The sequence below is a fragment of the Spinacia oleracea genome, chromosome 3, assembly GCF_020520425.1.
Source record: "Spinacia oleracea cultivar Varoflay chromosome 3, BTI_SOV_V1, whole genome shotgun sequence".
NCBI classification, from domain to species: Eukaryota; Viridiplantae; Streptophyta; class Magnoliopsida; order Caryophyllales; family Amaranthaceae; genus Spinacia; species Spinacia oleracea.
In genome coordinates, this window is record NC_079489.1 from 94,180,452 (window position 1) to 94,252,540 (window position 72,089).

The following is a 72,089-nucleotide window of genomic DNA, read 5'->3' on the forward strand; positions in this document are numbered from 1 at the left end:
GCTCGTGGCACGCGAGCTTGCGCTCGCTGCGCGCGAGGCAGCGCGCGTTGTGGCGCAGCTCGCTTGCTGCCCACACGCGACTGCCTTGGCTCGCCCTTCGCCCATGCCCATTCGTCCATTGCTCGTGGCACACGACACAAGGCAGGGCTGCTGCCTTGTGCTCGTGCACTACGCCCTTGCTCATTGCATTCGTGCCGCACGGGCGACGAGCTCCCTTGCTCGTCGTCGCATGCCCGCATTATACAACACCCCTTAAGGGTAACACGAAGCGTCCATTGCTTCGTGCGTGCAAGTTTTATGAACGAATCGCATAAAAAATTTAAAATTTATATTTAAAATTAATGACAAATTAATAAATAATATTAATTTCATAATTTTAGGGCGAAAAATCGAAAATTTATTATCCAATTGATTTCTGATTGTTATGGATTCAAGTCTAGGTCATAAAAATTTAAAATTTATCATAAATTTACAATTTTTATGGTGGTTTTTAATCATAGGTTTCTAATTAAATTACAATTAATTATGAAAATCAAATTAATTCTAAATTATTCTAATTTTCAACAAATTAATCATAATTACAAATTAGATTGCATAATTAACAAGACTAGGCATTCAAACTTGTTAAACATATGCTGTAGGTCAATCAAAAATTCAAGATTTATCAACAAGAATCGCAAATATTTAATTTAACATCTTAAATTTACGAAATTTTGCATTCGAAAAACTAAAACCTTCGAAAAGTCATAGTTAGGCTTCGAATTTGAGAATTCTGGGTTCGGCAGAAAAATACTACTTTTGTCAAAATTTTAGAATGCCTTTTACATGCGGAATTGACACAAAAATCACTCAATTCGGATGAGTAACGAAGAAACTGCCGAAAAAACTGCGTACGTATAATTAAATAAACGCAATTTGCAATTAATTAACAATTACGAAAATTAATCACCCCTTTTAATTCTTGCAAATTTGTAATATTTAACCATGTTTATGCAATTTAGATTATGAAAATAATAAGGGGCTCGTGATACCACTGTTAGGTTATGATACATATGACATTACATAGATCATGCGGAAACAACCATTAACCCAGGACAACATATTATTTACACATAATCATATAGCATAATTTAGATGCATACTCTTTGTTGCGTGCCCTCCCTAGCTGCGCCCGAACCGAACAAGAACAAGTCTTTAGGACTCCAAGTGTCGTCCCTCCGTAGATAGTCCACAGCACGTCCGGATCCGCCTTAAGATTGACCAACTAGAATCGCCCTTAAGGTACTAGAAAATTTCGGCACTTTATGAGCAAGATGTGTGTTTTAATTTTCTCTCAAAAACTCACTTTTGAATACTTTGAAACTTATTATAAATTGTGAGCCCTAGCCTCATATTTATAGGGGTATGGAAAGGGAATCGAAATCCTATTCAGATACAAATTAATTAAACCTAGAATCCTACAAGAACTCTAATTTAATTAATTTATCAAATAGAATTAGGAATTTAATCATTAACCGAACTCTGCATGTTTTAGGAAACGTGCACGAACACAAACACTTGCACACACACGCACGGCAGCCACGATGGGCCCCCATGCGTGCGCGCGAGCAGCAGCCCACGCAGCGCCCGCGCGCGCTGTGCGCGCTGCGCAGCCTGCTGGGCCTGGCCTTGGCTGTTTGTGCGGCGCGCTTGGCTTGCTGGGCGATGGCCTGGCTTCGTGCTGGGCCTCGTCCGGCAGGCCTCGTCCGATGCTTATTCGTACGATGCGCTTCCGATTAAATTTTCCGATTCCGGAATTCATTTCCGATACGAACAATATTTAATATTTCCGATTCCGGAATTAATTTCCGTTTCGAACAAATATTTAATATTTCCGTTTCCGGAATTATTTTCCGATTCCGGTAATATTTCCGATTCTGACAATATTTCCGTTTCCGATAATATTTTCCGTACGTACCATGTTTCCGTTTCCGGCAACATCTACGACTTGGATAATATTTATTTTTCCGATACGATCCATATTTCCGTTTCCGGCAATATCATCGTTTCCGGAGTATTCATTTCTTGCCTGTGACGATCTTAGCTCCCACTGAAACCAAGATCCGTCGGTTCCGAATATTCATAGATGGAGTATTTAATGCCATTAAATACTTGATCCGTTTACGTACTATTTGTGTGACCCTACGGGTTCAGTCAAGAGTAAGCTGTGGATTAATATCATTAATTCCACTTGAACTGAAGCGGCCTCTAGCTAGGCATTCAGCTCACTTGATCTCACTGAATTATTAACTTGTTAATTAATACTGAACCGCATTTATTAGACTTAACATAGAATGCATACTTGGACCAAGGGCATTATTTCCTTCAGAAACGGCTCCGGCGATACAAGATCCGGCGAGAAGACAACACACTAAGAGGAGGTAGAAACTTCTTTTCGGAAAAAACCTTGGCTCCGTATTCGTCTTCCCTACCGGAGAACACCCTTCAATTACAAACACACACGCCAACGAAGTTGAAGGAGGCTCGCCGACGGCCGTTTAGTAACAGCGACCACCAGCGAGCCGCCTAAGTGAGCTGCTAGGGTTAGGGTTTGGGTAGAGAGAAGGTAGAGGAAATTATTTTAGAGAGAGAAAGTTCTAAACTATTCATCAAAAGTAAAGCACACGAAAACTTAATATTGATATTATAAATCGTGCATTGCACGGGTACTACATCGTGCATCACAAGATTGATATATATTCTATAATTTCAGATTAATATTGTTTGTATAGTATTATCTTATTATGTTCCTATTAATTGAAAGATTAGAGATAAGATTAAAATAATTGTCAAAAATAAAAACCTTCATGGTCTTTAATTGCACATGAAGAATAGACCATGAAGTATACAATAAATAATCCGAGATATATTACAACAAATCTAACATCTCAACCCTATTTTTTTACAATAAATAAATAATAGAACATGAAGTATTATTTTTTGACGGGATAGACCATGAAGTATACAATAAATAATTCGAGATAACTAACACTGGGAAACAAATTGTGATTGTTTGGTATCGCAAGGATATATTCTCAACCCCTATTTTTTAGGAAGTTGAACATAAATTACGTGATAGTATTGTTGGACTTTGAAATATTGGTTGCTTAAGTTACTCTATGGGCTGTAGATTTTGTTAAAAAAATCTAACATTTCATCCCTATTTTTTTTGGAAGTTGATCATAAATTACATGATATTACTGGACTTTGAAATATTGGTCGCTTTGTTTTTTAAAAACTTAATTATTTATATTGAAAGAGAAGCCAATCAATGAGTGACATTTGTCATCACCACATTGATTTCCTCTCTTTTAGTATATTATATAGATGTTAAGCTGTCAATTTGATGTGGATGTAAATAGAAATCTAATCAAATTCTCACTCATGATTATTTGAGTAGTGTTTTGATTCCCTTAGAATACTCCTAATCCAAGTAATCAAGCAATAACCTTAATTCACTACTAAAGGTGAATGTTACTCCTAACACTCAAACAAATCATCCATACGAATAATATTTTTTTGTATCAACTCTCTAACTTCTAATTAGGTTAGACACGATTTATTTATACTAGTAGTAAATAACAATCTTATTGGGCTTAAAAAGACCCAACTTACAAACTGCACCATACCATGACCTTTTTGGCTAGTAAAACATTAAAATAGATGTTATAAGGTAAGACTGTAACTAATGACTATTCGGTAAGCCAAGTAACACAACATAGAAACTCTTGTCGGGAAGCAAATAAATTAAAGCCAAGGGGGTCAAGAACTAAAGTGACCGCTTCTTCAAATGGTGCCTTTGATTCTACATCATTCTCCCCATCTTCAAAAGAATTTGTCCTCAATTCTGATCTTCGCGATAAGGTGATAAGTCCCCAATATTGAAGGTAGCACCCACCCCTCCAAAATCATCAGGTAGCTCAATCTTATATGCACTTTCACCGTACCTCTCAAAAACTCTAAAAGGGCCATCAACTCTCGGCATTAACTTATTTTTTCTCTTCCCTGGGAAACGTCCTTTTCTCAAATGTATGATCCCTATCCTCCAAACAAATCTTCCAAAGGGAACAACTATACAAAGCATAACGACAATCACCGCAATTTTCAAAACATGCCTCAAAGGGTGTTCACCAACCTAGGAATGACTTACTCTGATGAATTTGATTGGCTGACTGAGAAGGTGGTCATTACTCTCATCAGCCTGACGGAGGATCCACCATCTCACAAGAGGTCCAAGAGTTGTAACAAATATGCTTATTGTAAGTTTTACCGGGGCAATGGGCATGATACCGAGGACTATTACAAGCTTAAGCACTTAATTTAGAATATGGTGGATAACAAGATTCTACCACTCCCTCCAGGAGAGAAACAATCACCGGAATTTCTTGCCATCTCCGAAGATCATGGAGAAAAAGAGGAGGATTTTCCTTCAATCTTATCACCCGAGGCCTCAATTCCAAGAATGGAAGGTTCCAAAACCCATGGTCACTCCTGGCCTTGAAGAAAACATATGCCTACTATCAACTCTGAAAGCTCTGGGCTTTTACTGATTATGATCTCATTCTTTTTCTCAAGACTGCAATTAAGCTACATGGTATAACTTATAAGATCCTGGGGGTCACATACTTGGTCTTCTTCATTGGGTATAGTCGAAAGGTAGCCCAGTTCTTGGTCACCGACATTCAAGCCAAATATGACCTCCTATTTGGCAAGTCTTGGGTCAAAGAGTTACTAGACAACCCCTCATACTTTGCTCCAAAGGCCCTCAATCCAGAAGACACACTCATCCGAGAAACTATGGCTTTGCGCTAGGGGGAGTATGATGAGCTGTAATTTTATTTCCTCAAATGGGTGACTGTTGTTAATCGCATCTAGCCTAACCTTCCCGAAGGGAAATTGGTTCGAATGTTCCTACTCAACTTGAAAAAGACAGACAAGAGCCACTTCTCCAATGTTCAATACATCACCTGGGATCAAGTTTAGGATATAGCTTCTCATTTTTATGGCGGTGACCTCCTCGACGATGAAGACATGATCATTGGGAGCGCCCTTGTAACCGTGTCTTTGATTAACCTTATTTCAAATATCATGCCTAAAAGTTCAAGTCTTTAGTCTATGTTTCAATTTTCAAGTCCTAAGAGAGTCTAAGAGTCTAGAGTTAGAGTCTTGCATCAATCAGTCAATGCCCATAGAGGCCGAATGTCTATCTAAAGCTGTCGAGGTAATGACTCCTGAATTCAATAATACTTCAATTTCCTCTTCAAATTCCAAAACACCCTTCAACTTCGAATAACTTTGCTTCTCAAGAAACTGACCTTGAAATGGCAAAGAATTTGTGTAGAAAGCCCCTTACAAGCAGAGGCATACGCTATTCTACAAGCTTTAGCAGATGCTGCAAGATTTGCTTCGAATATCATCATCAAATCGGATTGCTTAGAAGCCATTACCTCCCTCAAACAACAATCTTCAACTAATTTCACAATATCTCATGTTATTAAAGCTTTTTACTCTTTAGTTAATAATGTAGACTATGTTGTTGTTAAAGCTAGTAGGAAAATTGTGAAGCCAGCCCATGACCTTGCTAACAAGGTTTCACGAGGATTGTTGGTTTAGCTTGTGTATTTTATTGCTGTCAAAAGAAAAAATACCACGCCCAAACGCGACCGATGGACAAATGATGGGTCAGGTTAAAGACCAAATTAGCCGTTCCCCATCCACTTTTATCAAAGGTAGTCCTCTCAGATGGTACCAATCCTCCAACCTCCACATCCTCTAACCCTCCCGCCTCCACGTTGGAAGCATCCTCCTCATCAGCTCGACTGGGTGAGCACTCGACAATCTTCCTCTGAGTAAGACGATTAGGCATACTAAGACATTCAAGTACAAAGTAAAAATTCTATCTTGGGGGGCTATCTTATACTAGTTCCCTAACATACCGAGTGGCACTACAAGTATGGCCATGGATCCTGATGCAAATATTCAAAGTCTTCACCAAGGCTGTCCATGCCTAAGAAATTGTTCCAAGTCTGCACCAACGCCTAGGTTATCCATGCCTAAGCAATTGTTCCAAGTCTACATCAACGCCTAGGCTATCCGAGCCTACCATTTCCCTACGAGGCTTCTCAAGGCACACATACAAGATTGATACACACATAAAAAAAGGCATCTACAAAATTCAAAATACAAGATAGGAATTTCCAAGTTCCAAGTTCCGAGAGTTCGTGTTCAAGATAGCTAAGAAATAATTTTCAATACAAGTACAAAAAGCTAGCACCTACTACTATAAACATTCCAACATTCCAAAATCTAAGATACCACCACTTTTCAATATACCTATCCCGTAGGTATGGGTGACCTCCCCCCAAAAGTAGTCAAGAAGTCAACATTTTTCAAATCTACATGCAAAATCAAGAGCCCTTAATTATATCTACCCAAGGGAGCAACATTTCTAGGCCTCATACATTAAAAAAGAAATTACAATACAAGAAAACATCCTACACATGCACCTAAGGTAATTTCAAAAGCAAATCTTGAAATATTATACAGATTAAGATAGGAGAGCAAAGACCAAAGCTTGAGAGCAAGAGCAATAGCAAAAAAAACAAGAAAAATTAGAAGCAAATGAGGGATGAATGAGCAACCAAGATCACGGAGCGGGTATTTATAACCCAAGCCAGCTTCAAGAGTTGGCCCCCCCCTGTAGACACCTACTTTTGTCCCCATTCCCGAAAGGGAAGGTTCGATGATGAGAACGTAAATCTCCACTTGACAACGCATCTCCTATAAAATAACGAATCTCAATTCCCCTTTTCATTTCACCCGAAACCCGCTATTTATAGAAACCTGCTATTTATGGAAACCTGCTAAAAATAGTAACTGCCGTAATGGGTAGTTGTTAAAAGTGGCAAGTCATAAAAGATAGAAACCTGTCAGAATTAGGTGTTGCACTCCGACATAAATCCTAAATGAGATAGAAATTGCGAGAGAATCCTATTCCTAATACGATTCGAAAATAAGAGTTACGTATTAATTAAAATCCTAACGAGCCTAGAGTTCGTAACGGGCCCAGATGCATTCCATCATAAAATTAATACGCACTAGAAGACTCGATTAAAGTCTCATACACTCCGGATTCTAAGAATCCTAATCTGACAAAGAAACGGCCCAGACCCCATTTTCAACGCCTGGCCTTAGGCGCCCAAATCTTCGGCCCCCAGCCCTGGACGCTGAAAATACCTGGGACGTGTTCTTTCCTAATTCCTCGTGGATTAGAGTTCTACAATTCTATCTTTCCACGAACTTTTTTCTATAAATAGGGCCCTAAGTTCGACGTGAAAGGACAACAACACACAATTATTATTCTGAGTATTGACTCTAAACCCCTAAGCCTAAGCCTCACGCTAAAAAACTGATCACGCGTTATGTCGCAATCGATCCAAATATCGAACAGAACGTATCCTGTCCTATAATTTGAGATTCGTTAAATAAAAGGAGAAATAGCAAAGTCAAAGTGGTTAGTTTTCTGAGTACCGTGACGCACCTCTCAAGGGTGCGTCGTAATGTGTCCCTTTTCCATGGTTTAATTGCTTTCCTCGCCCTTTTATGAACTGTTAAACTAATTAAATCTGATTGTTGTATCACGCCTAATAAAGATAATATGTTGGGAAATTGGATTATCATGCTAGGTCCCTTAAAAAAATCTAAATCAGATAATCGCGATCGATCTAGTATCATATGTTGCATATTGTTAAAATCAACTCAGATTAGTTTAATAGTTAACGCATGTCCCTTCAATTATTTATGCTGAGCTAGTAAGGATATCCTGCCTCTGGAGTTATCGAAGAGCGAGTACTCCTCTCGGTAGTTACCTTGCGGGTGTATGTTGAGAGATCCCCACACCAGGGATCACAAGGGAACCTACGGCCGTCGTGGTCAAACATAATTGCACTCTCTTTATGTCACGATAACCGGGTTTTATCAGTTTTTCTCATTGTCGTTAAAAAGTGAATGGCGACTCCTATATTACTAGTCAATTGGGTGTAAACTCACAGGAAATCCAATTACACTTGATTTGTCAAAAAGTAACGTCACACCCACGAGGGACAAGGTCACGCATTAGCCCCGTGCTTTTTCGACCCCCTCACAGTGGCGACTCCACTGGGGACAGTGAAGGAAATACTCGTGCTTGTAGGTAATCAAAATAGCCGAAGGGTGAAACGATCCTATCCCGCGTTTATTTCCCCATCAAGTTGGGACGACCTGAAAATCAGCATATTAATGTGAACGGACAGAACCGCATAAAGACTCTCGGCTCCCTCAGGGAGTTGGGACTAAGGATACCCATCGCCAACCGGGGGGTGCATACGCTTCGAATGTTGTCCACTCGGCACTTTCGCTAGTAGTACACCCGTCACAAACCCAATCGCTCGCCCATTAGTTCCCTCTCATTGGTGCATGCCCCCTTGGCTTACATCGTGATTGGCCTTTTGGGCGAAATTCGTCTGTTGAAGGCACTACCTCGACCGGGGCATGTGTTGGATCTGCGATAGAAGCGGTACCAAGCCAGGCGCAAAAACTACCCATAGAAGCCTATCATAAACTACATGACATATTATTATTGCCTCATGATGTAATGTTAGTTATGTGTAGCGAAATATGTGATTGTGTGTGACAAACAATGTTAGAAAATCAACGACCTTAAAAAAATTGCCCAAACATTCATAAACCAATTGGCCAAAGAGTTATACCAAGATACGTGTTCCGCAAGCCCGAACGATCGCCACAAAAATAAGCGACGCTCGGGATTGCCTGTAACGAATCCCACAAACGCTGCACAACGCGTAAGGACGTTATTAGGCAAGCACGCTAAATCAAAGTCGCATAAACAAAAAAATAGACGTGGACAGAAAACGAGAACCAACCAGGGATGCATTTTTAATGCCCCTGGCTGGGCGCCAAAATTTCTCACGCCCTACGCTGGGTGCTGAAGTTGCTGCCTGGACTTTTGGTCAGGCGCAGAACCCTCGGTGCCCGCGCAAAAAATATGTAGCAAAAAATAAACCGTTCGTAAAAATTGCTGCAAGGGCGTATGAAAAGCACTCGATTCTTAAAGCGACTAAAAATATATAAATACCTCTTCGAGTCGTTGTTAGGCCTCCTACGACGACAATGCTCGGCACCAAAACCGAACATGCCAGTAACTATGAATGTCACAATGGGCAAGTGTTTCGAAAATCAAAAGAATGACCAAAAGAAAGAACCAAAAGTGTACCAACAAAAGAAAGAGCGAAGAAACCAATAGAGAGAGTCAAAGTCTAGACATAGTAATGCTTGAAACTTTGGGGCCTAAACTTTAGCTTATCTTATGCATAGGACTGGTCCTGCCACTTGGTGCCGATCGGGAAAATCAAAGGTTAGTGCGTCTCGAAGATACATCGCCAACACCAAGTTTAGTGACTCCAAGCTCCGTCCGTCATCCCTCATTTCAAGGATCTCCGCTTCCCCAACCTCGATTCGCACCCTCAAACATGTCCATCGAAGAATTGCGAGACCAGATGGCCCAAATGACCCAACTCATGGGCCAACTGAAAATGGAAAACGAAGCCTTAGTGGCTGCACAAGCCAAAAATGACCTCGATAACGTGAAGAGGATTGAAAAAATGGTCCTACAGCAAACCATGGGGAGCAAGTACTTATCCCTTGATCCTGAACCTTTTCCTGGCAAACTACCAGAAAAGTTTAGTTCATCTGACTTACCAAAGTTTAAAGCCACGGATAACCCCCGTGATCATCTATTGAGCTTTGTGAATGCTATGAACTTGAAAGGCGTGGATAAGTCCAGGTATTTACCTGCCTTTCCTTTGTCCTTGGAACCTGTGCCGCTCAAATGGTACTACCACCAAGACCCTAAGCTCTTCCCCACTTGGGAAGACTTTGTCAATGTCTTCATCAAGCAATACTCGTCGAACGTGGATTTTCAAGTCACCATGCGCGAGCTGGAAGTTCTCTTCCAAAAGAAAAATGAAGGTTTCACAACCTACTTCGCTAGATGGAGGGACCAGGCAGCCCAGCTAATCAATAGGCCTCCCGAAACAGAATTGGTCCAAAAATTCATTGACAACCTGGACCCGACTTACAGACAACACCTTAGGTACATGGGACTTGACACTTAAAAAAGAGTTTATGATGTGGGAATAAAGATCGAGGATGACCTCGCAAAAACAATACAAAGTAAACCCGCATACAAAAGCAACGCCTACAACAGGGGCAACACATCCCAAGTCCAAGAAGTCCATGCCATGGAGGAGACTCCCGCCCGAAGAAACCCTGGAAGATGGGTCCGAGACCGAAAGTTTGCTCCACTCGGGTCGACTTTGGTACAAGCCTTTGAAAGACTAACCAACCAAGGAAAGTTAAGGCCTAAAGGCCCCACCCGTGACCCTCCTGTCAAGAACAAATATTGGGTCGAAGGTACTTACTGCAAATTTCATCAAGGAAATGGGCATGACACTGAAAACTGCTGGGGCCTAAAACATACGATCCAGGACATGATAGAGGATGAAGTGATACCGCTCCCTAATGTTGGCAAACCCAACAACAACAAAAGCCCACTCGGATCTTGTCACCTCTCTCTCGACCAACCAGAAAATGAGAACTTCGACCCTACGGTGTATATTACACCTCAAGGTGCACCACTCGCTGTGGTCCCTATGGATCGAATCGAGAGAGAAGTGTGTGGTGTATGGGATGATGATGCTGAAGATATCTACCTGTCTCAAGTTTCGGGCCAGGACCTCTTTACTGAAACTTGGCTCAGATATGCTCTCATTGACACCACCCCTCAGGAACCCGAAGTTGACAATCTCACCCGATCCGGAAGGATATATCAATCGGATATTCGCCCACCTCCTATGGACGATATCCCAGTCAGACAAACTCCTGAGAATGGACGTCACACCACCGTCGCGGAAGTCATTGAAAATCCTCTCTTGAAGCAGCTAAAAAGAACTAAGGCCGAGATCACCATCTGGGACCTCATGTGTACTTCAAAGGAACATCGCAAAAAGCTTATTCGCTCACTTGACCTCATCTCGGTACCTACAGATATCACACCTGACTCATTGGTTAGCCACGTCACGAGAGATGCTGGAGAAAAGGCCATAGTTTTCACTGACAAAGACTTGCCCAAGGAAGGGGGTGCTCATAATAAAGCCCTCTATCTAGTGGTAGGATGCAAAGGACAAAACATCCCCCTAGCACTCGTAGATAACGGTTCAGCGGTTAACGTTTGCCCATTGCGAGCCGCCCATTGCTTGGCGCTAGGAAGCGATGACTTCTAAACCTCCACGCAAGGGGTACGAGCCTATGATAACTCTCGAAGGCCTGTGTTGGGAAAAATCAACCTTACCATACAAACCGGGCCTGTGGCACGCACCACAGAGTTTCAAATAATCGACATCAAGCCCACTTTCAACCTCCTCTTGGGGCGACCTTGGCTCCATGACTTGGGAGGTGTGGATTCTACCTTGCACCAAATGGTTAAACTTAACCATAACGGGGTAATACTGGAAATCCGCGCCCCTCCCCTCGACGTCAATTGTACTATGGTTGGAACGGCCGAAACTGCAGACGACCTTTATGGGTTTCAAATGGATGAAGCGATCCAGTTCGTCGAAGATTATGATCCAACATTCCTAGACCCGCGCGCATCCCGAGTCGTCCCTAGAATGCTGTTAGCTCAAGGTTATTTCCCAGGAACCCGATTGGGCATAAGGAAGAAGGAATGCACATTCCATCCTTTACCCAAAAAATCTACTCCCTTTGGATTAGGCTATGAACCAACGGAGGAAGATATTGCTGACCGCCTGTCTAGGCTACGCCTCAACAAGGCCAAACAAACCACCCTCCTTCCCCCATATCAAAGGACCCTTACCGGGATGTTCATTCGGGAAGGAGAAGAACACCCATGCTGTGATTTACCTGAACCCTTCGTTCAGGATGGCTTGCTAAAACCCAGATTTGAAATTCCATGATTGCCACACCTTGGATGAGGCACCCCACCTCACCAAGACCAAAAAATAGCTGAAATATTGGACAACCAGGCTCTATGGACACTGTTTAACGAATCGAGGCCTATGGAGGACGAGACTGTGATGACTACCCTAGCTTTACAAGATGAAGCTTTCGATCCAACCCGGTTAATCTCTCCTGCATCAACACTAGAAGAGATCGAGAACGGATGGGTGAAGACATATCAGTGGGTCAACGCAAAAGGAATAGAATTCAAGATGAGTACCGGTGAAGGACCAAAGTTTTACAAAACTAAACCCAAGGCTTGAGCCATATAGAGCACCATAGTAAAAAGCGCCTAGTAGTTCTTTAGATTGGTAGAAAAAATAAAGGCTTTAGATGGTCCCAAGACCCCTTAGAATATAGGTTAATTTTATTTCAGTGTGTTTTCCTTACTTTCCAAATTAATAAAGGCGTAATATTCCTCCTAAAAACTTTATTTCTAACACTAAATAAGCACCAAACGTACTTGCAAAGAGGCGGCCCACTCTAGGCCCAATAAAACAAGGCCCACTCGGCCTTGAATCGTGACATCGAAATTCATCAAACCCCAAAAGAGAACCACATTATCATATTACCAAGGGTCTAACCCATGCAACCCAAAGAAAGCAAAAGAAACCATACAAATGTTGCTCAAAAAAAAAAAAAAACTCATAAAAATAAACGCCGCCCCCGGCATCAACACGCACCTCAGTCCACTCAAAAGCCTATACAAAGATCTTCATATCATCCACACACTAACCCCATTCTCAAAACTGTTTTGAGTCACGAATAGAAAAAATTAATCCGGACAAAAATGCGTCTCACGCTAACAGTCAAAAAAGCCTTCGAAATAGCCTCAAAATTGATTTTAATACAAGTGAAAAAACAAAAGCATAAAATAAAGAGAAAAGAAATATGTGCAAGAACATGTGAAGCAAAGCATCGAAAAACGACCGCCCAGAAGTCATTTTCAGCGCCCAGTGCTGGGCGCCGAAATCTTTGACGCCCCAGCCTGGGCGTTGAAACTCTCTGCTTACCTAAACTTTTTTCCAGAAAGTGTTCGTCATTTTATCCGCACATAACGGAAAAATAACGAACACTTGGGGGGGGGGGTACAACTCGTATCTAGATATGCGTACCAAAAAGCGTACCAAAAAGCGTACTAAAAAATAGCTGTACAAAAAACATGATTATCTAGATATGCGTACCAAAAAAAATACAGCAAAAAAAAAAAACAGCAGACGAAAATAATGATACTTCACTCATTTGACCGATTAAATAATATGTTTCCACCTCAGGGCATATCTATTAAGACCCGGCATCCTGGAATTTATTCTAGCTAGAACTACGCGCGACCTGATTCTAACAAAGATACGTAGGCAATCCTATTTTTGGATTCGGTCCAATTAAAATAGCAAAATATATATACATTGTGCAAAAGTGTTAGACATATATAAAATATAAAAAAAAGGGGAGAAGCAAAAACGAAAGTAAAAAATATAATAATAAAATACGCCTTTATTAAAAAATAATAAGAAGGAAAACAAAAGTGCTAGGAATGAAAAACAAACACAACTGGAATAAACAAAGGGCACCTACACCCTAGCAGGAACTACACTATTCTAGTTCTTCCGGATCATCAAATAAAGTCTTGTAGAGGGCATGGTTTGCAGGATCCACCCCCACAGTCTTCTGCACTGCCCCTATATCAATCTCCATAAGAACCGGCTTCTGGACACTAACTTCCAAAGATGCCAAGACTTCAGAAACATTCTCAGTTACAGCCTTCTCAGCCTCAAGGGCACAAACAATGGTGGGAGAAGGATTATCCACATCAACTAGATTGGTCACAGTTTCTACAGGCGGCTGAACCTTCCTAACCCATACCTTGTTCCGGCGACGATCTCCGCGAGAGCTTGCATTTCTTTTAGCAACGGCAGACCCCTTCATGTTAGGAATCGTCTTAGGCCTAGAACTGGAACGGGGAGGAATTTCCTTTCGCTTTCGATCAGGACAAGCTTTCACAGTCTTAATACCATGGGTGCGAGGATTGGCAGAATCACGGCCCTCATATCTAACCCGAATACGAGGTATCAAAATCTCTGCCGGCTCCCCATTTCGAGCCTCGGTCCTCACAGCTTTATCATCGGAGCTCATCCACAACTTATAGTTTTCAGAAAGAGCCACAAAGACATTTGTAGTTACGGCCCAACGCGGGAGACCATCATAATACTTAGCCCATGCTTGAACCCGTGCTTGTGAAAAGGCCGCTACTTTAGGTGGTACCGTATCAGAAAAGGGGATGGTCTGCCTTAAGCCGTATTGACGCATGGCTCGGTAAGGAAAGATATAAATGTGTCGGGATAGCCCCAACAAGGAAACATAAACCGATACATCAGAACCCCCCGTCATAGAAGTCAAACCCCACCACGGTACCACCCACTTAATAGAACAGATACCATGAGTAAAAAAGGAGGTCCACTAGGCCTCGTCCTGGCCTCGGTGCAAACACTTCCGGTTACCCAAGGCTATAGGGCGATACTGTTTAGGATCGGCAGGAATTTCTAAGAGCCTAAGTCGTTCCATGAGCCAAATCTGCAAAACACGGGTACGATCAGATTAAAAAATAATAAATAAACAAACGAAGCCTGGGGCGTAGTTTCAACGCCCAGGACCAGGCGCCGAAAATTCTAACACCCAGCCCTGGGCGCTGAAACTCAGCTCCAGGCAGGACGAGTAAAAAAGAATGCAAAAAAAAAAAGGTGCGCAAGGAAAAGATCGATTACCTGCAGTAATAGGGGGCTCCCCTTAAAATATTCAGATTTGGCATCCTTCTTCAGCTCATCCGCACTCAGCAAGGTCTCGGCAACAACCAACGGTATGATAGAGTAGAAACTTTCCATCTGGCTAATCAAGGGGATAATGATTCAACAAGCAAAATACAAGGGCTCCAATGTTCAATTTTTGTTCGGTCATATTGTTACTAGGTCTAAAATGATGTTTTACAAGCTTTGCCAAATTAACCTCATCACCTACAACAATCTCAGCAAGTGTGTTAGCATCTAGTCCTAGGAAAGCCCCTATGGTTGTTTTACCCTCTTCAATGGTGCCAGGAGTGGCAGGAGTAGCATTAGTAGGATAACCAAGGATCGCGGCAAATTCATCTGGCAAAGGACATATTTCGTTGCCCCGAAAGACAAAAACATGATGATCGGAATCCCAAAAGCTTAGGGATGCATGCAGAAAGTCATAATCAATATTAATTTGTTGTAAGCCTAAAAGTGCCTCTAAATGGTATTCTTTCAACAAAGCCTTTTCTGTAGGAGTAAGGGCTCGTAGCCAACGCCTAACAGCCCCTTGGAGTGAGAAAGGAGGAATCGACATAACGAAAGCAAGGAGTAATTAAAAACGCAGCAATTAAAAGAGAGAAGGAAATTGAGAGTGATGGAAAATAGGGACGTATCTAGCCCCTATATATAGCTGAACACATCAAGTGATATCCTGATCCCATTCGGAAACGCGTTAAGAAATCCGAAAATCAAAATTCGCCAGGAAAGGACTTTCAGCGCCCACGGCTGGGCGCCGAAATAATTAACGCCCTCCCTTGGGCGTTGAAAATGCAGCCCAAGGCTCAGATTTCACAAAAAGCGGAACAGGAAAGGACTTAAAACCGTGTCGCTAGACGCGAGGCCCTATTGCAATTAAGATCAAGCCCAAAAGCACCTTTAGAACCCAAATATCAAAAAATGAATGTTAAAACTTGGTCAAAACTTAGACTCGTCTCAAGGAATATATGTGTACACTTTTCAAAACAAATATGAGCAAAATAAATATCAAGGTCATTCTTCGAAACACCAAAAAATATTGTTAAGTCGTTGGTTTCTCAAAATAAAAAATGTTTGTTTGTCAAAAGATTAATCCGGACCAAGCTAAACCGAATATTATTGAAAAATAAACTTTGTCGCCCGGAAACTGAAGTCGTACTCCACGACTTCGTCAAAATAGCATACCACTATAAAGGTCGCTCGCACATACGAGCATGATCCCAGACATGATTAAAAGACCTTATAAGCTACGTACTTCTCTTGGCAAAAAATGACCGACGAGCCCAATCGCTTGGGGGCTCGCGAAAAAATATATACTCTAACAAAGAGTGTGCAAGGTTAAAATCATGTTCCCGGACTACGCTATACACATTCCCGTGTTTGGATAATCTCAAAGAAAAAACGGTATTTAAAAAATTATATATATCGTTAACAGAAATATACACAGTGTGGGCCCACTTATAGGACACACTTAATCAGGAAATATTGCGACCCACCAACAGGTTGTAAACACAAAAGCCCTTCTACATAGGCAAAATGAAAAGAAAGTAAGAAATTCAAAATGGGCTCGCCCACCTTCAACGGGCGGGGTCTGCGTCACTAGCCGCGCAGGTCCTCAGTTTTCGAAAAATAAAGTCTTCAAATTTAAAATAGGCTCGCCATCTTCAGCCGGCGGGGTCTACGTCACAAACCGTGTAGGTCCTTATTTTCAAAAAGCACAAACAAATTTCAAAATAGATTCGTCCACTTCTGTCGGACGGGGTGTCCACCCTTAGCGGACAGGTTCGCCATCTTCAGCCGACGGGGTCTACGTCACAAACCGCGTAGGTCCTTAGTCGCTGCAGCGATAACTTTTTTCTGGTTTTCCCTTTTTCCAAAAATAAAAGGATTGGTTTTCCGTTTTTCTAAAAAAGAACGATGTGCTGGATTTTCCTTCGTTTTACGTCCCATGAAAACAAGGGGGTTTTCTCGTTTAGCTAGCCCTGAAAATGAGAATCTTTAAAAACAGTTTTACCTCGTGGTTTGGCTTGGCCAGGCCCAATTACACTTTATAGCTTTAATTTCGAAAACATTTGTAGCTACTCCCAATGACAAAGTGAGGGAGTTCCTACGCCCTTTTAGATACTTCCAATGACAAAGTGAGGGAGTTTCTATACTATCCGTTGACAAATCCCAATGACACGTGAGGGAAATGTCGACACTTCCAGTGATGACCCTTAAGTCAAATGTTATCACTCGGGGGCTCGTGAGACCCTCGCAAAAGCAGGTCACCATGACTTGTGTGGCGCACTCCGTCTAATACTTTGACCATCGTCTTACTCCAAGACTCAGTCAAAGTGGGGGCTAACTGTAGACACCTACTTTTGTCCCCAGTCCCGAAAGGGAAGGTTCGATGATGTGAACGTAAATCTCCACTTGACAACGCATCTCCTATAAAATAACGAATCTCAATTCCCCTTTTCATTTCACCCGAAACCTGCTATTTATGGAAACTTCCTAAAAATAGTAACTGCCGTAATGGGTAGTTGTTAAAAGTGGCAAGTCATAAAAGATAGAAACCTGTCAGAATTAGGTGTTGCACTCCGACATAAATCCTAAATGAGATAGAAGTTGCGAGAGAATCCTATTCCTAATACGATTCGAAAATAAGAGTTACGTATTAATTAAAATCCTAACGAGCCTAGAGTTCGTAACGGGCCCAGATGCATTCCATCATAAAATTAATACGCACTAAAAGACTCGATTAAAGTCTCATACACTCCGGATTCTAAGAATCCTAATCTGACAAAGAAACGGCCCAGACCCCATTTTCAACGCCTGGCCTTGGGCGCCGAAATCTTCGGCGCCCAGCCCTGGGCGCTGAAAATACCTGGGACGTGTACTTTCCTAATTCCTCGTGGATTAGAGTTCTACAATTCTATCTTTGCACGAACTCTTTGCTATAAATAGGGCCCTAAGTTCGACGTGAAAGGAACAACAACAAACAATTATTATTCTGAGTATTGACTCTAAACCCCTAAGCCTAAGCCTCACGCTAAAAACCTGATCACGCGTTCTGTTGCAATCGATCCAAACATCAAACAGAACGTATCCTGTCCTATAATTTGAGATTTGTTAAATAAATGGAGAAATAGCAAAGTCAAAGTTCACTAGTGGAAAAAAGCTTATTTGCATCCCCGCATTTGCCACGCCATTCTGAACATGTGACGCAAATGACAAATTTTAGCATAAAATTTAGTCATTTGCGTCGCAGCTTTGTTAAACTGCGACGCAAATGACTCTAGGATGCCCCCCAGAGTCATTTGCGTCGCAGATTAGTAAAACTGCGACGCAATTAACTCAATCAAGTGCGTCGCAGATTTACTAATCTGCGACGCAAATGACTCTGGGGGGCATCCTAGAGTCATTTGCGTCGCAGTTTAACAAAGCTGCGACGCAAATGTGTTTTGATTTTTTTTTTTTCGAATTCGCGCTCAGCTTAATTGCTTAGGAACATTCTGACTTAGGTTAATATTGCTCGACAAACACTAGCTGCTTCCCTCCCAAACGAAACCAACACCAACACTAGCTGCTTTGTTCTCACCGGCGGCTTCACCCTGTTCACTGTCGTCGTTGCCTTCGCCGCCTTCCGTCGTTGCCGCGCCGTTCCTTTGCTGCTTCACTGCTTCGCCACTTCACTACTTCACTGATTCCTGCCCTTCTTCCTTTTTAGAGTCGCCGCCCACGGCCAAGGAAGTCATCCACGGCACGGCAGCCGCCCACGCCGCCGCCCACTCAGCCGCCCTTGTTCATTGTCGTCTCTCCTCTCTTAGGTATTGAATTTTAGTTTTGATATTTATGGAATTTTAATTGTGCATTTTAATTTTAATTGTGGACATTATAATTGAATTTTAATTATGCATTATAATTGAATTTTAATGGTTGATATTATTTGTTGAATTTTAATTGGGTACATTTTAGGATTTAGGTTTTGTTGAATTTTAGTTGTAGGTTTTGTTGAATTTTAGTTGAATTTTAATTGGGTACATTTTAGGATTTAGGTTTTGTTGAATTTTAGTTGTTAGGTTTTGTTGAATTAAAAGTTATGAAATGAAGTTTTGGGTATGAAATGAATTTAGGTGATATATGAAATCATGTTTTGGGTTTGCTACAAAATTTTGGATTTATAATGATATGAATAGCCTAGTTTATATTCTAACCTTTGACAAAATTTGGTCTAGTGGTTGAAAATGGATCGGAGTTGGATGTATGGTAGTAAACGATTTTCTACAAGGTTCTTACAAGGGATTCAAGAGTTCATTAAGGTTGCCTTGAAACATCAATCAGAACATGAATCAAGTTTAATTCTGTGTCCTTGTTGTGATTGCAATAATTCAAGGGGGTATCGGGATATTGATGATATTGTTGATCACATAGTTCGTCGCGGTTTTAAGGGTAACTACACGACGTGGACATGGCATGGTGAGAGCATAGATCATGGGGCAAGTTCTAGTATGCCGAGCTCGAGTCAGCATAATCATTGTGATAATGGTGATGATAATGAAATTGAGGATGATATTGGTGTTGAAAGTGAGGAAGAAGAGGAGAAAGATAGGATAGATGATATGATGCATGATGTGGAAGACCATCATTTCGTTGAGCGTCCCCATATGTATGATAGTATAATCAAAGCTTCCGCAACACCATTATATCCTGGTTCTACACAAACTGTACTTGGTGCCGTCATCGAATATTTCAACTTAAAGGTGGAAAACGGTTGGACCAACAAGAGTTTTTCACAGTTTTTGGAGGCCACGTCTGGTAATCTTCCTGAAGGAAACAAACTTCCAAGGTCTAACTATGAGGCCCAGAAGCTTATGTGTCCTTTGGGTATGGATTATGAGAAGATACACGCGTGTCCAAATGATTGCGTGTTGTATCGAAAGCAGTATGCAAATCTGCATGAGTGTCCAAGATGCGGATTGTCCCGTTACAAGATCGTGGAGAATGATGCAACATCAACTAAGAAGAAACCTTCTCCGGCTAAGGTGCTTTGGTATCTTCCAATTATACCAAGATTTAAGCGCCTTTTCTCAGAAGAGAAAACTGCAAAACTCTTGAGGTGGCATGCCGAGGGGAGGAAGAAAGATGGGTTAATGAGGCATCCTGCTGATTCTCCACAATGGAGGAACATTGATCGAAAGTACAAGGTCTTTAGGGAAGAAGTTCGGAATCTCAGGCTTGGTCTTTGCACGGATGGAATGAACCCATTTGGGACACTTAGTACCCAATATAGCACTTGGCCGGTTCTTCTCACCATATACAATTTGCCTCCTTGGTTATGCATGAAGCGTAGATACATCATGTTGTCGCTCTTAATCTCTGGGCCTAAACAACCCGGAAATGACATAGATGTGTATCTAGAGCCACTCATTGAAGATTTGAAATTGTTGTGGGATGAAGGGGTGTTGATGTTTGATGCATACACCAAAACCAATTTCACTTTACGTGCCATGATTTTTTGTACGATAAATGATTTCCCGGCTTATGGAAATTTGTCAGGGTATTCTGTAAAGGGAAAGAAGACATGTCCAGTTTGTCATGATGATTTGGTCTCGAGGCGCCTAAAATTTTGTGGGAAAGATGTGTACATGGATTACCGGATGTATCTTCCTGAAGATCATCCATTTCGAAAAGAGAAGGAAGCTTTTAATGGAGAATTGGAGATGAGAGAAGCTCCTGCCCCCTTATGTGCGTGTGAGGTTTATGAACGGGTTAAAGACATTGAGACAGAGTTTGGTAAAGCCTTATAAAGGTCAGCCAAGTGGTGGTTACAAGAAGAGGTCTATCTTTTGGGATCTCCCATATTGGAGAGATTTGGAAGTTAGGCATTGTTTGGATGTAATGCATATTGAGAAAAATGTTTGTGATGCCATTGTTGGGACATTGTTGAATATGCAAGGGAAAACGAAGGATGGGCCTAAAGTTAGACAAGATATGGCTGCTATGGGTCGCTCCGAGTTGGCACCTCAAGAAAGGGGAAAACGCTGGTACCTTCCCCCAGCTTGTTTCACCTTGTCTAAAAAGGAGAAAGTTAGCTTTTGTGAGTCTTTGCATGGCTTAAAGGTCCCTGCCGGTTACTCTTCAAATTTTCGTAGACTTGTGTCCATGTCTGACTTGAAATTAGTTGGAATGAAATCTCATGATTGTCACGTGTTGATGCAACAATTGCTGCCGGTTGCAATTCGAGGGATATTGCCGCCACAAGTGAGGTATACCATTACAAGATTGTGTTTCTTTTTCAACACAATTTGTAGCAAGGTGATCAATCCAACAATACTGGATGATTTGCAGGCTGATGTACTTGAGACCATGTGTCGGTTTGAAAAGTATTTTCCGCCATCATTCTTTGACATGATGCCTCATTTGATTATTCATCTTGTTCGTGAAATTAAGCTTTGTGGGCCAGTTTGTATGAGGTACATGTATCCCTTTGAACGGGAAATGGGTACCTTGAAAAATAGAGTGATGAATCCGGCCAAACCTGAAGCTAGTATTGTCCAACGAACCGTCGCGGAGGAAGTTGCTGCATGGGTTTCTCAATATATGGCACGTTTGAAAGAAGTCGGAGTACCAAAGTCTAGACATGATGGGAGACTTGGGGGTCAAGGTACAATTGGCAAGAAAAGGATATCAATCAGTTCTGAAATGATGTGTAAGGTTGAGCTGTTTGTGGTGCAAAGTCTTAGTGAAGTCCATCCATACGTGGCTGAGCACATGAACTTTCTTAGAGAGCAATATCCTTCAAAAAATGGTCCTCAACTGATAAAAGAGCATAATCGTTCATTCCTCACATGGTTCAAGCGTCGAGTGATGGATCAATTTTCCGACACGCCTAATGAGGTATCTGACATGGTGAGATGGTTGGCATATAGTCCTAAATGTCAAGTCATATCTTATGAGGGGTACGACATCAATGGCTATTCTTTTTACACGAAGCGACAAGATGACAAAACGACGATGCAAAATAGTGGTGTTACGGCAATATGTTTGTCTTCAGAGTATGCTAGTGTAAAAGATAGAACACTTGTAGATAAGACGAACTCTTACTATGGAGTCATTGAAGAAATATTAGAGTTGGAATATAAGTATTTTAAGATTCCTCTATTCCGGTGCAAGTGGGTTGATATTAGTCGCGGTGTCAAAAAGGATGAACATGGGTACCTGACACTTGTAAACTTTAGTCGAGTTGGGCATCTTGCAGATCCTTTCATATTAGCATCACAGGCAAAACAAATCTTTTACATGGTTGACCCTGCCGATCGTAGTTGGTCAGTTGTTCTGGAAGGCAAAAGAAGAATACTTGGCGTTGAGGATGTAGATGATGAAGAAGAGTATGATGAGCAGTTTAATGAGATTCCACCTTCCTCCTGGCATATCCCTCAAATGATTGACGATGTTGACATGAGTTATACACGCCGAGATCATGATGAAGGATTTTATGTTGAAAAAGAGAAATAGTGAGATAGGTACTATTTTGGCAACTATTTTTTCACCAAGTTAATTTGTAGATTAGTTAAAAGTTGGGTTCGAAAATGTCATTTTTGCCTAAATATGTACTATAACGACCCAATTACCCTTAAATGTGGAATAATAGATTAGTACGAGGCTTAGAAAGTTATAACTATGCATATGAGACATGTAATAAGTTTGAAAACATTCCTTAGGTTCTTTGGTTCAAAGTTGGGTTCGAAAATGTCATTTTTGCCTAAATATGTATTATAACGACCCAATTACCCTTAAATTTGGAATAATAGATTATTACGAGGCTTAGAAAGTTATAACTATGCATATGAGACATGTAATAAGTTTGAAAACATTCCTTAGGTTCTTTGGTTCAAAGTTGGGTTCGAAAATGTCATTTTTGCCTAAATATGTATTATAACGACCCAATTACCCTTAAATGTGGAATAATAGATTAGTACGAGGCTTAGAAAGTTATAACTATGCATATGAGACATGTAATAAGTTTGAAAACATTCCTTAGGTTCTTTGGTTCAAAGTTGGGTCCGAAAACGTCATTTTTGCCTAAATATGTACTATAACGACCCAATTACCCTTAAATGTGGAATAATAGATTAGTACGAGGCTTAGAAAGTTATAACTATGCATATGAGACATGTAATAAGTTTGAAAACATTCCTTAGGTTCTTTGGTTCAAAGTTGGGTTCGAAAATGTCATTTTTGCCTAAATATGTACTATAACGACCCAATTACCCTTAAATGTGGAATAATAGATTATTACGAGGCTTAGAAAGTTATAACTATGCATATGAGACATGTAATAAGTTTGAAAACATTCCTTAGGTTCTTTGGTTCAAAGTTGGGTTCGAAAATGTCATTTTTGCCTAAATATGTATTATAACGACCCAATTACCCTTAAATGTGGAATAATAGATTAGTACGAGGCTTAGAAAGTTATAACTATGCATATGAGACATGTAATAAGTTTGAAAACATTCCTTAGGTTCTTTGGTTCAAAGTTGGGTCCGAAAACGTCATTTTTGCCTAAATATGTACTATAACGACCCAATTACCCTTAAATGTGGAATAATAGATTATTACGAGGCTTAGAAAGTTATAACTATGCATATGAGACATGTAATAAGTTTGAAAACATTCCTTAGGTTCTTTGGTTCAAAGTTGGGTTCGAAAATGTCATTTTTGCCTAAATATGTACTATAACGACCCAATTACCCTTAAATGTGGAATAATAGATTAGTACGAGGCTTTAGGATAGTGGTGGTTGTTCAAAGGATGATGGATGGTTACACCTGATACTTCTTTATTCAGGGAATTTCCATACTCCTTGAATTCTTATGCAACTGGTCTCTATATTATGCTCATGGAGCTGGATATTATGTCATCCATGTTTGCACTCCCAAACTACCTCCCAACCCGGAAAAAAAACATCTTATTTGGATTTAAGTGTCTGCTAAGTTCCTGTGTACCATCTAATTGCTGGTTGTTAGTATCTGAAGGTTATTTCAGGAGCTTGGTTGTGCTTTCTTTGTTGCTTAATCTTTAAAGAACAGTCTGTTTTTGGGTGGGTTTGTGGACCAAAATTTTGCATATTCAAATTCATTCCCCAGCATTTGTACAGAACTGATCAGAACTGACCAGTTCTATGCACTGATCTGCACAGCTCAGATCAGAACTGTGCAGATCAGTGCACAGAACTGGTCAGAACTGATCAGTTCTGTGCACTGATCTGCATAGTTCTGATCTGAGCTGTGCAGATCAGTGCACAGAACTGGTCAGCTCTGATCAGTTCTGTGCACTGATCTGCACAGCTCAGATCAGAACTGTGCAGATCAGTGCACAGAACTGGTCAGTTCTGATCAGTTCTGTGCACTGATCTGCACAGTTCTGATCTGCACAGTTCTGATCTGAGCTGTGCAGATCAGTGCACAGAACTGGTCAGCTCTGATCAGTTCTGTGCACTGATCTGCACAGTTCTGATCTGAGCTGTGCAGATCAGTGCACAGAACTGATCAGTTCTGACCAGTTCTGTGCACTGATCTGCACAGTTCTGATCTGAGCTGTGCAGATCAGTGCACAGAACTGGTCAGCTCTGATCAGTTCTGTGCACTGATCTGCACAGTTCTGATCTGAGCTGTGCAGATCAGTGCACAGAACTGGTCAGCTCTGATCAGTTCTGTGCACTGATCTGCACAGTTCTGATCTGAGCTGTGCAGATCAGTGCACAGAACTGATCAGTTCTGACCAGTTCTGTGCACTGATCTGCACAGTTCTGATCTGAGCTGTGCAGATCAGTGCACAGAACTGGTCAGTTCTTTATTTTTATTTTAAAATCCTGCTTTTGAAGGTATGTAATTTTGATGATTTTCCAATGCAGTAGCGTCAGGCATGGATGAAGATCAACACGCAAATTCAGGTCCTTCTAACAAATCACCAAATCAAGTGCCCCAAAAGCAAAAAAAGAAGCCAAGAGGCCCTACAAAAGGAATAAAATCCATGCCCGGGGTTCCAAGAAAAATTGAATGGGATCACTTGGACCGACCCACAGGGAAATGGGCAACGGATTACAAGAATCACATTGGCGAGATAAGTCGCGCAAAGGTTTCAATATTGATCAGAACCTGGGAAGATGTTTCACAAGGAATAAAAGACACTTTGTGGGAAGACGTCAAGGTAACCGGTTTTATTTTGGAAATTCAGTTGTACATATCTACGTGTCTTTTTCATGTGCTAAAAGACTTTCTTGTTCCTTTTCTTTTTCTTTCATTTAGAGAGAATTTCATATCACAGATGAAACTAAGAAAGAAGTTGTCTTAAAGAGTTGTGATAAGCGTTGGAGGGAATTCAAATCAAGATTGGCGACTGGTTGGATTCGGGGTACAAGGAAAAGGCCAAAAGATGAAAAGATGCCATATGATTTGTATAGTTATATAACTAAGGATATATGGAAGGAATTTGTGAAGATACGTACCTCCGAAGAAGCTGAGGTATAAAAATTATTCTTATTTAAAGTCTTGTTATAATCTAAGTTTTATTTTGTTGTAATAATTTCTTTTACCCCCCTAAAATTAGGAAATAAGTGAGAAAGCAAGACAAAGTCAATCTTTCAACATATATCCTCATCATATGGGACAGAAATCATATGCTGAAATGACAAGTGAATGGCAGAGAAAAGGGTACATTCCCTCAGTTTCTTCGTCATCTGAAGGTTCCTCTGCGTCTACAATTTCTTCAAGTTTGCCGAGTAGGACATGTTTATGGCTTCTTGCAAGATCGAAACCAGATGAGAAAGGAAATCCTTACTTGCCGGATGAGGGCACACAAAAGGTCAAAGAAAATATTGTAAGTTCATTTAACAATTTTGCGTAATGTTGTGATTCCTCTAATTTCATATATGTTCTTAAATATGAAAACAAGTGTTGAACTTTTCTCAAAACCATTTGATTTCATGTAGGATGAATGGAAAAGGAAACAAGATGAAGGGGAATTTGTTCCCAAAAGTGCACGAGATGATGTCTTATCTCGTGCACTTGGTAAGACTAAAGAAGGGAGACCACTAACATTTGGTGGTGGAGTAGGCATCAAAGCTGTGTGGGGGACCGGAGAGCGGCGTAGCTTTCGACGGTATGGAGATGCGGAGATGGAGGAAATGGAAGCAAGAGTGACCAAAAGGGTCAAAGATGAGACAATACAAGAGATGAACTCCAAGATGGATGCCATGGTCATGGAGAAATTTATCACATTTGCTAAAGAACTTGGTGTCCAAATACCAAGCCATATGAGGATAGACGCAAATGTTCATAGTAGTTGTCGTTCCGGGGGTTTAGATCCATTTGCCGACATTACGGTATGATAATTTGTGTTTTTCAAGTACTTTGTTTCTAGTTAATTCTATTGAACTTTTCTAACATGTTACATTGTATTTGCGTTATTGTTCAAAATAAATAATAAGGAACCTGTCCCGTGCCATCTATACCTGAACATAGGCTCGGAGAAAGTCTTTGTTGCCTATGGTACCATATGTCCAGAGTTGCTCCTTGATCACCACAACGACGTCACGTCCGATAACGTGAAAGTGAGCGTTGATGATTTTCAGCCCGCGTACAAAGAAGCTCCCGTCCCCGTGCCTTCTCAATATATTAAGAAACTTGCTCAAGCTCATGGTACCTTCACTCAGTGGCCAAAACATTTGGTGTCGCTTACGAATGAGGAGGTAACTAACATATGCATGATAATTTGAAGTAGAACTATTATACCATGTATGCTCACTAATATGTATATCGTTATTTGAAAATCATACCTCAGGTAAACAAGCCTACAAGTAAAGAGCCTAAAGGGAAAGGGAACAAAGGGAAAGAGATAGTGGTTGGGGGAAGTGGAACAAAAGCGTCCAACACTAAATCAAAAACCTATTTCCTTGAAAATTATAAAGTGCAAAATTTGAGTGGTAAGTGCAATGTGATGAAAACTATGATGTTGGGATTAAAAGAAGGGGAGCACGTTAAGGTACATTGCACTAAAAGGACATTCAATATGGAAAAGGACTTTGAAATTAGTGTCACCGTTGAAGACACCGATCAACTTCTCTCGGGAGCATGGCTCAATATATCAATAATACAAGTTTTTGCTACGTGAGTTACCTAAATTCATATTTTGCCCCTAAATTTGATTTTTATGATTGTCTTAACGTTCTTACACTCTATATTATAGGGCTTTGAGTGAGTTGTGTTTTCACGATGATTGTCACCCCAATAGTATTGGATTCATGTGCCCGGAGATGATCTCGGCCACCATGTTAAAGTCCGATGCAGATCGAATTCTATTGTACATGACGAGGTCCATGAGTGCACTTAGTTCTAAGACATTCATCTTATGTCCATACTACGAAAAGTATGAAAATTACTTTGAACTTCGTTTTTAATTGATTGTTATAAATTTAACTTTTTTTTTTCTAACTACATACGTTTATTGTTTGTATGTAGGAGTCACTGGATGCTTTTAGTTCTTTGCTTGTCTAAACGTGAGGTCTACATATTTGATTCTCAACAGAAGAAGAGAAATTTGATGATTAAGGAGCCACTAAACAAGTAAGTAAAGTATGCATATGAAAATGCCATTTTTGCCAAAATTTTTGCCTTAGGTTCTTTAGTTCAAAGTTGGGTTCGAAAACATCATTTTTGCCTAAAAATGACCTAGGACGACCCAATTAGCCTTAAATGTGAAATAATAGATTGTAAAGGGACTTAGAAAGTTATAACTATGCATATGAGACGTGTAATAAGTTTGAAAACATTCCTTAGGTTCTTTGGTTCAAAGTTGGGTTCGAAAACATCATTTTTGCCTAAAAATGACCTAGGACGACCCAAATAGCCTTAAATGTGAAATAATAGATTGTAAAGGGCCTTAGAAAGTTATAACTATGCATATGAGACGTGTAATAAGTTTGAAAACATTCCTTAGGTTCTTTGGTTCAAAGTTGGGTTCGAAAACATCATTTTTGGCTAAAAATGACCTAGAACGACCCAATTAGCCTTAAATGTGAAATAATAGATTGTAAAGGGCCTTAGAAAGTTATAACTATGCATATGAGACGTGTAATAAGTTTGAAAACATTCCTTAGGTTCTTTGGTTCAAAGTTGGGTTCGAAAACATCATTTTTGCCTAAAAATGACCTAGGACGACCCAATTAGCCTTAAATGTGAAATAATAGATTGTAAAGGGCCTTAGAAAGTTATAACTATGCATATGAGACGTGTAATAAGTTTGAAAACATTCCTTAGGTTCTTTGGTTCAAAGTTGGGTTCGAAAACATCATTTTTGCCTAAAAATGACCTAGGACGACCCAAATAGCCTTAAATGTGAAATAATAGATTGTAAAGGGCCTTAGAAAGTTATAACTATGCATATGAGACGTGTAATAAGTTTGAAAACATTCCTTAGGTTCTTTGGTTCAAAGTTGGGTTCGAAAACATCATTTTTGGCTAAAAATGACCTAGAACGACCCAATTAGCCTTAAATGTGAAATAATAGATTGTAAAGGGCCTTAGAAAGTTATAACTATGCATATGAGACGTGTAATAAGTTTGAAAACATTCCTTAGGTTCTTTGGTTCAAAGTTGGGTTCGAAAACATCATTTTTGCCTAAAAATGACCTAGGACGACCCAAATAGCCTTAAATGTGAAATAATAGATTGTAAAGGGCCTTAGAAAGTTATAACTATGCATATGAGACGTGTAATAAGTTTGAAAACATTCCTTAGGTTCTTTGGTTCAAAGTTGGGTTCGAAAATATCATTTTTGCCTAAAAATGACCTAGGACGACCCAAATAGCCTTAAATGTGAAATAATAGATTGTAAAGGGCCTTAGAAAGTTATAACTATGCATATGAGACGTGTAATAAGTTTGAAAACATTCCTTAGGTTCTTTGGTTCAAAGTTGGGTTCGAAAACATCATTTTTGCCTAAAAATGACCTAGGACGACCCAATTAGCCTTAAATGTGAAATAATAGATTGTAAAGGGCCTTAGAAAGTTATAACTATGCATATGAGACGTGTAATAAGTTTGAAAACATTCCTTAGGTTCTTTGGTTCAAAGTTGGGTTCGAAAACATCATTTTTGCCTAAAAATGACCTAGGACGACCCAAATAGCCTTGAATGTGAAATAATAGATTGTAAAGGGCCTTAGAAAGTTATAACTATGCATATGAGACGTGTAATAAGTTTGAAAACATTCCTTAGGTTCTTTGGTTCAAAGTTGGGTTCGAAAACATCATTTTTGCCTAAAAATGACCTAGGACGACCCAAATAGCCTTAAATGTGAAATAATAGATTGTAAAGGGCCTTAGAAAGTTATAACTATGCATATGAGACGTGTAATAAGTTTGAAAACATTCCTTAGGTTCTTTGGTTCAAAGTTGGGTTCGAAAACATCATTTTTGCCTAAAAATGACCTAGAACGACCCAATTAGCCTTAAATGTGACTACTACGTATATAATTGCATTTACATGTGTAAATAAAGTATATAATTGCACTTACATGTAAAATATTCTTTGCATTTACATGTGTAAACAAAGTATATATAATTGCATATTTTATCGAATGTGTAGTGCTTTTCGGAGTTACAAGAGACTAGGTGGACAATCTAAGGGAACTAAATTAACATGGATTCCAGCACAGGTATATATATATATAATTAGTTTATTATTTACCTAAGAAATAAGTTTTTCAAAATTATAACATACAATGTGATAGAAATTTTACTTGTGTTATTTATTTTAATGCATTTAGTGTGCTCAACAACCGGGATCACTAGATTGTGGCTACTACGTCATGCGTTTTATGTACGACATAATAATGAATCATGGTAATAGTCAAGATCTTACTAAGGTATGTTCTCATAAACTACGTACTTTATATAATAAATTGAAGTACACAAAACTATTATATTGATCAATCGTTGATAAATTGAATTATTTACACTTTTTTAGGATTTTTCAAGAACATTGCCCTATTCACCGGAGGAGATTAATGAGGTGAAAGATTTTTGGGCAGATTACTTCATGAACAATGTCGAATTTTTAGCTTAATTTGTAATATGAACTTGATCTCTAGCTAGCTACGTACCTTTGTTGTAATAATTTTATGTTTGTTGTAACATGTTGGTTGATCGATCTATGACGAATTTAATTGCCTTTTATTGGGAACGTTAATTACGTTGTAAACTTTAGTGACAGGTATTAATTATAAATGTATTCCCAGTATTGGGAATGAAGCGTCTAATTTCAAAGACGATCATGTCGGAATTTCCAACTAAAATATTAAAAAACGAATATTTTTTTTAAAAAAATAAGTCATTTGCAACGCACGTTAGCTCAATGTGCGAGGCAAATGACTTAATTTTTTGGCGCTAAAATTGTCATTTGCAACGCACATTTAGCTAATGTGCGTTGCAAATGACTTTTCAGCACCATGCCTAAAAAGTTATTTGCGTCGCACATTTAGCTAATGTGCGACGCAAATAACTTTTCAGGCATGGTGCTGAAAAGTCATTTGCAACGCACATTAGCTAAATGTGCGTTGCAAATGAACCTTATTTGCGTCGCACATTTAGCTAATGTGCGTTGCAAATGACTTTTCAGCACCATGCCTGAAAAGTTATTTGCGTCGCACATTAGCTAAATGTGCGACGCAAATAAGGTTCATTTGCGTCGCACAAATGTGCGACGCAAATAACTTTTAGTCATTTGCGTCGAGAGCTTTTGCCACGCTTGATGTGCGACGCAAATGTGCTTAAAAGTGCGATGCAAATGACCCTTTTTCCACTAGTGGTTGTTAGTTTTCTGAGAACCGTGACGCATCTCTCAAGGGTGCGTCGTAATGTGTCCCTTTTCCATGGTTTAATTGCTTTCCTCGCCCTTTTATGAACTGTTAAACTAATTAAATCTGATTGTTCTATCACGCCTAATAAAGATAATATGTTGGGAAATTGGATTATCATGCTAGGTCCCTCAAAACAATCTAAATCAGATAATCGCGATCGATCTAGTATTATATGTTGCATATTGTTAAAATCAACTCAGATTAGTTTAATAGTTAACGCATGTCCCTTCAATTATTTATGATGAGCTAGTAAGGATATCCTGCCTCTGGAGTTATCGAAGAGCGAGTACTCCTCTCGGTAGTTACAGTCCCCCGAACCCTCATTCTCTACCTTGCGGGTGTATGTTGAGAGATCCCCACACCAGGGATCACAAGGGAACCTACGGCCGTGGTGGTCAAACATAATTGCACTCCCTTTATGTCACAATAACCGGGTTTTGTCAGTTTTTCTCATTGTCGTTAAAAACTGAATGGTGACTCCTATATTACTAGTCAATTGGGTGTAAACTCACAGGAAATCCAATTAAACTTGATTTGACAAAAAGAAACGTCACACCCACGAGGGACAAGGTCACGCATTAGCCCCGTGCTTTTTCGACCCCCTCACACCCCCCTTTAGGCGCATGCAGGAATCTCCGCGCGCTTCCCCGTGCTGAATATACGTGCTTTTTCGCTACGGTATTTTGCGCCAAGCATCAAATATCAAATCAAGAATCTTTCTCAGCAAGTACGGGTATGCATCTGTTTCCGCTACAACAACAGATAAATATTTCAAAGTATTCGAGCTTCAAAAAATATGAGAGATAAGACAAGGCACTCCTAATGGACTTATGCTCCGGGAAAGTCAAAATGTCGTGCCCCAATGTTCTTTTCCCTAGCGGAAACTTTTAAACCACTCCTCAGTGGATCAAGCCGGGTAAACCCAGACGGCGTATTCAATATTCAAAATTCAAAATTTTCAAGATCAAACCGTGTAAAACTCAAACGGCATATTCAACGTTCAAAATTCAAAATTTCCGATGCCAAGCTCCGACTCAGGAAAGGGTCGACGAAGTTCAAAGTCGAGTTGTCGAAGCCGATCGGAGGTAGACTCGACCCTTGTTTTTTTTCTAACGCTTGTTTTATGCAGGTACCGACGTAGAAAGGATGGTCTTGATTGCAGAACATCTTGACCATTCTCCTTCCTAATTCGAATACTTTGACTTTCGGTTTCCTCACCAAACGCTCAGTCAAAGTGGGGGCTTCTGTAGACACCAAATTCGTGTCTCTCCTTTAAGGGCAGATGACGAAACCATAAATGGATTTCTTAAGCTTGCATACCTTTCTCGCATTCCTTGGATCAATAAAATCCTCCGGTTGTTGATGAACACAATCTCTTCAAGTATACCATTGATGAGCGACTTTTGTGTCGCTCTTAGCTTAGGATTTTATGTTAGTTTTTATGCTTTTTTTTATAGTTTTTATAGCTTTTTGTATGCATTTTATAAGTTTCGTTCCATCTTATGCTTTACAGGTGATTATGATGAAAAGTGGTGGAAAACAAGTAGATTTGAGCCAAAACAGGGATTGTGCGATCGAGTGATGGTTTGTGCGCCCGAATAGAGTAGTGCAAATGGAGTTCATGGAATTTCCAGTTTTGTGCGATCGAATTCCCTCTGTTGTTCGGTCGCACATAATGGATTTCTGAGACAAAATTCCCCAAAATTGGAAAACGACCGCACAAGGCCTTATGTTCGACAGCACAACATTTGTTCGACCGCACAACTTTTTGAGTTCGACCGCACAAAAGTTATGCGCCCGATTAGTTCTTCTTGTTCGACCGAATAGAGCTGCAAAGGAGACTTGAGCCAAAGAAACCCCGTTCGACCGAACTGGATTTTACGTTCGATCGCACAGGACGAAGGAAATGATCTTCGCTGTCTTCGCTCGCACAGGACTGGATTTGGTCGAACAAAGTCATTTACGTTCGGTCGCACAGTGGGTACGTGCGACCAAATAGCTGCGCAGACTGCTCTTTTTCGAATTCTGGCTTCTATTTGGGGAAACTTATAAATAGATTTTTCGATTTATTCTGTAGGGAGGAGAATTTTAGTTGATAATTGGAGATTCTAAAAGTAGATTTTCAGCAATTCTAGAGAGAGAAACTCTCCTCCATTCAAGCTTCAATTTGTAATCCTTCTTCAATTTTGCAATTTAATTCTTAGTTTCTTAATTCTTGCTCTTGCTTTGTTGTTGATTGTTCTTCAATTCCTTAATTTCTTGAATTCTTGATTTCATTGATTGAAGTTACTTTGATTCTTAATTCCTAGTTGATTTTGCAATTGAATTCTAAAATTCTCTTCTCTTCTCTTACTCCTTCAATTTCATGCTTGCTAGCTTAGAATTAATGGATTGCTTAATTTCTAGAATGACTAGTGAGTAGAATTAGGTTAGGGAAAGGGGAGAATCTAGGGGCTTAATTAGGGGAAATTGATGATTGATTCATGTGATTAAATATGATTTGATGATAGGACATCCATGCTAATTGATTGGTAGTTGCAAATGCTATTCGATTAGAATCACGTGGAACCATAGGTTAGGTTTGGCAAGAGATTGTGGGCCTATCTTGTGTGATCAAATGGCGGTGCCTATTATATGCTAGTTAGTTTAATCTAGGATTAGGCAAAAGCTCTTCCGTGGATTAGACGCGTAGCGTTCCCTATCCGAGAGGTGGCGGGTTCGTCTTTAGATGATATTTGCCTAATCGTCACTTCGTTGCATGATCATCATTGCTAGATAGTTGAATTCATTTCCCCCGATTTCCCTAGTCTATCCCCGACTCCCTAACATCTCCCTTTCTTGATTCAATTTAGCATAATTCGTAGTTTTTAGATTCATAAAAGTGACAATTCAAAACCAAATTCTTGTTCGAAGTAGATTGACTTTCAAACTCGATAACCACCGTTTCTTTGGGACGATCCCTTTGCTTACCGCTAGCCGGTAGTTGAGTGGTTTTATAAATATTGTTTGCATAGGTTATTTTCTATCAACGACGGAAAATACACCTATCAAAATGGCGCCGTTGCCGGGGAAACGGTTGTTGTTTTTGAGTTTTAGTTGAGACTAGTTCATCATTAGAAAATACAAAAACATTGCAATTTCGCTTAGCTTTCTTTTTCCTTGGCATTGCTCACGGTTTTTCTTGAGTTTGTATGCTTGTTAGGGGGCGTGCTCGTCAAAGGATCCTCCATCCTCTTGACCTTGAATTGGAGAGGACACTTAGGAGACAAAGGCGTGTACGGTCTAGCTCATCAAGCAATAACAGATTCGCATCGTTGAGTGTTGGTGAGGAACAACAAGAGAGTGAGCAAGTGTTTGAGAACATGGCGCTCCCGGTTAAGAACTTGGGAATACCAAGGGCATTCGAAACTACATGTGGCATTCAAGCCCTAACAACGGGTGCCAACAACTTTGAGATCAAGCCCGCCTTGATCAATTTGGTGCAAAGCCACCCCTTTTGTGGGAAGAGTAATGAATCACCTCACGAACATCTCAAACAGTTCGAGCACTATTGTGTCACAATCAAGCACAATGGTTTCACATCGGATTATGTGAGGTTGACATTGTTTCGGTTCTCTCTACTTGGGCGAGCAAGTGATTGGCTTGACAAGGAGGTCAAGCCCAACTCACTTCGCACTTGGACCAAAGTGACAAGTGCATTCTTAAACAAGTTCTACTCGCATGGGAAGACGGTGGAGTGTCGCCACAAGATCCAATCCTTTGAGCAAAAGCGAGATGAGTCACTCTTCGAAGCTTGGGTTCGTTTCAAGGAGTACCAAAGGAAATGCCCACACCATGGGATTCCTAAATAGTTGTTGCTCCAAACATTTTACTTGGGGTTGAGTCCAAGTTCGAAGATAAGTCTTGATCCGGGCGCGGGAGGCCCCATTATGAATAAAATTGAGGATGAAATAGAGGAAATCATTGAGGATGTAGTTCAAAACTACCAATCTTGGCATGTAGGCACAAGGAATTATGATGGGAAAGGTAGAAGTGAAGATGGTAAGGGTTCGGTGTACGCCATAGAGCAAGCACGGATGATAGAGAACCTTACCTCACGCTTGGAGAAGCTCGAAAACACACCATTCGCGGGGAGAGCTTCGAGCCAACCGCCATCACCGTCTACAATCCCTCCTCCCTCGGCCACTCTTCTCTCTAAGGGGAAGGGCAAGGTTAGTTCTTATGGCTCAATGCCTCCGGGCACATTCTTTTGTGAAAATTGCCAAGACTATAGTCATTCCCCCTATGCATGCCCCTTAGCTCATAACTTGTCATTTGTGGATTATGGCCCTTCGTATGAAGGAGAGTTTGATGTAGAGTATGCTAATGCCATTAATGAGAGGTCTAGGAATGATAACCCTAACAATCCTAATTTTGCTAGGCAACCTAGAGGGACCTCCATGTATGGTTCCCACCAAGGCTATGGCCAAGGAAGTGGGTATGATAGCCAAAATCGAGGTGGCTATAGAACACAAGCTATCAAAGCCAAGCGCCCTTTGGTCAAGCTCAAGGTTTTGGCAATCAAGGCCAATACAACCAAGGGGGTTATAATCCCAACCATCAAGGTGGAGGGGGTTATAAATACTCTTATAGGCAATTTAGGGGTGCCTCAAGTGGGGGTTATACTTTGAACTCGGGAGTTCCTTATGGTGCATCTCAATTGCCACCTCCCGGATTCAATGGACCGAGGACCTTTGGCAACCAATATCAAGAAAACCTTAGTGGTTATGGCGTTGCACCTCCACACTACCGCCTCTCAAGTCTAATCTTGAGGCTCTCATGGAGACGTTTGTGGGGGCGCAAGCCAAGAAGAATGTCGAGTTTGAGGATGGATTCAAACAATCCAACACTCACTTGAAGATGATTGAGACCCAACTTGCTCAGCTAGCTAGCGCTATCAAAAAGCAACAAGTGCATATAAGTCTCCCACCCCAAGGTCAACCTCCTAAGAAATTGTATGCCATTGTGGCAAGGAGTGGGAAGACCTTAGATGATAGTGCTACGCATGTTGAAGCTCCTAGCTCTAGGGGTGAGAGTTCTATGGGAAATGAGTCCTCGGACCGTGATGATGCGGAAGAGAAGTCTCATGTCGACGACATGAGTGATGGTGATAAGTCGAAGGAGACTCCTCTTCCTCCTCTCCCAGCTCCTTTTTCCCCCTATCCCCATAGACACAAATGGGATGTGCAATTCGCAAAATTTCTTGTGATTCTTCGACAATTGTATGTCACTATCCCCTTTACGGATGCTTTGAAACAAATGCCTTCTTATACGAGATTTCTCAAGGAAATCTTGAGTGGGAAGCGAGATCTTGACGTAAAGGAGACGGTGAACCTCACCGAGAATTATAGTGCTATCATTCTTAACAAAACGCCACCGAAACTCAAAGACCCGGGAAGTTTTTCTATCTCTTGTGCTATTAAGGAGCTTGAAATAAGCAATTCCATGTATGATTTGGGTGCTAGCGTTAATATACTACCTTTTTCGGTGTTTGCCAAGCTTGACGTTGGAGATCTTGTCCCAACCAACATCACCTTGCAACTTGCCGACCGTTCGGTCAAGTATCCTATTGTTAAGGTTGAGGATGTTCCCCTAGTGGTTGGCGAGCACACTTTCCTTGTGGATTTCGTTGTCTTGGACATTGATGAGGATGCCCATACCCCCATTATCTTGGGGAGGCCATTTTAAGCCACCGCGGGTGCTCTTATCGATGTGCAAGAAGGACTAATCACTTTGAAAGCGGGAGACGCCAAGGCTAGTTTCAAGCTTGCAATTGATGAACATTGTTTCTCTAAAATGAAAAGTTGCATGAAAATTGACACTCTTGCTTGTGTTGAGAACAAACACTCTTGTGCTAATTCTTCTAACAATTTTCATGTTTCTAAGTGTGTTAATGAGCTTGCTAGGTCCTCTCTTGATGACAAGAATGTCCATGGAGTCCCAAAGGCGCTTGGGGATGAGCTTGAAGATGTTGTAACCATCCCTGAGATATTTGAAATGCATGTTGATGATGATAATGGAGCTAAACCCTCCAAAGTTTTTCATCGATCGGCTAAGAAAGCCAAGAAGTCAGCTAAGAGTCCATCGTGTCCCGAGGAGGGGCATGTTGGTGGATTATTTGGTTTCCGCCTCTTGAATGGTGATGTCGGTAAGATTTTTGTGCCCAAAGGGGCAAAGAAATGCATGTTGACTAGTGTTGACCCAAGGTTGGTTGTCTTTGACCCCCCTTGACCTTTTGGGGGGGTCCGTCAAGCTAATGACGTTAAACGAGCGCTACCGGGAGGCAACCCGTGTATTGGTCTCATTCTTGTCCCCCCATGAGCTTTGGGGGGATTCGTCAAGCTAATGACGTTAAACGAGCGCTACCCGGGAGGCAACCCGGTTGTCTAACTCCTAGCTTTAGTTTTTATTTGATTTTGTGCTTTAATTTCCATTAATTTGTTCTATTTTCGATTTAAATAGGAAGCTTGTGAAAATAGTGCAAAATCTTGTTTTGTGCGACCGAACGTGTCCTGTTGTTCGGTCGCACAAAACTCGTTTTTGAGGCAGAATGGCAAATCTTTGGCACTCGATCGCACAGCTCTGAAAATTCGACCGCACAAGGTCTGTGCGACCGAATGATCTTTTCCGTGCTATCGCACAGGTCTGTGCGACCGAACAACTTATTCTGTTCGATCGCACAACCTGGCGGGGTTGCCATTGCATGCATTTATTCGAAATTTCGCAAAGTTTCTTTTCTTTTCTTCTTCATTCGTCCGAATCTCATTCTCTCACTTCTCCATTACTCTCTTCTCTCACTTACTACTACTACTCCTCATCAATTTCACTTACTTCCCTTCACAAATTTCACTTCCCATTCATCAAATTCTCTCATTCTCATTCATCCCAACCCCCAAAATCCCCAAAATTTCAGATTTTTTTTGCAAAACACCCAATTTCTAGGGTTTTTGTGAAATTGTTCTCAATTGTGTGTGTGGTAAATTGGAGCTCTAGAGGCATCTTGGGATCGATTCTAGTCCACTTCCTTTGCTTGTGGTGATGATTTCTTTCCCTTAATTCTTATTTTTTCATTCCATTTTCACCATGTTCATAAAATGTTTGAATTTTCTGAAATTTTTGATTTTTGGGTGTTAGTTGATGCATGTTTGTGTTAAGTTTAGTCTTTAATTGTCTAGATGAGCTTTGCATGTTTAATTCCTTGTTCCATTTAAGCTCTAGACTTTTTGAGATGATTTAATGAGATTTTGGGATACTTTGATTTTATTTGTTTGTGGTGGTTAGTATGGAGTAATGTGGTTCGTTCAAGCTTGTTGAGGAGTTTGCGTAATGTTTAGAGCTTGATGAGGAATTGATGAAGATCGTTAACTCTTAGCTCTTGTAGTTGTTCGTTCGTCCTAGATTGTGAACTAACTTAGTTTATCCCTCTTTGTGTTTCTTGGTCTGTTTCTTTTTGTTTTGTAGATTTTTGCTTAGCATCAACTCATTTCAATGGCACCAAAGCTATCAAAGAAGAACCCCACCACAACCGAGGCCGCGATCACCTCTTCATCAAAGAGGAAAGCAACAACGGCACCAACCCCTCCAAACATGGAAACTTACGGAATTGAGTTCACCGAGCAACACTCTTGGGACTTCTTTGAGGTCCATTCCAAGAGGACTATTAAGCCCACTAAGTTCTTTCATCGGGAATGCGTTCATAGCTTGGGGGTTGAGGCTAAGGTTGACAAGTTACTCAAGGGCCTAGGGTGGGAAGAGTTTGCAAAGATGAATGCCCCTACATACAAAAGGGTGACTTTGGAGTTCCTCTCCTTGGCTCGAAAGAACTTTGTAGAAGATGAGGATGGTGACAAAGTAGTGGAATTGAGCTTCCAAGTTTTCGGGCTCCAATACAAGTTGAATAACAACCAAATCAATTCCCTCCTCTCCATCAAAACGAATATCGGTTACATCGTGAATCCAAGGGCCGAGTGTGCTAATGACTATAATGAAAACATTTGGTGGAGAGAGCTCACCGGAGATGATGGAGATTTCTTCTCCGCCTCGGCTAAGTCTTCCTCATTCCATCATCCGGCCATCCGGATCATGAGCCACCTCCTCATCTATGCCCTTTTCTCTAAGGGAGCTACCGGTGCCTAGTTGGGCACGGAACTTGGTGGTTTGTGGTTGGCCACTCAAGAGAAGCAAGGTGTGCTCGATTTCGGGCAATTGCTCATTTCCCGGATCATTGAGGTGCGGGATAGCCATTTGAACAAATCCGACATCCCCCTTGGTGGCATGCTCACTCTTCTTGTTCGGCTTCTACCGAACAACCCTCATGGCAAAGAGATGGATGCTTTGCCTCCCGTGGCCGGTGGTGAGTTCTTAAACATTCGGGCGATGTATAATGCTACTTGGATCCACTGCACCACCAACGAGACGCAATGGATTTGGCTTGTGAAAAAAGCCGATTGTGTTAGGTTATGATACATATGACAATTCATAAATCATGCGGAAAAACCATTTAGCCAGGAATACATATTATTTACACATAATCATATAGCATAGTTTAGATGGATACTCTTTGTTGCGTGCCTTCCCTAGCTGCGCCCGAACCGAACAAGAACAAGTCTTTAGGACTCCAAGTGTCGTCCCTCCGTAGATAGTCCACAGCACGTCCGGATCCGCCTTAAGATTGACCAACTAGAATCGCCCTTAAGGTACTAAAAATTTCGGCACTTATGAGCAAGGAATGTGACTGAATTTTTCTCTCAAAAAACTCACTTTGAATACTTGAAAAACTTATGAAAATATGTGACCCTAGGCACCTATTTATAGAGTTATGGAAAGGGTTTTGGAATCCTATTAGGATACTAATTTATTTAATTATAACCCTACTAGGACTCTAATTAAATAATCATTATCTAATAGTTTTAGGATTTAATCACACTTCGAATCCTGATTGCTTCAGGATTCCCGCACAAGCATTGCACGAGCACCGTACACCCGCGCAAGCCTTGCGGCCCACGCTAGGCGCACAGCGCTCCGCCCACTGCTGTGCTCTCGCGCGCGCGCCCAAGGCCTTGGCTGGGCCTGGCCTTGCGCTGGGCCTGGTCGAGGCTTGGCGTGCGATGGTGCGCGTTGGCTCGCTGGGCGACGGCCTGGCTTCGTGCTGGGCCTTCGTCTAGCGGGCCTCGTCCGATGCTAATTCGTACGATACGCTTCCGATTAAATTCCCGATTCCGGAATTCATTTCCGACACGAACAATATTTAATATTTCCGATTCCGGAATTAATTTCCGTTTCGAACAAATATTTAATATTTCCGTTTCCGGAATTATTTTCCGATTTCCGATAATATTTTCGATTCTGACAATATTTCCGTTTCCGGCAATATTTCCGATTCTGGCAATATTTCCATTTCCGATAATATTTTCCGATACGTACCATGTTTCCGTTTCCGGCAACATCTACGACTTGGATAATATTTATATTTCCGATACGATCCATATTTCCGTTTCCGGCAATATTATCGTTTCCGGAGTATTCATTTCTTGCCTGTGACGATCTCAGCTCCCACTGAAACCAAGATCCGTCGATTCCGAATATCCATAGATGGAGTATTTAATGCCATTAAATACTTGATCCGTTTACGTACTATTTGTGTGACCCTACGGGTTCAGTCAAGAGTAAGCTGTGGATTAATATCATTAATTCCACTTGAACTGAAGCGGCCTCTAGCTAGGCATTCAGCTCACTTGATCTCACTGAATTATTAACTTGTTAATTAATACTGAACCGGATTTATTAGACTTAACATTGAATGCATACTTGGACCAAGGGCATTATTTCCTTCAGTCTCCCACTTGTCCTTAGGGACAAGTGTGCATTTCCTAATTCCTTTGTCGCTCGATGCTTGCTCTTGAACATAAGGTAAGAGTTGTCATCCTTATTATGTCCAGAGGTGTTCCTCGGTTTCAGAGTTCAACTGATCAAATAAACAGATAATCATAGCCTATGATTCATCCGAGCACGGCCATGCATTTCACAGTTTCTAGCTCTCCGAGTGGCCTTGTACAACTTTTAAGCATCTCATCCCGATTTATGGGAGGACAATCCCAATCTTGCGATCTTGAGATTACACTTCGTTTGATAGGTGCTTACCTGAGCGTTGCCTTTATAGCCTCCTTTTACGGTGCGACGGTTGGTCAACGTCAAAGCAACCAGTTCTCAAACAAGTAATCTCAAATCACTCAGGTATTGAGGATTTAGTGTCCAATAATTTTAATGAAATTTACTTATGACAGATTTTCATCTCTTACAGTAAAGTTTCATAGGTCTTGTCCGATACTAGTCTTCCCAAAGTAAGTATCTATGCAAATGATTATGACATTGCCATGTCCACATAGTTCAAGAAACAGAACTACTAGTCATCTTGCATTCTAATCGTCTAACGTTTTCTATGCGTCCAATTTTATAGAAAACTCCGACTAGGGACCATTTTCAACCTTTGACATTCAAGTTCACTTGATAGACATTTCTTAGTCACAGGACTGGTCCGGACAGTCTATCTTGAATATATCGTCAAATTGAAGGGACTCATCATTTAATACTAAACCAAGATTAAATGGAATATGAAAATACATTTCATATATGATAAATGTTCAACCCCATTGTTTTACAACCATGGGCCTCAAACCCATCTTCTAAAACAGTTCATGGAATTTCAAAGCTCTGCTTGATTTCCAGTGCTATAATGTAAGTGTTGCTTCTCACTTGTTGCATAGGTTTAGTTATCATGCTTTGGCAATCTTAATATCCTTTTCATCGAATGTCTCTTCGAGATAGGATGATAAGATCTTTTGAGTGTGTTTAGTTTGTGATCTATTCTTTCTAGCTACAAGAGTGGTTCTACGCATTTTGCAATGAAGAGCCATCAAGTCATCAGACATGTGATCTACCCAAGTTCAATGAAAAACTCATTAATATAAACAACTCTGTTTTATTGCTTCTTAGGCAATAAGTACTTTTACTTCAACTGTTTAGGTTGCTAGTGATGCTTTGTTTGGATTTGCTTATCCAAGCAGTTCACAGATATGTGGATGACTTTCCAGCTGTATCTTTGAACATAGAAATTAATATTTTAATTTCCCACGCAACAACTCATGGTATCCAATCCATGTTGCCATTTCAAAACACGATGCTCTATAGCTCGTCCTTATCAATGGATAACTCCAAAGGATCTTGCTTGATCCTTTGCCAGTGTTTATGCGTGTAGCATCAATATTTAGCATATCTTTATTTCCTTGAATCAAGAACTATTCCTATGTACCTTTTCAAGTACCATAAGTATTCTTGATCTCAATCTAGTTGATCTTTACTTAGATCAATAAAGATTGGTATATGTTCGTCATGGCTAAAGTCATACGATACGTTTTTGGCGATCCTCATATTATATCATACATGATAAATTCTTTTGCAGAATAATTCCCAATTGAATTCTATTCATGTAACTTTAGCTCATCTAGTTTCAATAGATACTAAATCCAGCTAAATTCTTTGACATATAATATAGGTTTAAGAATCTTACATAGATTCTTTGATGTTTAACTTAGTAAATGCTTATACATAGTTCAAACATCCTTTACTTAGATTTATTCATATGGGTCGAATATCTCCAATGGAGTCTTTCGTGTTTGATTTAGTAAATGCCATTACTTAATCCAAAACAATATCATAAGATCTTTGTAAATAGATCTTAATACCCAGTATGTACTAAGTTTCGCCATGGTCCATCATTGATGAATAATTTCAAATCTAAGTCATTAGCATTTGAATGTTATTTCACAATAGAGAGATATGTGTGATACACATAGGACCAAATAAGTTTTACGTACTCCCACTAAACTTCTTATATATCTATAAGAATCATGTATATTTTATGAAACTAAAATGCTTATTAGCTTCACTAAAATACAATTCCAATTCCCAATTGCTTGCTTAAATCTGTACTTAGATTTTATAAGCTAGCTTTCCTTTTCAAGCATTTATTTGGATCCACAAATCCTATGACATACCATGTACATAGTTTATTCCAACATTTGATTGAGGAATACGTTTTGTCATCCAATTGCTATATGTACCAATATGCAATCATTGCTTGAATTATAGACTTGAGCATTACGATTATGCATGAGGTTTCAACACAATCCACACCGTGAATTTGCTTGTAACCTTTTAGCAACTAATCTAGCTTTGTGTTGTGAACACAATTTCATGTTTGATGGTTTTTATCCTTAAAACAGACTTGCAACCAATAGGTGTGAAACTATTCTTGCAAATCAACAAAATTTCAATTTTGTCATCAAAACATTGAGTATGTTTTATGGCCTCTAACCATTTAAAACATTTGAGTCTATATATGGCCTCTAACCATTTTAGGGAATCTGGGTTTCGTCATAGCTTTCTTACAAGTCACAAACTCATTAATCTACATGAAATAGTTTGACTGCAAGTTGTAGGTTTCTTCACTATCTAATAGAAGAATTGCATAGTTTCAGGGACCCGAACTCCATGTTTCTTCACTATCTAATAGAAGAATCTCACAGTTTCAGTGATTTGAACTCTATGCCTACTTGGGTATAGAACATCAAACAACAGAATATCAATAGCCACCTGAAAGTCCTTTGAATATTCTGTTCTCCTTGAAGCACTTGTAAAGTCTATGCCTACTTGGGTATAGAACATCAAACAACAGAATATCAATAGCCACTTGAAAGTCCTTTGAATATTCTGTTCTCCTTGAAGCACTTGTAAAGTCTTCTAAGAGATGTCTATTCTTTAAAGCCACTTCTAAAGTCCTTAAAGAATAAGTTCGGATTTTCTGAAGCACTTCGAAAAGCCTCCGGAATGTCCATTTATGTTTGTTGTTCGCCTCGAAGACTTTCGAGGTCCATTTTCTCCCACTTGTGATTTTGGAAACGAATCTCCAAAAGGACATTATTTCGAGCAAACAAACATTATGTTCTCAAAAATTCGTGGTAGAAACAATACCCTTGTGTCTCATTTGAATAAATCACAATGAAACATATATCTATACTTGGGCCTTAGTTTGTTGAATAACAAACACTAAGCTCCCACTGAGTTTAGGAGCTCTTTAGATATATTATGAAAAGATATTCTGAAATTACTTTTCAATAGCTTTGACGAATTTGGTTTAGTTTGGTGGTAGTTGAGCATTTTGTTTTAGAAATTATAGGAAAAGTCTTTATGATTCATCATTGATCGAATCAAGTACTAATTGACTTCGATCATTCCAACGTAGATATGTCATATCTTATGGAGCTAGATTGTGAAATTACAACACACAATCATTGATGATCATATTTGGTCTCAAGTAATCATCAACATGATCTAACCTAGATCTTTATGATTTCTTCCTAAGTGGATTTTATACTTCTGAATCTTTGAACTTAGCCAAACAGATTCAACTTATATCACATTTGAGTAAATAAACCTATATTCACTCAAAACCATGTGAAATAATAAAGTCATAAAACCTTTCTTTAGCTTTGAACTCTATCGTCTAGGCGTTCTAACAATAGTTCATATTCTTTGTTACTTTCAACAAGTAAGACTAGCTTGTCTTAAGTTGATCTAGAAATCAACCAACTTTCAAAAAGTCCATCAAAATAGAGCTTATGAATGTTAACTTGTTGATATGGTCTAAGCAACAATGCCAAAGATTAATGGAACTCAAATCAAGGGTTTGATTTGAACCTAGTAAAGTTCTTTAAAGAGTTGTTTGTTTTAATCAAGCATATTGACTCAACCTGTAATTGACCATTTCATTCAAATAAACAAACAAACAAGCATTGTTTTTGTTCTTCTGAATGTGAGTCTTTCTGTGTTTGAAGCAGAAATTTAGGTATGCTGATTATGGAACAAAATAGCCATTAAGTTCCAGCCTTTGAAAGGACTTAAAACAAACTAGATGACCCTACAACTAATGTAGCATTGCCATGCTTCATTTCCCACTTGTAGGTCATTAGTGTATCCTAGCTTCCATTGTTTGAGTTATTACCGAAGTAAGAACCTCAAGCGGTATATGATACCAAGGAAGTTTGATTGCTAGGTCACTTCTCTTTAAACATAAACTTATAGGTAGAAACGGAATCGTAAATTCCTTTCATTTGTTCCTCGTTTTCCTATTTCTTGTACCCTTTCTTATAGTCTTAAGAATTGAATTCTTTAGTGTTGACTTTTATACTTTGTTAGACATGTCCAATGTCACCCCAACAAGGTTCTTACCATTTAATTTATGTTGAATATTAAGTTTCAACTAGATGATCTTACCAGAAGCTTCTAAAGTTCTCTAAGCATCGATCTATTCGAATGTCTAGGGACTAGACTCATTCGAGAATTAAATGGACAAAGATATTAGGTTGTTAACCATTGGTAAAGCTGAGCGTATTAAACTCAATGCTTTATGATCTCAAAACTACATTGTATTTTGAATTTACAAGCACCAATCGGTTTGCCATTCGACTTTGATACTCGAAAACAACCATAAAAGTCGATATAAGAAACGTACATTTTAATTTGCTCACTTTCTCTCATTTCCGTGAATCGTTCTTGGATTCATTACCAATCGAGGAAATTTACTGTTACCTTTCTAAAAGGATTTATTGCAGTGCAAGATATTTAATTATAAACAATAATTAAAACATACATTGAAGCATGCAAAGTCTAAACATTTATCATGAATAATAACTTGAAAATGAAAGCAATCATGCAATTTAAACAAGTCATTAGCATTTTATTCGAATTATGTGTTCCGGCAGGTGTGAATAAAATGATTCCAAGACCCTAAAATCATTGAAGAACTAAGCACAGTTTGTCGACTTAATCCTAAAACATCTTAGGTAAGCAAAAGCCTTTTGCTAATAGTCTAGAAACTATTCTTGGTTGATAGGTACGTCTAAGAACTTATTAGGTAAACCTATCGAGTTTGCCACGACATAAAAGGACTCCTTACTTATATCGTTGAGTTTTACCAAAACTAACATGTACTCACAATTATTTGTGTACCTTGCCCCTTTAGGACCAATAAGTAACACCTCGCTGAGCGAAAACTATTACTAGATTGATGTAAAGGATATCCAAGCAAGTGTATATTTTGGCATGGCACCTTTTAACTCAATTTTTAAGTTTGGAACTTAAGGCTCTTACTATGTTGGTTAGATTTTAAGTGAACTAAAATCCTTAATCATGCAACATAATCAAGCCACAATCTCATGCATAATTAAGACATATTTAAAGCAATAAATAACTTAAAGCATGCATAAGATAAATGTGATCTAGTATGGCCCGACTTCATCTTGAAGCTTTAACTTCAAAGTCCGTCTTGAAAATCTCCGTGGGAGGCACCATTTTCTTCAAATAGGATAAGCTATAATTAAAACTAATTACAACTATTTGATGGTACGCAGACCATATTTGAATTGAAAAACAACTTTGGTACTTTGGACCAATTACATTCAAATTAATGGTACGCAGACCATATTTTCTATCCTATTTGGGCCATACTAGTCACTTCATAACCTGCAAAACAGTACATATACAATATATACCATTCACCCATTCATTATCATGAATGGCCCACATAGCTGGTTAGTAAAACACATTATGCATCACGTAAACATTTGCAGCAATTAATCAAGGGCACCAATAATCTACCAATTATTCAGTCCTTATTAATTCTAATCAAGTTGTTTTAACCTTAAGGTTTTGTAGACCTAATTAAGAGTTTATGACTAAAAGCGCTCCCACTTAAACCAATAAATTCATATGCTTTACTAATTTTAAACATAAAAATGTATTTCTAGTCTAACCGGAAACATACAAATTTAATTAAAATTTAAAGCTCATATAAATTTATAATTGAATCCAAAAAGTTTAATTTAATTTCAGTCGTATTTAAATTAATTCATGATTTTAATTTTAGTAAAATAATTAGAATAAATAAAATTTATTATAATTACAATATTCAAAATTAAAATCCAAGAAAATAATTTAAATTATTAATTTTAAAATTAATTAAAATTACGTAAACTGAAAATTTCAAATTAAACATTCAAAACGATCTAATCGCAACGCAAACACCCTACGCATCGCACGCCCATGGGCCACACGCACACAGCCATCGTTGGCCATGTGCGCGCAGCCCATGCGCTCGTCGCATAGCTGCTGCATCTTCCATCGCAAGCCATCGAACGCTGTGGTGCTCGCTGCGCGCGCTCCAGCGCTCGATGCACGCGAGCCATCGCTCGCTGTGTGCGCTCGCCAGTGCTCGCTGCGCGCGCTCCAGCGCTCGATGCACGCGAGCCATCGCTCGCTGTGCGCGCTCGCCAGCGCTCGCTGTGCGCACTCGCCAGCGCTCGCTGTGTGCGCTCGCCAGCGCTCGCTGTGCGCGCTCGCCAGCGCTCGCTGTGCGCGCTCGCTAGCGCTCGCTGTGCGCGAGCCATCGCTCGCTGGGCGCGAGCCATCGCTCGCTGGGCGCAGCACTCGTGGCACGCGAGCTTGCGCTCGCTGCGCGCGAGGCTGCGCGCGCTTGAGCGAGGCAGCGCGCGCTTGAGCGAGGCAGTGCGCGTTGTGGCTCAGCTCGCTTGCTGCCCACAAGCGACTGCCATGCCTTGCCTTCGCCCATGCCCATTCATTCATAGCTCGTGGCCCACGACACAAGGCAGGGCTACTGCCTTGTGCTCGTGCACCATGCCCCTGCTCATTGTATTCGTGCCGCACGGGCGACGAGCTCCCTTGCTCGTCGTCGCATGCCCGCACTATACAACACCCCTTAAGGGTAACACGAGGCGTCCATTGCTTTGTGCGTGCAAGTTATATGAACGAATCGCATAAAAAATTTAAAATTTATATTTAAAATTTATGAAAAATTAATAAATAATATTAATTTCATAATTTTAGGGCGAAAAATCGAAAATTTATTATTCAATTGATTTCCGATTATCATGGATTCAAGTCTAGGTCATAAAAATTTAAAATTTATCATAAATTTAAAATTTTTATGGTGGTTTTTAATCATAGGTTTCTAATTAAATTATAATTAATTATGAAAATTAAATTAATTCTAAATTATTCTAATTTTCAACAAATTAATCATAATTACAAATTAGATTGCATAATTAACAAGGCTAGGCATTCAAACTTGTTAAACATATACAGTAGGTCAATCAAAAATTCAAGTTTGAGAACTTCTTTTTACCATATTAGATTGACCTACTGTATATGTTTAACAAGTTTGAATGCCTAGCCTTGTTAATTATGCAATCTAATTTGTAATTATGATTAATTTGTTGAAAATTAGAATAATTTAGAATTAATTTAATTTTCATAATTAATTATAATTTAATTAGAAACCTATGATTAAAAACCACCATAAAAATTTTAAATTTATGATAAATTTTAAATTTTTATGACCTAGACTTGAATCCATGATAATCGGAAATCAATTGAATAATAAATTTTCGATTTTTCGCCCTAAAATTATGAAATTAATATTATTTATTAATTTTTCATAAATTTTAAATATAAATTTTAAATTTTTTATGCGATTCGTTCATATAACTTGCACGCACAAAGCAATGGACGCTTCGTGTTACCCTTAAGGGGTGTTGTATAGTGCGGGCATGCGACGACGAGCAAGGGAGCTCGTCGCCCGTGCGGCACGAATGCAATGAGCAGGGGCATGGTGCACGAGCACAAGGCAGCAGCCCTGCCTTGTGTCGTGGGCCACGAGCTATGAATGAATGGGCATGGGCGAAGGCAAGGCACGGCAGTCGCTTGTGGGCAGCAAGCGAGCTGAGCCACAACGCGCACTGCCTCGCGCAAGCGCGCGCAGCCTCGCGCGCAGCGAGCGCAATCTCGCGTGCCACGAGTGCTGCGCCCAGCGAGCGATGGCTCGCGCCCAGCGAGCGATGGCTCGCGCACAGCGAGCGCTGGCGAGCGCGCACAGCGAGCGATGGCTCGCGCACAGCGAGCGCTGGCGAGCGCGCACAGCGAGCGCTGGCGAGCGCGCACAGCGAGCGATGGCTCGCGTGCATCGAGCGCTGGAGCGCGCGCAGCGAGCACTGGCGAGCGCGGACAGCGAGCGATGGCTCGCGTGCATCGAGCGCTGGAGCGCGCGCAGCGAGCACCACAGCGTGCGATGGCTTGCGATGGAAGATGCAGCAGCTATGCGACGAGCGCATGGGCTGCGCGCACATGGCCAGCGATGGCTGTGTGCGTGTGGCCCATGGGCGTGCGATGCGTAGGGTGTTTGCGTTGCGATTAGATCGTTTTGAATGCTTAATTTGAAATTTTTCAGTTTACGTAATTTTAATTAATTTTTAAAATTAATAATTTAAATTATTTTCTTGGATTTTAATTTTGAATATTGTAATTATAATAAATTTTATTTATTCTAATTATTTTACTAAAATTAAAATCATGAATTAATTTAAATACGACTGAAATTAAATTAAACTTTTTGGATTCAATTATAAATTTATATCAGCTTTAAATTTTAATTAAATTTGTATGTTTCCGGTTAGACTTGAAATACATTTTTATGTTTAAAATTAGTAAAGCATATGAATTTATTGGTTTAAGTGGGAGCCCTTTTAGTCATAAACTCTTGATTAGGTCTACAAATCCTTAAGGTTAAAACAACTTGATTAGAATTAATAAGGACTGAATAATTGGTAGATTATTGGTGCCCTTGATTAATTGCTGCAAATGTTTACGTGATGCATAATGTGTTTTACTAACCAGCTATGTGGGCCATTCATGATAATGAATGGGTGAATGGTTATATTGTATATGTACTGTTTTGCAGGTTATAAGTGACTAGTTTGGCCCAAATAGGATAGAAAATATGGTCTGCGTACCATTAATTTGAATGTAATTGGTCTAAAGTACCAAAGCTGTTTTTCAATTCAAATATGGTCTGCGTACCATCAAATAGTTGTAATTAGTTATAGCTTATCCTATTTGAAGAAAATGGTGCCTCCCACGGAGATTTTCAAGACGGACTTTGAAGTCAAAGCTTCAAGATGAAGTCGGGCCATACTAGATCACATTTATCTTGTGCATGCTTTAAGTTATTTATTGCTTTAAATGTGTCTTAATTATGCATAAGATTGTGGCTTGATTATGTTGCATGATTAAGGATTTTAGTTCACTTAAAATCTAACCAACATAGTAAGATCCTTAAGTTCCAAACTTAAAAAAATTGAGTTATAAGGTGCCATGCCAAAATATACACTTGCTTGGATATCCTTTACATCAATCTAGTAATAGTTTTCGCTCAGCGAGGTGTTACTTATTGGTCCTAAAGGGGCAAGGTACACAAATAATTGTGAGTACATGTTAGTTTTGGTGAAACTCAACGATATAAGTAAGGAGTCCTTTTATGTCGTGGCAAAATCGATAGGTTTACCTAATAAGTTCTTAGACGTACCTATCAACCAAGAATAGTTTCTAGACTATTAGCAAAAGGTTTTTGCTTACCTAAGATGTTTTAGGATTAAGTCGACAAACTGTGCTTAGTTCTTCAATGATTTTAGGATCTTGGAATCATCTTATTCACACCTGCCGGAACACATAACTTGAATAAAATGCTTAATAAACATTGAATTATGCATGTATGCTAGAATTTAAGTTTATTAAGAGAAACTGTGAATGGTTATTTATTTGTTTATTCTTTTCAATTGTAGTTTTAAATATGGCAAACAACAATCAAAACATCATCATAGGTTCTGAGCTTATGGTCAAGCTGAACCTGGCAAATTTTCTTGAATGGGAAGCTAAGCTAGTTGAAATAGTCAAACTCAATGGACTTGAGTATGTACTGTCACATCCCATGCCAAGCTACTATGCCAGAGATATGACCCCTGAGAGATTTTACGCCTGGGATGCGGATCTCAAAAAGGTTATGAGTCTCATGCTGAACAATATCCCTGATGATTGGGCTAGAAGGTTTGTAGCCTATGAACCTTTTACGCTCATCAAGAATCTGAGGGATATCTGTCGTGGAAGCACGGAGGACAGGGACCTGAACGTCCATGAGTTGATTGAATCAATGTCTGGTCTAAAGGTTAGTTCTCCCAACAGGTGTTATAGGATGGAGGTCCAAGAAACACATGTTCAGCTCCTTCGCACTAAACAGAGGGTAGGCGTCCCACTGAGGTTCCATGTGGATCTTATGCGTTCATACTTTGATCGCCTAAGTCTACTAGGAACACCAATAAGCGAAAGGATGGCAGTCTCTATCTTGCTCAATTCACTCCACAGTGGGTTTGGTCGCTTCAAGCAACTACACCTAAGTGAACCAAGAGAAGAAACAGTTGCAGAATTTGTTCACCTTGTTAGAAAGGCTGAAATAATACTGAACTGTGAAGCCAAAGATTTACTCAAGGCTAGAAGGAGACCGTTCAAGAAAGGTGGAAAGTCCAAGGGCAATGCTAAATCAAAGCAGGACAAGTCCACATCAAGCTGTCTTTATTGTGATGGAATAGGCCATTACAAAATAGAATGTCCAAAGCTAAAGGAAGATCAGAAGAACGGAACAGTCGTTCCATCTTCAGGTATTTTCGTTATAGACTGTATACTTGCTAATTCAACTTCTTGGGTATTAGATACAGGTTGTGGCTCACACTTATGTTCCAATCCACAGGGACTAAGAAGAAGTAGAAAGTTAAGCAAGGGTGAAGTCGACCTACGAGTGGGAAATGGAGCACGGATTGCTGCATTAGCTGTAGGAACTTACTATTTGTCGTTGCCCTCCGGGCTAGTTTTGGAACTGGAAGAATGTTTCCATGTTCCAAGTCTTACTAAAAACATCATTTCAGTTTCTTGCTTAGATGCTAAGGGATTTTCCTTTTTAATAAAAGACAATAGTTGTTCGTTTTATTTTAAAGAGATGTTTTATGGATCTGCTAGATTAGTCAATGGACTTTATTTATTAGATCACGACAAACAAGTATATAACATAAATACCAAAAAGGCCAAAAAGGATGATTCAGATCTCACCTATCTGTGGCATTGTCGATTAGGCCATATAAACTTGAAACGCTTAGAAAGACTTCAAAAGGAAGGAATTCTAGAACCATTTGACTTAGAGGATTATGGTAAATGCCAATCATGTTTACTTGGCAAAATGACAAAGCAACCTTTCTCTAAAAGTCGGAGAAAGAGCAAATGAACTATTGGGTTTAATCCATACAGATGTATGTGGACCAATGAGTACAAATGCTAGAGGTGGTTTCAGCTACTTTATCACTTTCACTGATGACTTCAGTAGGTATGGTTATGTCTACCTAATGAAGCATAAGTCTGAATCCTTTGACAAATTCAAGGAATTTCAGAGTGAAATAGAGAATCAATTAGGCAAGAAGATTAAGGCACTGCGGTCTGATAGAGGCGGTGAATATCCGAGCTATGAATTTGATGACCATCTGAAAGAATGTGGAATTCTATCAGAATTGACTCCTCCTGGAACACCACAATGGAACGGTGTGTCGGAACGGAGGAACAGAACCTTGCTAGACATGGTCAGGTCAATGATGGGTCAGGCCGAACTTCCATTAGAATTTTGGGGACATGCACTAAATACAGCTGCACTCACTATAAATAGAGCTCCGTCTAAAGCTGTCGAAAAGACTCCATACGAATTATGGTTTGGAAAGCCTCCAAATGTGTCTTTTCTTAAGATTTGGGGATGTGAAGTATACGTCAAACGATTAATTTCAGACAAACTTCATCCAAAATCTGACAAATGTATCCTTGTGGGCTATCCAAAGGAAACAAAGGGGTATTACTTCTACAATACATCTGAGAACAAGGTGTTTGTTGCTCGAGATGGTGTCTTTTTGGAGAAAGATCACATTTCCAAAATGACAAGTGGGAGAAAAGTAGACCTCGAAGAAATTCGAGTCGAACAACAAACTCTAGAGAATGCTCAAGATGACATTCAGGATGAAACTCAGAGATCTTTAGAAGAATCTGGTGAGAATCATGGTCAAACTAGAAATCTTGCCCCGCGTAGATCGCAAAGATATAGATCTCAACCGGAAAGGTACTTAGGTATTTTGACGAACGAGAGCTATGACGTTCTATTACTTGAAAGTGATGAACCTGCGACTTACAAACAAACTATGACGAGCCCTAGCTCCAAGCAATGGCAAGAAGCCATGCAATCTGAATTAGACTCCATGTCTGAAAACCAAGTATGGGATTTGGTCGATTTGCCAGATGGCTACCAAGCCATTGGAAGCAAATGGGTTTTCAAACTGAAAAAGGACAAGGATGGGAAACTTGAAGTTTTCAAAGCTAGATTGGTTGCAAAAGGTTACAGGCAAGTCCACGGTGTGGATTACGATGAAACCTTTTCACCCGTTGCAATGCTAAAATCTATTCGGATAATGTTAGCAATCGCTGCATATTACGATTACGAAATATGGCAGATAGATGTCAAAACTGCTTTCTTAAACGGCGTTTTAACAGAAACTGTGTTTATGACACAGCCTGAAGGTTTTGAGGATCCAAAGAATGCTAAAAAAGGTATGCAAGCTAAAGAAGTCAATCTACGGATTGAAGCAGGCATCCAGGAGCTGGAATATACGTTTTGATGAAGCAGTCAGTGACTTTGGTTTCATCAAGAACGCAGACGAATCTTGTGTATACAAGAAGGTCAGTGGGAGCAAAATTGCTTTCCTAGTATTATATGTCGACGACATATTACTTATCGGAAATGACATTCCTATGTTGAACTCTGTCAAGATTTGGCTTGGGAAATGTTTTTCGATGAAAGATCTAGGAGAAGCACAGTACATATTGGGCATCAAGATTTACAGAGATAGATCTAAAAGGATGATTGGACTTAGTCAAAGCACTTATATCAGTAAGGTGCTTGATAGGTTCAAGATGGCGGACTCCAAGCGAGGCTACCTACCAATGTCTCATGGAATGACTCTAAGCAAGACTCAGTGCCCAAAAACACTTGATGAGCGTAGACGAATGAATGGGATTCCATATGCATCATTGATTGGTTCAATAATGTATGCTATGATATGTACACGCCCGGATGTTGCGTACGCACTCAGTGCTACGAGCAGATACCAGTCAGACCCAGGAGAGGCGCATTGGACTGCTGCCAAGAATATTCTGAAGTACCTGAAAAGGCACAAAGATGACTTCCTGGTCTATGGTGGAGATGATGAATTAATTGTTAAAGGCTATACGGACGCAAGTTTCCAAACCGACAAAGATGATTTCAGATCACAGTCTGGGTTTGTCTTCTGCCTCAACGGAGGAGCAGTAAGCTGGAAAAGTGCTAAGCAAAGCACCATTGCGGATTCTACAACTGAAGCGGAGTACATTGCTGCACATGAAGCAGCAAAGGAAGCTATATGGCTAAGGAAGTTCATAGGTGAACTTGGTGTAGTCCCCTCCATTAAAGGACCAATAGCCCTGTATTGTGACAATAACGGAGCTATTGCACAGGAAAAGGAGCCTAGACACCACCAGAGAGTCAAGCATGTACTTCGTAGATTTCACCTTCTACGAGAGTTCGTTGAAAGAAAAGAAGTCGAGATAAGCAAAATTTGAACTGATGACAACATATCAGATCCATTGACTAAACCTCTGCCGCAAGCGAAGCACAACTCGCACACTGCAGCTATGGGAATCAAGCATATTGGAGAATGGCTTTGATGTCTCTGTTTAATGTTTTAAAGTTTTAGAGTTTAAATCTTTGTAAAACATTATTGGTTAATCATTCACAATAAATGAAAAGAATTCATTTTTCCATTTAATTTGTGGTTTATTAAATGATGAGTCCCTTCAATTTGACAATATATTCAAGATAGACTGTCAGGACCAGTCCTGTGACTAAGAAATGTCTATCAAGTGAACTTGAATGTCAAAGGTTGAAAATGGTCCCTAGTCGGAGTTTTCTATAAAATTGGACGCATAGAAAACGTTAGACGATTAGAATGCAAGATGACTAGTAGTTCTGTTTCTTGAACTATGTGGACATGGCAATGTCATAATCATTTGCATAGATACTTACTTTGGGAAGACTAGTATCGGACAAGACCTATGAAACTTTACTGTAAGAGATGAAAATCTATCATAAGTAAATTTCATTAAAATTATTAGACACTAAATCCTCAATACCTGAGTGATTTGAGAATACTTGTTTGAGAACTGGTTGCTTTGACGTTGACCAACCGTCGCACCGTAAAAGGAGGCTATAAAGGCAACGCTCAGGTAATCACCTATCAAACGAAGTCTAATCTCAAGATCGCAAGATTGGGATTGTCCTCCCATAAATCCGGATGAGATGCTTAAAAGTTGTACAAGGCCACTCGGAGAGCTAAAAACTGTGAAATGCATGGCCGTGCTCGGATGAATCATAGGCTATGATTATCTGTTTATTTGATAAGTTGAACTCTGAAACCGAGAAACACCTCTGGACATAATAAGGATGACAACTCTTACCTTATGTTCAAGAGCAAGCATCGAGCGACAAAGGAATTAGGAAATGCACACTTGTCCCTAAGGACAAGTGGGAGACTGAAGGAAATAATGCCCTTGGTCCAAGTATGCATTCTATGTTAAGTCTAATAAATGCGGTTCAGTATTAATTAACAAGTTAATAATCCACAGCTTACTCTTGACTGAACCCGTAGGGTCACACAAATAGTACGTAAACGGATCAAGTATTTAATGGCATTAGATACTCCATCTATGGATATTCGGAATCGACGGATCTTGGTTTCAGTGGGAGCTGAGATCGTCACAGGCAAGAAATGAATACTCTGGAAACGATGATATTGCCGGAAACGGAAATATGGATCGTATCGGAAATATAAATATTATCCAAGTCGTAGATGTTGCTGGAAACAGAAACATGGTATGTATCGGAAAATATTATCGGAAATGGAAATATTGCCAGAATCGGAAATATTGCCGGAAACGGAAATATTGTCAGAATCGGAAATATTATCGGAATCGGAAAATAATTCCGGAAATGGAAATATTAAATATTTGTTCGAAACGGAAATTTATTCCGGAATCGGAAATATTAAATATTGTTCGTATCGGAAATGAATTCCGGAATCGGGAATTTAATCGGAAGCGTATCGTACGAATTAGCATCGGACGAGGCCCGCTAGACGAAGGCCCAGCACGAAGCCAGGCCGTCGCCCAGCGAGCCAACGCACACCAGCGCACGCCAAGCCTCGACCAGGCCCAGCGCAAGGCCAGGCCCAACTAAGGCCTTGGGCGCGCGCGCGCGGAGCGCAGCAACGGACCGAGCGCTGTGCGCCTAGCGTGGGCCGCAAGGCTTGCGCGGGTGTACGGTGCTCGTGCATTGCATGTGCGGGAATCCTGAAGCAATCAGAATTCGAAGTGTGATTAAATCCTAAAACTATTAGATAATGATTATTTAATTAGAGTCCTAGTAGGGTTATAATTAAATAAATTAGTATCCTAATAGGATTCCAAAACCCTTTCCATAACTCTATAAATAAGTGCCTAGGGTCACATATTTTCAGAGATTATTCAAGTATTCAAAGTGAGTTTTTGAGAGAAAAATTCAGACACATTTCTTACCTAAGAGTGCCGAAAATCTTTAGTACCTTAAGGGCGATTCTAGTTGGTCAATCTTAAGGCGGATCCGGACGTGCTGTGGACTATCTACGGAGGGACGACACTTGGAGTCCTAAAGACTTGTTCTTGTTCGGTTCGGGCGCAGCTAGGGAAGGCACGCAACAAAGAGTATGCATCTAAACTATGCTATATGATTATGTGTAAATAATATGTATTCCTGGCAAAATGGTTTTTCCGCATGATTTATGAATTGTCATATGTATCATAACCTAACATTGATGTGATGGTATGCTTGCGATTAGCTTGGGGGAGAAATGCGGGGTGGGGGTTTGCTTAGGGATCTTTTGATGCTTGTTGATGTTGTTGGTCTTCTTGCCACTTCGTGTAGCTGTACATATGATAATGATGAGTCTATGATGGTACTTTTGGTGTGTTTTGGCCATTTGGCCCTTGTCTACTAACATTTTTTTTCTTGCTTGCTTTTGAGCATTGTTTTGGTATGTTTCATCGCGGTGGGTTCACACTTTCCACCTTTTGCCTTACCCGTCTTTATTCTGGTGAGTTTGTTCGGGTTTTAATGGCTCTTTGCGGTACATACTCCCACGACAATTCCGGTAACATCCCTCTAACTCTATTGCATACTTTGGGGGACGGGCATATATAATGTTGGGGCATTTGGTTGGATGGGTAGTTGTGCCCCTCCTTGCTTGGTTTTAGGTCGTGAGGACATGGCCTAATTCTAGCTTAGGGGGAGTTTTGTTGTGTGGTTGGCTACTTGTTGATGCTCATTGCTATGAATCATACCATTATGTGCTTGTTTCCTTGTTTTTAGATTGATTTAGTTTGATTTTAGTTTCTTTTCTTTTTGTTTGTTTTGTTTGTTTCTCTTTGTTTCCCTTTTTGGTGTGTTTTCTTATTTTCTTCCTTTTTCTTTTGTTTTGATTTCCTTTTTGTCAAGGCAAGTTTTTCTAGGTTTTCTTAGGCAATATTCTTTATTGGGGCATATAAAATTGGAACTTGTAGATTAGAATGCTTTTATTCCTAATTGGTAGATTTTTACACGGTTCTTAATGTCTTGGGTCGAGTCTAGGATTTGGTGTCAAGAAAGTTGGTTGAACTATGGGTAGCATGCGTCATGAACTCTTGGCTTGTGGTAAGATGGTGTCGATTTCTGTAGTGATGTGAAGCCGGAGAGAATGGTATTTGCTCCCTTGTGAGGTTCATGCTCAAAAATAAGCCCAAACACATTTTCATATATTGAGTGGCATGGATCCTTAGCATTGACTTTCTTGTCTCCCGAGTTTGACCATTTCCTTCCCGAGACCGCAACCGAACTACTTTAGGGGACGATAGAGGCATTTCTTTCGGTGACTATTTTTCTTTTTAGTTCAGGACTCTATTTTCTTATTTTTCTCATATATTTTTGTTTGCATTTGCCCCTTTGCTAGCCATTTGAGCCTTGAACCTTCATTTCTTATGAGCACATTACAAGCCTAATAGCCTTTGTTTTGTTTTCACCCTTAGAAGTGATAGTGAAGCTTAGAGTTATGATGCTTGTTGTTTTGGAGTAATGATGCAAAGTTGAGGAATGAATGTTGTTTGGTATGAATGGCAAAGTTTTGGAAGAATGTTGTATATAGTGAATAATTGTTGCAAAAGCAAAAAGAGAGTAAAGTTTTGAAAAAAAAAGCCAAAAATAGAGAAAAAAAGAAGGCATGAAAAGTTTCATTTGAAACACAAAAAAGGAGGAAAATCAAATCATGGAAAAAACGCAAAAAAAGTTGTAGTTTAGAATTGTTGTTGAATAAGCTTGAGGGTACCCCAAATAAGTGGTACGAGTTTGTGTTTGGTTCAAAATCCTTGAGTTTAGTTCTATCATTGCGCTTCACTTTAGGTATGAGCACCAAATGGCCAAATTTGTTCCGCACCTTACCCCTACCCTACGTTACGCCCTAAAAGCCCTCTTAACCCTTTAGAGTTGAGTCATTGTCGGTGGAGGGAGGATTTGGTCAAGCTTAAGGAACAAGGTTGTAATGCTAAAATGTCCGGTAGCCTAATGTTGATTTTCTGGCGCCTTCGCGGTGTCTTAAGACGCTATTCTCAAGGGTGGATAAGATCTAGATATTTGACGTGGTATGCCCGGATATAGGGGGATTGACTAGTGCTAGCCCTTAGTTCACTTTGCTTAATGCTCGAATCTTTCACTCGGTTTAGGACATTAGTTAGCGTGTGCTCATTTATTTGATTAGTAATATTAGTGTTCTTCTATACTTGTTCCATAATAAAGCCCATCTTGAATTTTGTAGTTTAATTTCTTTTCTTCTTATTTTCTTTCTTTCTTTTCTTGGTTTGTGTTTTCCATTTTAGTCTTGCCTTGATAAGATTTGCTAGATTTTGATTTTGGTAAATTTTTAGATTCTGATTAGTTGCTCATTCTTCCTTAGTTGAGTTTAGTTTGCTAGCGACTAGCAAACGCTTAGTTTGGGGGAGTTTGATGAGCGACATTTATGTCGCTCTTAGCTTAGGATTTTATGTTAGTTTTTATGTTTTTTTTATAGTTTTTATAGCTTTTTGTGTGCATTTTATAAGTTTCGTTCCATCTTATGCTTTACAGGTGATTATGATGAAAAGTGGTGGAATACAAGTAGATTTTAGCCAAAACAGGGCTTGTGCGATCGAGTGATGGTTTGTGCGCCAGAATAGAGTAGTGCAAATGGAGTTCATGGAATTTCCAGTTTTGTGCGATCGAATGCCCTCTGTTGTTCGGTCGCACAGAATGGATTTCTGAGACGGAATGCCCCAAAATTGGAAAACGACCGCACAAGGCCTTATGTTCGACATCACAGCATTTGTTCGACCGCACAACTTTTTGAGTTCGACCGCACAAAAGTTGTGCGCCCGATTAGTTCTTCTTGTTCGACCGAATAGAGCTGCAAAGGAGACTTGAGCCAAAGAAACCCCATTCGACAGAACAGGATTTTACGTTCGGTCGCACAGGACGAAGGAAATGATCTTCGCTGTCTTCGCTCGCACAGGACTGGATTTGGTCGAACAAAGTCATTTACGTTCGGTCGCACAGTGGGTACGTGCGACCGAATCGCTGCGCGGGCTGCTCCTTTTCGAATTCTGGCTTCTATTTGGGAAAACTTATAAATAGATTTTTCAATTTATTCTGCAGGGAGGAGAATTTTAGTTGATAATTGGAGATTCTAAAAGTAGATTTTCAGCAATTCTAGAGAGAGAAACTCTCCTCCATTCAAGCTTCAATTTGTAATCCTTCTTAACTCTTCTTCAATTTTGCAATTTAATTCTTAGTTTCTTAATTCTTGCTCTTGCTTTGTTGTTGATTGTTCTTCAATTCCTTAATTTCTTGAATTCTTGATTTCATTGATTGAAGTTACTTTGATTCTTAATTCCTAGTTGATTTTGCAATTGAATTCTAAAATTCTCTTCTCTTCTCTTACTCCTTCAATTTCATGCTTGCTAGCTTAGAATTAATGGATTGCTTAATTTCTAGAATGACTAGTGAGTAGAATTAGGTTAGGAAAAGGGGAGAATCTAGGGGCTTAATTAGGGGAAATTGATGATTGATTCATGTGATTAAATATGATTTGATGATAGGACATCAAATGCTATTCGATTAGAATCACGTGGAACCATAGGTTAGGTTTGGCAAGAGATTGTGGGCCTATCTTGTGTGATCAAATGGCGGTGCCTATTATATGCTAGTTAGTTTAATCTAGGATTAGGCGAAAGCTCTTCCGTGGATTGGATGCGTAGCGTTCCCTATCCGAGAGGTGGCGGGTTCTTCTTTAGGTGCTATTTGCCTAAAAGTCACTTTGTTGCATGATCATCATTGCTAGATAGTTGAATTCATTTCCCCCGATTTCCCTAGTCTATCCCCGACTCCCTAACATCTCCCATTCTTGATTCAATTTAGCATAATTCGTAGTTTTTAGATTCTAAAAAGTGACAATTCAAAACCAAATTCTTGTTCGAACTAGATTGACTTTCAAACTCGATAACCACTGTTTCTTTGGGACGATCCCTTTGCTTACCGCTAGCTGTAGACACCTACTTTTGTCCCCATTCCCGAAAGGGAAGGTTCGATGATGAGAACATAAATCTCCACTTGGCAACGCATCTCCTATAAAATAACGAATCTCAATCCCCCTTTTCATTTCACCCGAAACCTGCTATTTATAGAAACCTGCTATTTATGGAAACCTGCTAAAAATAGTAAACTGCCGTAATGGGTAGTTGTTAAAAGTGGCAAGTCATAAAAGATAGGAACCTGTCAGAATTAGGTGTTGCACTCCAACATAAATCCTAAATGAGATAGAAATTGCGAGAGAATCCTATTTCTAATACGATTCGAAAATAAGAGTTACGTATTAATTAAAATCCTAACGAGCCTAGAGTTCGTAACCGGCCCAGACACATTCCTCCATAAAATTAATACGCACTAAAAGACTCGATTTAGTCTCATACACTCCGGATTCTAAGAGTCCGAATCTGACTAAGAAAACAGCCCAGACCCTATTTTCAGCGCCTGCCTCTGGGCGCCGAAATCTTCGGCGCCCAGCCCTGGGCGCTGAAATTACCTGGGACGTGTTCTTTCCTAATTCTTCGTGGATTAGAGCTCTACAATTCTATCTTTTCACGAACTCTTTTCTATAAATATAGCCCCAAGTTCGACGTGAAAGGAACACACACACAATAATTATTCTGAGTATTGACTCCAACCCCTAAGCCTAAGCCTCACGCTGCGAAATTGATCACGCGTTCTGTCGTAATCGATCCAAAAATCAAACAGAACGTATCCTGTCCCGTATCTTGAGATTCGTTAATTAAAAGGAGAAATAGCAAAGTCAAAGTGGTTAGTTTTCTGAGAACCGTGACGCACCTCTCAAGGGTGCGTCGTAATGTGTCCCTTTTCCATGATTTAATTGCTTTCCTCGCCCTTTTATGAACTGTTAAACTAATTAAATCTGATTGTTCTATCACGCCTAATAAAGATAATATTTTTGGGAAATTGGATTATCATGCTAGGTCCCTTAATACAATCTAAATCAGATAATCGCGCTCGATCTAGTATTATATGTTGTATATTGTGAAAATCAACTCAGATTAGTTTAATAGGTAACGCATGTCCCTTCAATTATTTATACTGAGCTAGTAAGGATATCCTGCCTCAGGAGTTATCGACGAGCCTGTACTCCTCTCGGTAGTTACAGTCCCCCGAACCCTCAATCTCTACCTTGCGGGTGTACGTTGAGAGATCCCCACACCAGGGATCACAAGGGAACCTACGGCCGTCATGGTCAAACATAATTGCACTCCATTTATGTCACGATAACCGGGTTTTGTCAGTTTTTCTCATTGTCGTTAAAAACGGAATGGCGACTCCTATATTACTAGTCAATTGGGTGTAAACTCACAGGAAATCCAATTACACTTGATTTGACAAAAAGAAGCGTCACACCCACGAGGGACGAGGTCACGCATTAGCCTCGTGCTTTTTCGACCCCCTCACAGTGGCGACTCCATTGGGGAAAGTGAAGGAAATACTCGTGCTTGTAGGTAATCAAAATAGCCGAAGGGTGAAACGATCCTACCCCGCGTTTATTTCCCCATCAAGTTGGGACGACCTGAAAATCAGCATATTAATGTGAACGGGCAGAACCGCATAACGAATCTTGGCTCCCTCGGGGAGTTTGGACTAAGGATACCCATTGCCAACCGGGGGATGCATACGCTTCGAATGTTGTCCACTCGGCACTTTCGCTAGTAGTACACCCGTCCCAAACCCAATCGCTCGCCCATTATGTCCCTCTCATTGGTGCATGCCCCCTTGGCTTACATCGTGATTGGCCTCTTGGTTGAAATTTGTCTGTTGAAGACACTACCTCGACCGGGGCATGTGTTGGATCTGCGATAGAAGCGGTACCAAGCCAGGCGCAAATGCTACCCATAGAAGCCTATCATAAAACTACATGACATGTAATTATTGCCTCATGATGTAATGTTAGTTATGTGTAGCGAAATATATGATTGTGTGACAAACCATGCTAGAAAACCAACGACCTTAAAAAATTGACCAAACATTCATAAACAAATTGGCCAAAGAGTTATACCAAAATACGTGTTCCGCAAACCCGAACGATCGCCACAAAAATAAGTGATGCTCGGGATGGCCCGTAACGAATCCCACAAACGCTGCACAACGCGTAAAGGACGTTATTAGGCAAGCACGCTAAATCAAAGTCGCATAAAAAAAAGTAGACGTAAACAGAAAACGAGAACCAGCCAGGGACGCATTTTCAACGCCCCTGGCTGGGCGCCAAAATTTCTCACGCCCTACGCTGGGCGCTGAAGTTGCTGCCTGGCCTTCTGGTCAGGCGCAGCAGTCTCGGTGCCCGCGCAAAAGATACCTAGCAAAAAAAAGCCATTCGTAAAAATTGCTACGAGGGCGTAAGAAAAAGCACTCGATTCTAAAAGCGACTTATAAAAAATAGATAACTCTTTGTGTCGTTTTTAGGCCTCCTACGACGACAATGCTCGACACCAAAACCGAACATGGTAATAACTATGAATGTCACAACGGGAAAGTGTTTCGAAAATCCAAAGAATGACCAAAAGAAAAACCAAAAAGTGTACCAACAAAAGAAAGAGCGAAAAAACCAATACAGAGAGTCAAAGTCTAGACTAAGTAATGCTTGAAACTTTGGGGCCTAAACTTCAGCTTATCTTATGCATAGGACTGGTCCTACCACTTGGTGCCGATCGGGAAATCAAAGGTTAGTGCGTCTCGAATATACATCGCCAACACCAAGTATAGTGACTCCAAGCTCCGTCCGTCATCCCTTATTTCAAGGATCTCCGCTTCCCCAACCTCGATTCGCACCCTCAAACATGTCCATCGAAGAATTGCGAGACCAGATGGTCCAAATGACCCAACTTATGGGCCAACTGAAAATGGAAAACGAAGCCTTAGCGGCTGCACAAGCCAAAGATAACCTCGATAACGAGAAGAGGATTGAAAAAATGGTCCTACATCAAACCATGGGGAGCAAGTACTTCTCCCTCGATCCTGAACCTTTTCCTGGCAAACTACTAGAAAAGTTTAGTTCATCTGACTTACCAAAGTTTAAAGCCACGGACAATCCCCGTGATCATCTATTGAGCTTTGTGAATGCCATGAACTTGAAGGGCGTGGACAAGTTCATGTATTTACTTGCCTTTCCTTTGTCCTTGGAACCTGTGCCGCTCAAATGGTACTACCACCAGGACCCTAAGCTCTTCCCCACTTGGGAAGACTTTGTCAATGTCTTCATCAAGCAATACTCGTCGAACAAGGATTTTCAAGTCACCATGCGCTAGCTGGAAGTTCTCTTCCAAAAAAAAATGAGGGTTTCACAACCTACTTTGCTAGATGGAGGGACCAGGCGGCCCAACTAATCAATAGGCCTCCCGAAACAGAATTGGTCCAAAAATTCATTGACAACCTGGACCCGGCTTACAGACAACACCTTAGGTACCTGGGACTTGACACTTTCAAAAGAGTTTATGATGTGGGAATAAAGATCGAGGATGACCTCGCAAAAACAATACAAAGTAAGCCTGCATATAAAAGCAACACCTACAACAGGGGCAACACATCCCAAGCCCAAGAAGTCCATGCCGTAGAGGAGACTCCCGCCCGAAGAAGCCCTGGAAGATGGGTCCGAGACCGAAAGTTTGCCCCACTCGGGTCGACTTTGGTACAAGCCTTTGAAAGACTAACCAATCAAGGAAAGTTGAGGCCTATAGGCCCCACCTGTGACCCTCCTGTCAAGAGCAAATATTGGGTCGAAGGTACATACTGCAAATTCCATCAAGGAAATGGGAATGACACTGAAAACTGCTGGAATCTAAAAAATACGATCCAGGACATGATAGAGGATGAAGTGATACCTCTCCCTAACGTTGGCAAACCCAACAAAAACAAGAGCCCACTCGGCTCTTGTCACATCTCTCTCGACCAACCAGAAAATGAGAACTTCGACCCTACGGTGTATATTACACCTCAAGGTGCACCCCTCGCTGAGGTCCCTATGGATCGAATCGAGAGAGAAGTGTGCGGTGTGTGGGATGATGATGCTGAAGATATCTACCTATCTCAAGTATCGGGCCAGGACCTCTTTACTGAAACTTGGCCCGGGTATGCTCTCATTGACACCACCCCTCAGGAACCCGAAGTCGACAATCTCACCCGATCCTGAAGGATATACCAACCGGATATTCGCCCACCTCCTATGGACGATATCCCAGTCAGACAAACTCCTGATAATGGACGGCACACCACCGTCGCAGAAGTCATTGAAAATCCTCTCTTGAAGCAACAAAAAAGGACTAAGGCCGAGATTACCATCTGGGATCTCATGTGTACTTCAAAGGAACATCGCGAAAAGCTTATTCGCTCACTTGACCTCATCTCAGTGCCTACGGATATCACACCTGACTCATTGGTTAACCACGTCACGAGAGATGCTGGAGAAAAGGCCATAGTTTTCACTGACAAAGACTTGCCCAAAGAGGGGGGTGCTCACAATAAAGCCCTCTATCTAGTGGTTGGATGCAAAGGAAAAAACATCCCCCTAGCACTCGTAGATAACGATTCGGCAGTTAACGTTTTCCCATTGCGAACCGCCCATTGCTTGGGGCTAGGAAAAAATGACTTCCAAACCTCCACGCAAGGGGTACGAGGCTATGATAACTCTCGAAGGCCTGTGTTGGGAAAAATCAACCTTACCATACAAACCGGGCCTGTGGAATGCACCACGGAGTTTCAAATAATCGACATCAAGCCCACTTTCAACCTCCTCTTGGGGCGACCTTGGCTCCATGACTTAGGAGGTGTGGCTTCTACCTTGCACCAAATGGTTAAACTTAACCATAACGGGGTAATACAGGAAATCCGCGCCCCTCCACTCGACATCAGTTGTACTATGGTTGGAACGGCCGAAACTACAAACGACCTTTATGGGTTTCAAATGGATGAAGCAATCCAGTTCATCGAAGACTATGGTCCAGCATACCTAGACCCGCGCGCATCCTGAGTCATCCCTAGAATGCTGTTAGCTCAAGGTTATTTCCCAGGAATCCCATTGGGCATAAGGAAGAAGGAATGCACATTCCATCCTTTACCCAACAAATCTACTCCCTTTGGCTTAGGCTATGAACCAACAGAGGAAGATATTGCTGACCGCCTGTCTGGGCTACGCCTTAACAAGGCCAAATAAACCACCCTCCTTCCCCCGTATCAAAAAACCCTTAACGGGATGTTCATTCGGGAAGGAGAAGAACACCCATGCTGTGATTTCCCTGAACCCTTCGTTCAGGATGGCTTGCTAAAACCCGGATTTGAAATTTTCCATGACTGCCACACCTTGGATGAGGCACCCCACCTCACCAAGACCAAAACAGCTGAAATATTGGACAACCAGGCTCTATGGACACTGTTTAACGAATCGAGGCCTATGGAGGACGAGACTGTGATGACTACCCTAGCTTTACAAGATGAAGGTTTCGATCCAACCCGGTTAATCTCTCATGCATCAACACTAGAAGAGATCAAGAACGGATGGGTGAAGACATATCAGTGGGTCAACGCAAAAGGAATAGAATTCAAGATGAGTACCGGTGAAGGACCAAAGTTTTACGAGACTAAACCCAAGGCTTGAGCCATATAGAGCACCTTAGTAAAAAGCGCCTAGTAGTTCTTTAGATTGGTAGAAAAAAAAGACTTTAGATGGTCCTAAGACCCCTTAGAATATAGGTTAATTTTATTGCAGTGTGTTTTCCTTACTTTCCAAATTAATAAAGGCGTAATATTTCTCCTAAAAACTTTTATTCTAACACTAAATGAGCACCAAACGTACTTGCAAAGAGGCAGCCCACTCTAGGCCCAATAAACGAGGCCCACTCAGTCTCGAATCGTGACATCGAAATTCATCAAACCTCAAAATGAACCACATTATCATATTACCAAAACATAAGGGTCTAACCCATGCAACCCAAAGAATGCAAAAGAGACCATGCAAATGTTGCTCAAGAAAAAAACTCATAAAAATAAACACCGCCCCGTCATCAACACGCACCTCATCCCACTCAAAAGCCTACACAAAGATCTTCATATCTTCCACACACTAACCCAATTCTCAAAACCGTTTCGAGTCACAAATAGGAAAAATTAAGCCGGACAAAAATGCGTCTCACGTTAACAGTTAAAAAGCCTCCGAAATTGCCTCAAAATTGATTTTAATACGAGTAAAAAGCAAAGCACAAAACAAAGAGAAAAGAAATAAATGCAAGAACATGTGAAGCAAAGTGTCAAAAACGACCGCCCAGAAATCATTTTCAGCGCCCAGGGCTGGGCGCCGAAATCTTTGACGCCCCAGCCTGGGCGTTCAAACTCTCTGCCTGCCTAAATTTTTTTCCAGAACTGCTCGTCATTTTATCCGCATATAACAGAAAAATAACGAACACTTGGGGGGTACAACATGTATTCAGATATGCGTACCAAAAAAACAGCCGTACAAAAAACACATGGAATTTCATTTTTATACGCGGCTTACGGCAAAAACAACAGACTAAAATAATGATAATACTTCACTCATTTTACCGATTAAATAATATGTTTCCACCTCAGGGCATATCTATTAAAATTCGGCATCCTAGAATTTATTCTAGCTAGAACTACGCGCGACCTGATTCTAACAAAGATACGTAGGCAATCCTATTTATGGATTCGGTCCAATTAAATAAAAAATATATATACATTGTGCAAAAGTGTTAGACATGTTTAAAATATAAAAAAAAAGGAGAAGCGAAAACGAAAGTAAAAAATAAAATACGCCTTTATTAAAAAATAATAAGAAGGAAAACAAAAGTGCTAAGAAGGAAAAAACAAACACAACTGAAATAAATAAAGGGCACCTACACCCTAGCAAGAACTACACTATTCTAGTTCTTCCGGATCATCAAATAAAGTCTTGTAGAGGGCAATGTTCGCAGGATCCACCCCCACAGTCTTCTCCGCTGCCCCTATATCAATCTCCATAAGAAGAGGCTCCTGGACACTACCTTCCAAAGATGCCAAAGCTTCAGAAACATTCTCAGTTTGAACAGTTACAGCCCGTTGTGAGGGGGTCGAAAAAGCACGAGGCTAATGCGTGACCTTGTCCCTCGTGGGTGTGACGCTTCTTTTTGTCAAATCAAGTGTAATTGGATTTCCTGTGAGTTTACACCCAATTGACTAGTAATATAGGAGTCGCCATTCAGTTTTTAACGACAATGAGAAAAACTGACAAAACCCGGTTATCGTGACATAAAGGGAGTGCAATTAAGTTTGACCACGACGGCTGTAGGTTCCCTTGTGATCCCTGGTGTGGGGATCTCTCAACATACACCCGCAAGGTAGAGATTGAGGGTTCGGGGGACTGTAACTACCGAGAGGAGTACTCGCTCTTCGATAACTCCAGAGGCAGGATATCCTTACTAGCTCAGCATAAATAATTAAAGGGACATGCGTTAACTATTAAACTAATCTGAGTTGATTTTAACAATATGCAACATATAGTACTAGGTCGAACGCGATTATCTGATTTAGATTGTTTTGAGGGACCTAGCATGATAATCCAATTTCCCAACATATTATCTTTATTAGGCGTGATAGAACAATCAGTTTTAGTTAGTTTAACAGTTCATAAAAGGGCGAGAAAAGCAATTAAACCATGGAAAAGGGACACATTACGGCGCACCCTTGAGAGGTGCGTCACGGTTCTCAGAAAACTAACCACTTTGACTTTGCTATTTCTCCTTTTATTTAACGAATCTCAAATTATAGGACAGGATACGTTCTGTTCCATGTTTGGATCGATTGCGACAGAACGCGTGATCAGTTTTGCAGCGTGAGGCTTAGGCTTAGGGGTTTAGAGTCAATACTCAGAATAATAATTGTGTGTTGTTGTGTGTTCTTTTCACGTCGAACTTAGGGCACTATTTATAGAAAAGAGTTCGTGGAAAGATAGAATTGTAGAACTCTAATCCACGAGGAATTAGGAAAGAACACGTCCCAGGTAATTTCAGCGCCCAGGACTGGGCGCCAAATATTTCGGCGCCCAGAGCCAGGCGTTGAAAATAGGATCTGGGCCGTTTCTTTGTCAGATTAGGATTCTTAGAATCCGGAGTGTATGAGACTTTAATCGAGTCTTTTAGTGCGTATTAATTTTATGATGGAATGCATCTGGGCCCGTTACGAACTCTAGGCTCGTTAGGATTTTATTTAATACGTAACTCTTATTTTCGAATCGTATTAGGAATAGGATTCTCTCGCAATTTCTATCTCATTTAGGATTTATGTTGGAGTGCAACACCTAATTCTGACAGGTTTTATCTTTTATGACTTGCCACTTTTAACAACTACCCATTACGGCAGTTACTATTTTTAGCAGGTTTCCATAAATAGCATGTTTCTATAAATAGCGGGTTTCGGGTGAAATGAAAAGGTGAATTGAGATTCGTTATTTTATAGGAGATGCGTTGTCAAGTGGAGATTTATGTTCTCATCATCGAACCTTCCCTTTCGGGAATGGGGACAAAAGTAGGTGTCTACACCCGCTCAGCCTCAAGGGCACAGACAATGGTGGGGGAAGGATTATCAACATCAACTGAATTACTCACTGTTTCTACTGGCGGTTGAGCCTTCCTAACCCATACATTGTTCCGGCGACGATCTCCGCGAGAGCTTGCATTTCTTTTAGCAACGGCAGGCCTCTTCATGTTAGGCATCTTCTTAGGCCTAGAACTGGAACGAGGAGGAACTTCCTTTCGCATTCGATCAGGACGAGCTTTCACAGTCTAATACCATGGGTGCGAGGATTGGCAGAATCACAACCCTCATATCTAACCCGAATACGAGGTATCAAAAGCTTAGCCGGCTCCCCATTTCGAGCCTCGGTCCTCACAGCTTTATCATCGGAGCTCATCCACAACTTGTAGTTTTCAGAAAGACCCACAAAGCCATTTGTAGCTACGGCCCAACGCGGGAGACCATCATAATACTTAGCCCATGCTTGAACCCGTGCTTGTGAAAAGGCCGCTATTTTAGGTGGTACCGTATCAGAAAAGGGGATAGTCTGCCTTAAGCCGTATTGACGCATGATTCGGTAAGGAAAGATATAAATGGGCCGGGATAGCCCCAACAAAGAAACATAAACCGATACATCGGACCCCCCCGCCATAGTAGTCAAACCCCACCACGGTACCACCCACTTAATAGAACAGATACCATGAGTAAGAAAGGAGGCCCACTCGGCCTCGTCCTGGCCTCGGTGCAAATACTTCCGGTTACCCAAGGCTATAGGGCGATAATGTTTAGGATCGGCATGAGTTTCTAAGAGCCTAAGTCGTTCCATGAGCCAAATCTGCAAAAAACGGGTACGATCAGATTAATCAATAAAAATAAAAAACGAAACCTGGGGGCGCAGTTTCAACGCCCAGGACCAGGCGCCGAAAATTCTAACGCCCAGCCCTGGGCGCTGAAACTCAGCTCCAGGCAGTATGCAAAAAAACATACATGTGCGCAAGGAAAAGATCGATTACCTGTAGCAATAGGGGGCTCCCCTTAAAATATTCAGATTTGGCATCCTTCTTCAGCTCATCCGCACTCAGCAAAGTCTCGGCAACAACCAACGGCATAATAGAATTGCAACTTTCCATCTGGCTAATCAAGGGGATCAACCTTATGTCACCGAACTCACCATTGTTATTCGACAGTAAATAATGATTCAACAAGCAAAATACAAGGGCTCGAACGTTCAATTTCTGTTCGGTCATATTTTTACTAGGTCCAAAGTGATGTTTTACAAGCTTTGCCAAATTAACCTCATCACCTACAACAATCTCAGCAAGCATGTTAGCATCTAGTCCTAGGAAGGCCCCTATGGTTGTTTTAGCCTCTTCAATGGTGCCAGGGTGGCAGGAGTAGCATTAGTAGGATAACCAAGGATCGCAGCAAATACATCTGGCAAAGGACATACTTCGTTGCCCCGAAAGACAAAAACATGATGATCAGAATCCCAAAAGCTTAGGGCTGCATGCAGAAAGTTATAATCAATATTAATTTGTTGTAAGCCTAAAAGTGCCTCTAAGTGGTATTCTTTCAACAAAGCCTTTTCTGTAGGAGTAAGGGCTCGTAGCCACCGCCTAACAGCTCATTGGAGTGAGAAGGGAGGAATAGACATGACAAAAGCAAGGAGGAATTAAACCTAAGCAACTATAAGAGAGAAGAATATTGAGAGTGACGAAAAAGAGGGACGTAATCTAGCCCCTATATATAGCTGAAGACATCAAGTGACATCCTGATCCCATTCGGAAACGCGTTAAGAAATCCGAAAACCAAAAATCGTCAGGAAAGGACTTTCAGCGCCCACGGCTGGGCGCCGAAATAATTAACGCCTAGCCTTGGGCGCTGTATATGCAGCCCAAGGCCCAGATCTCACAAAACGCGGAACAGGAAAGGACTTAAAACCGTGTTGCTAGACACAAGGCCCTACTGCAATCAAGATCAAGCCCAAAAGCACCTTTAGCACCCAAATAGCAAAAATGAATGTTAAAACTTGGTCGAAACTTAGACTCGTCTCAAGGAATATATGTGTACACTTTTCAAAACAAATATGAGCAAAATAAATATCAAGGTCATTCTTCGAAACACCAAAAAATATTGTTAAGTCGTTGGTTTCTCAAAATGAAAAATGTTTGTTTGTCAAAAGATTAATCCGGGCCAAGCCAAATCGGATGTTATTGGAAGATAAACTTCGTCACCTGAAGACTGAAGTCGCACTCCACGACTTCGCCAAAATAGCACACCACTATAAAGGTCGCTCGCACATACGAGCACGACCCCAAACATGATTAAAAGACGTTATAAAATACGTACCTCTCTTGGCGAAAATGACCGACAAGCCCAAGTTCTTGGGGGCTCGCGAAAAATATAGACTCCGAACAAAGAGTGTGCGGAGTTAAAATTATATTCCCGGACTACGCTATACGCAGTCCCATGTTTGGATAAACTCAAAGAACGGGTTTTCGACCTGAGAGAAAGGTCGTCGTTGACACTTGTACATGGTCCTCTAAGCAAAGATCAAATGGTGGAAAAAATCGAGCTGTAAAAACTAGCTCAAAAAGAAGACGGTCACAAGACAAAGGTCCATCTAAACCCGTTGTCAACCCACATTCAGGTTACAACTAAGTCCGAGCATCCCTCGAAAGAATTCGCCCTTGCAAGAATGAATAAAAGAAATTCTCAAAAGAAGTCACGATGAACAAAAAAATACGAACTTGCCCATCTTCAGTTGGCAAGATCGCGTCACGAACCAGGCGAGTTCCAAACCGAAAAACGAATTCAGGGACGTCCACCCTCAACGGACAGGGCTCGCCCACCCTCAGCGGGCGGGGTCTGCGTCACTAGCCGCGGAGGTCCTCAGTTTTCGAAAAATAGAATCTTCAAAAACAAAATGAAACAGGCTCGCCATCTTCAGC

At 40.5% G+C, this 72,089-nt stretch overlaps 1 protein-coding gene and 1 pseudogene across 1 annotated transcript; one reads left to right on the forward strand and one right to left on the reverse strand.

The window, feature by feature from the left end:
• Positions 1-34,558: 34,558 nt before the first annotated feature.
• LOC130471089 (uncharacterized) lies at positions 34,559-34,659 on the reverse strand (annotated as a pseudogene).
• A 1,058-nt stretch (positions 34,660-35,717) lies between these two features.
• Positions 35,718-36,545, forward strand: LOC130469882 (uncharacterized). Its single transcript, XM_056839399.1, has 2 exons — positions 35,718-35,938; positions 36,029-36,545. The coding sequence occupies exons 1-2, from the start codon at positions 35,718-35,720 to the stop codon at positions 36,543-36,545; spliced, it is 738 nt and encodes a 245-aa protein (XP_056695377.1).
• The last annotated feature ends 35,544 nt before the right edge of the window (positions 36,546-72,089 follow it).

What these genes read in the sequence shown, in the direction of transcription:
- LOC130469882 (XM_056839399.1), top strand. Translation starts at nt 35,718, where the DNA reads ATGATTGAGACCCAACTTGCTCAGCTAGCTAGCGCTATCAAAAAGCAA. An exon ending in CGTGATGATGCGGAAGAGAA is followed by an intron (nt 35,939 to 36,028) that starts GTCTCATGTCGA and finishes CTATCCCCATAG; the next exon opens with ACACAAATGGGATGTGCAAT.